Source organism: Zosterops lateralis (assembly GCF_965231275.1).
Source record: "Zosterops lateralis genome assembly, chromosome: 29".
NCBI classification, from domain to species: Eukaryota; Metazoa; Chordata; class Aves; order Passeriformes; family Zosteropidae; genus Zosterops; species Zosterops lateralis.
In genome coordinates this window covers 5,199,899-5,268,329 of record NC_139789.1, presented here as the reverse complement: position 1 = coordinate 5,268,329, position 68,431 = coordinate 5,199,899, and the positions used below count along the sequence as shown (strand labels likewise).

The 68,431-nt window shown below is 48.5% G+C and overlaps 5 protein-coding genes across 6 annotated transcripts in view; 3 read left to right on the top strand and 2 right to left on the bottom strand.

Annotated features, from left to right (window-relative positions):
* Positions 1-3,788, top strand: part of ZBTB7A (zinc finger and BTB domain containing 7A) — a 10,756-nt gene extending 6,968 nt beyond the window's left edge. The window contains exon 2 of the mRNA XM_083880008.1: positions 520-3,788. Coding sequence (XP_083736134.1) covers positions 520-997 — 478 coding nt within the window. The 3' untranslated portion in view covers positions 998-3,788. The remainder of the gene's footprint in view (positions 1-519) is intronic.
* A 13,007-nt stretch (positions 3,789-16,795) lies between these two features.
* PIAS4 (protein inhibitor of activated STAT 4) lies at positions 16,796-37,232 on the bottom strand. The gene is made up of 11 exons (XM_083880010.1): positions 37,173-37,232; positions 33,790-34,216; positions 26,634-26,718; positions 25,088-25,129; positions 24,756-24,846; positions 23,944-24,072; positions 22,983-23,088; positions 20,509-20,582; positions 19,653-19,813; positions 17,690-17,820; positions 16,796-17,228 (listed from the first exon to the last, which is right to left on the bottom strand). The coding sequence occupies exons 1-11, from the start codon at positions 37,197-37,199 to the stop codon at positions 17,023-17,025; spliced, it is 1,479 nt and encodes a 492-aa protein (XP_083736136.1). The 5' UTR covers positions 37,200-37,232; the 3' UTR covers positions 16,796-17,022.
* Positions 37,233-39,590: 2,358 nt separating this feature from the next.
* Positions 39,591-51,040, top strand: EEF2 (eukaryotic translation elongation factor 2). Of its 2 annotated transcripts, XM_083879798.1 has the most exons (15): positions 39,591-39,684; positions 40,270-40,484; positions 41,288-41,469; positions 41,577-41,788; positions 42,425-42,603; positions 42,877-42,982; positions 43,227-43,340; positions 43,451-43,589; positions 44,180-44,375; positions 44,498-44,756; positions 44,970-45,077; positions 45,631-45,984; positions 48,052-48,234; positions 49,800-49,932; positions 50,583-51,040. In XM_083879798.1, exons 1-15 carry the CDS (start codon positions 39,682-39,684, stop codon positions 50,774-50,776), a joined length of 2,577 nt encoding a protein of 858 aa, XP_083735924.1. In that variant the 5' UTR covers positions 39,591-39,681; the 3' UTR covers positions 50,777-51,040. The 2 variants fall into 2 exon arrangements, with proteins under 2 accessions (XP_083735924.1, XP_083735925.1); XM_083879799.1 differs by lacking the exons at positions 39,591-39,684; positions 40,270-40,484 and adding an exon at positions 40,608-40,683.
* Positions 51,041-51,500: 460 nt separating this feature from the next.
* On the top strand, positions 51,501-57,301 carry DAPK3 (death associated protein kinase 3). Its single transcript, XM_083879752.1, has 9 exons — positions 51,501-51,558; positions 52,322-52,467; positions 53,928-54,288; positions 55,054-55,183; positions 55,332-55,380; positions 55,504-55,530; positions 55,611-55,763; positions 56,132-56,177; positions 56,291-57,301. Exons 2-9 carry the CDS (start codon positions 52,406-52,408, stop codon positions 56,831-56,833), a joined length of 1,371 nt encoding a protein of 456 aa, XP_083735878.1. The 5' UTR covers positions 51,501-51,558; positions 52,322-52,405; the 3' UTR covers positions 56,834-57,301.
* On the bottom strand, positions 57,302-65,848 carry NMRK2 (nicotinamide riboside kinase 2). The gene is made up of 8 exons (XM_083879753.1): positions 65,598-65,848; positions 63,144-63,234; positions 62,002-62,050; positions 61,590-61,761; positions 60,796-60,867; positions 60,209-60,315; positions 59,718-59,803; positions 57,302-59,631 (listed from the first exon to the last, which is right to left on the bottom strand). Exons 1-7 carry the CDS (start codon positions 65,621-65,623, stop codon positions 59,718-59,720), a joined length of 603 nt encoding a protein of 200 aa, XP_083735879.1. The 5' UTR covers positions 65,624-65,848; the 3' UTR covers positions 57,302-59,631.
* Between the last annotated feature and the right edge of the window lie 2,583 nt (positions 65,849-68,431).

Sequence of the window (68,431 nt, the reverse complement as noted above, 5' to 3'; positions counted from 1 at the left end):
TTCCCTCTTCTTCCTCTTTTTGCCCCCTTTCTCCCTATTCCCTCTATTGTCCTTTTACCCCCTTTTCTCCCTCTTCCCCTTTGCCTCCCTTTTCCCCCTTTTCCTCCTTCTTCCCCTCTTCCCCTTTTCCCCCCTTTTCCCCTTTTCCTCCCTTTTGCTCCCTTTCCCTCCTTTCCCCCCTTTTTCCCCCTATTCCCTTTTCCCTCTTTTTTCCCCCTATTCCCTCTATTGTCCTTTCCCCCCTTTTTCTCCCTTATTCCCTTATTCCCTTTTCCCCCTCTTTTCCCCCTATTCCCACCTCTCCCTAACTCCCTCCCCTTGTTCTCCTCTCGCAGGCAGGACAAGCTGAAGGTTCACACGCAGCAGCACATGGGGGAAAACCCCTTCTCCCTAACCCCTCACCCTGACCCTCATTCTCTCTGTCCCCTCGCAGGCAGGACAAGCTGATGGTGCACATGCAGAAACACACGGGGGAAAAGCCCTAATCCCTAACACCCTCCCCTTGTTCTCCCCTGGCAGGCAGGACAAGCTGAAGGTGCACATGCGGAAGCACACAGGTGAGAAGCCCTACCTGTGCCAGCAATGTGGCGCCGCCTTCGCCCACAACTACGACTTGAAGAACCACATGCGGGTGCACACGGGGCTGCGGCCGTACCAGTGCGACAGCTGCTGCAAGACTTTCGTCCGCTCCGACCACCTGCACCGGCACCTGAAAAAGGACGGATGCAACGGGATCCCGTCCAGGAGGGGCCGCAAGCCCAGGGTCAGGGAGGCCGGAGGGGGGACGGCGATGCCGCCGACGCCGACGGGGAGCGCGGAGGACGCGGCGGGAGGAGAGAGCCAGGAGTCGGAGGATGCGACGGCGGCGCAGGGAACGGAGCAGGAGCAGCAGCAGCAGCAGCACTTTGAGGAGAATTCCAATAACGAAGCGTCAGGATTGAATGTAGCAGCAGGAGGAGGAGGGTCTGATGAGGGTAACGCGCAAGGACTCTCCTAAAAAAAAAAAAAAATACCAAAAAAAAAAAATTATTATTATTAATTATATACAAACAAAACCCCCAACAGACAAACAGAAAAAAAAAAAAAACCACCTGAGAAAAAAAAAAAAAAAACCAACAAACAAACAGACAGAACGAGTCACAAAATCTAGTTAGTGTTTTTCTTCCTCCGATTTTTTTTTTTCTCTTTAGGAAAAAAAAAATATGTTTCTCTCCCGTCTTTTTTTTTTTTTAAGGAAAAAAAAGAGATATAAAAAAAAAAAAAAGAAAAAAAGATAAGAGAGATTATTATTATTATTATTGTATTAATTTTTGGGGTTTTTTTTTTTCCAATCTTCCCCATGGTAAAGTGGGGCTTCTCCCCCTGAGGATCCCTCGTAAGCCAAGGACCTTTTTTTGGAAAGGCAAAAAGCACCAAGGTGGGGATGGAAAGTGGCTCTGTGACATGGAAAAGAGCTTCCATGTAAAATCCAAAGCTTTATTTTGTGTCCAAAACACATCTTTAACAACAAAAACAAAAACAAAAAAATGGAAGAAAAAAAAAAAAAACTTATTTCAGAGAGAGATCTATTTAAGAAAAAAAAAAAGGAAAAAATAGAATTAAAAAAAAAAAAAGGAGTGGTAGGAGTCGGAAGGGCTGTGGCAGGGCGGGAATTTTGGTATTTTTTTGGGGGTTCCTTTCCCAGGAATTTGGGGTCAGGATTTTTTTTGGGGGGGGGGGTTTATTCCCCTCCCAGCCCTTTGTGCAAAGCTCAGTCGGGCAGTGAATGCTCCGGGTGGGGGAGCTGGAAAACTGCAGGAAAATTACCTAAAAAACCCCAAAAAAATCATGTAAGAGAGAGAGAGAGAAGAGCAGGCAGCAGGTTGGGCAGGGTTTGTGTTGGGCACCCGGGATTGGGGACAATGACACGGGGACAGCCCTGGGGACATTGGGGTGGGGACACTGAGATCATCCAGTCCTGGTGTTTCCCATCCCTTTGTCCCCAAATCTGTCCCCAAATCTGTCCCCAAATGTCCCCAAATCTGTCCCCAAATCTGTCCCCAAATGTCCCCAAATCTGTCCCCAAATCTGTCCCCAAATGTCCCCAAATCTGTCCCCAAATCTGTCCCCAAATGTCCCCAACCCCCGCGGTGCCCTGGAAGTGCCTGAGTTCAGCCCAGCCCCCCCCGTTGCCGGTAAAATTTGGGGCTGGGGGTTCCCAAATCCTCCTCCCCAAATCCTCCTCCCCATTTTTATTTTTCCTTCTTTTTTTTCCCCCCCACCCAGGGAATTTTTATTTTTATTTTTTTCCTTCTCCCACCCAGTGAAATATTTTTATTCTCTTTTTTTTTTTTTTTTCTGCCCAGCACGGCCCTGAAAACGCCTCCAAAATTCCTTTTTTTTTTTTATTTTTAATAAAAATAAAAGTTCTTTTGGGGTCTCCCCCCTAAAGGAGCTGGAGGCCTTTGGGAAGGGAGGGAGGAGAAATTTGGTTTTTCCTCCCCTCCCCTGCCCCATTTTCCCAAAAAAAATAAAATGAAATAAAATAAATCAAATATATATAAATATATATATATATATATCTCTAGAGATGTTCTATGGCTGGAGAGGCGGGTCCCGACCCTCGGGGGGGGTTAAAAAAAAATATATATATAAAAAAAAAAAAGGCACCTTTGAGTTGGTCACCTGTTTTTCTAAAATGCACATTTTTAAATGCTTAAAAAAAAAAAAAGAAAAAAATAGTAAAAAAAAAAAAAAATCAGAGAGATTTTAAGCCCTTTTTATTTTTAAAGCACTTTTTAGGATTTTCTTCCTTTTATTTTGATTTTTTTTCTTTTTTTTGTTGTTGTTGTTGTTGTCGGGTCTTTTTCTTTTTTTTTTTTTTTTCCGGGTTTTTTTTTTCTTTTTTTTTTTTTTTTTTTGTGTTTTTACTTTTAAAAATTGAAAAAAAGCAAAAGCAGGTTTTTGGCCGAATGTATTTTTGGAGTGTGTGCTGGGGGGGGTGGGATTGAGGGGAGAGATGGATGTTTATTTAATGCAGAAAAAAAAAACCAACAAAAAAAAAAAAAGCAATAAAAAATTCCAAAAAAAAAAATTTAAAAAAAAAAGCTTAAAAAATAATAATAAATAAAAAAAAAACTATTAAAAAAAAAAGAAAACAAAGAAGTCTTAGCACTTTGCGATGGAACGGGTACTTTGAGCTCACTTTATCTTAATTTAAAAAAAAAAAACAAAAAAAAGCAAAATTCAAGATGTTTACAAGTCTAAAAAAAAAAAAAAAACTTTAAAAAAAAAAATATATGACTTCTACGGAGAGAAAAAAAAATAAAAAAAAAAAAAAACAAAGAAAGCCTAAATTTATTTTTGTAAGAAAAAAAAAAATGTGTATATATATATATATATTTAACAAAAAAAAAAAAACTTAGAAAAAAAAAATATATATACAAATATAGGCAAGAAAATCCAAGTGAGATTATTGGAGGATGGGAGGAAGATGCTAATTAGGTTCTGTGACCTGCCCTGACCCTCGGGAATTTTAAATTTTAAATAGAAAAAAGAAAAATATTAAAAAAAAAAAAAATAAATATAAATCCATAGAAGCTTGAATTTTTTTAGGCAGGAAAAAATCCTGGGGGAGCCTTGAGGAGGTTCCTTGGGTTTTGGGGTGTTTTTGGGTTTTTTTTGTAGAAATAATTTTAATTTTTTGGGTTTTTTTTTTTTTTTAAAGCCGGTGCAGGTGCGGAGGGGGAGGGGTCCCACTGGGGGAGGGAAAATTGGGGTTTGGGAGGGGAAATTGGGATTTAGGGAGGGGAATTGGGATTTGGGCAGAGAAATTGGGATTTAGGGAGGAAAAATTGGGATTTGGGCAGAGAAATTGGGATTTAGGGAGGGGAATTGGGATTTGGAGAGAAATTGGGATTTAGGTGGAAAAATCAGGATTTGGGGAGGAAAAATTGGGATTTGGGGAGGGAAATTGGGGTTTGGGAGGAAAAATTGGGATCTAGAAAGGGAAACTGGGATCAGAGCAGGGAAATTGGGATCTGGAGAGAGAAATTGGGATTTGGGGAGGAAAAAAACTGGGATCTGGGCAGGGAAATAGGGGTTTGGACAGGGAAATTGGGACTTGGGAAGAGAAATTGGGATTTAGGGAGGGGAATTGGGATCAGGGCAGAGAAATTGGCATCTGGGCTGGGAAATTGGGATTTGGGAAGGAAAAATTGGGATTTGGACAGGGAAATTGGGATCTGAGCAGGGAAATTTGGATTTGGGCAGGGAAATTGGGATCCTGGACAGGAAAATTGAGATTTGGGCTGGGAAATTGGGATCTGAGGAGGAAAAACTGGGCTCTGAGCTGGGAAATCCCTGTGGATCCACATCCCCCTCCCTGAGCAGGAAATTTGGGATTTGGGCAGCGAATCCCATCAGGAAGGAACCAGATCCCGGTTGGAATTTGGGGAGCTCCGACCCTCCGGCAGCAGCACCGGCTGAAATTATTTTATTATTATTATTTTTATTTTTATTTTTATTTTTTGGGGGGAAATATGCAAAGAAAATTCCGTGTGGGTTTGTAAATAGAGATTTGTGTTGTGCTCTTGGGGTTGTGGTGGCTCCTCTTGTCCTGGTTTTTTTATTTTTGGATATTTTTATTTTTCCCCCCTGGGATTTATTTTTTTTTTTTTCCTTTGGATTTTTTTTTCCACCCTTTTTGCTGCTTTTTCTTTCCCCCCTTTTTTTTCCCAATCCTAAAGGAATTTTGGGGGAAGCAGCACCAGGAGGGGGTGAAGTGGATGGAGAGAAAATGGGGAAAAAAATAAAATAAAAGGTGAGGGAAGGAAAAAATAAAAAAAAAAAAGAAGGAAAAAAAAAAAAAGGGGGAAAAGGAAATTGGAGGGGAAAAATAAAAGAGAGAAAATAAGGGAAAGAAAAGAAAGAAAAATGAGAAATGAAAAAAGGAAAAAACAGGGTGGGAAAATGAGAAAAAAAGGAATAAATTCTGGGGGGGAGGGACAAGGGGAGAGGAAAAAAAAAAGGAAAGAAAAGGAGGAAAAAAGGTAAAAATACAAAGGAAAAAGAGCACAAAGAGGAAAAGGAGAGAGGAGCAGACTCAGGATTTTGTCCCCACTGGCAACACTTTAGCACAAAGTGAAATTTGCACTAAAATCAAAAAAAAAAGCAAAAAAAACTTTAAAAAAAAGCTCCAAACTCCCCAAAAAATCCCCCTGTCCCGTCGCCTTAAACCCCCACCCCAAAATCCCCTTCCCGTAGCTCAGCATATTTTTATTTTTTTTTTTTTTTGTCTTTTTAATTTAATTTTAGGGGTTTAATTTAAATTTTTTTTAGAATTTTTTGAATTCCAGGTTGGGATGAAAAGTGTTGCCAAAGAAAGTGCTGAGTTACGGTGGGGAAAGACAGAGAGAGGAATAATAATAGCAATTATTATTAATAATAATAATAAATGATGAAATAATAAAATTTGGATCCAAGCCAAGCTAGAGGGGAAAATAGGGAGGAAAAACAAAAAAAAAAAAGGATTTTTTTTTAATTTAAAAGAGGAAAAAATAAATTTGTGTGTCCTCCCCTCACCCTTTTCCCACCTCCCCCAGTGGCCCAAGGGGGCTCGGCCCAATTTTGAGGGATTAATCTGAATTTAGGGGGCAATTTTGGGGGATTAATCCAATTTTTGGGGGGGTCTCAGCCCAATTTGGGGGGGAATTAATCCAGAATTTGGGAGGTCTCACACCAATTTTCGGGGATTAATCGAGATTTTGGGGGTGTTTTAACCCAATTTTGGGGGATTAATCCAGATTTTGAGGGGTCTCAGTCCAATTTTGGGGGAATTAATTGGGGTTTTGGGGGTGTTAACCAAATTTTAGAGGAATTAATCTGGATTTTGGGGGCCTCAACCCAATTTTGGATGAATTAATCTGAGTTTTGGGGGGCTCAGACCAATTTTTGGGGGGTTAATTGGGGTTTTGGAGGGTCTCAACCCAATTTTGGGGACTTAATCCAGATTTTGGGGGTGTTAACCCAATTTTGGAGGAATTAATCTGGATTTTGGGGGGTTCAGCCCAATTTTGGTGGTCTCAGTCCAATTTGGGGGATTAATTGGTGTTTTTGGGGTCTCAACCCAATTTTGGGGGTATTAATCTGGAATTTTGGGGGTCTTAGCCCAATTTGGGGGAATTAATCCAGATTTTGGGGGTCTCAACCCAATTTGGGGGAATTAATCCAGATTTTGGGGGTCTCAACCCAATTTGGGGGAATTAATCTGGATTTTGGATGGCTCAGCCCAATTTTGGGGGAATTAATTGAGGTTTTGGGCGTCTCAGACCAATTTTGGGGTATTAATCTGGATTTTGGGTGGCTCAACCCAATTTTGGGTGAATTAATCCAGGTTTTGGGGCAATTTTGGGTGATTAATCCAGATTTTGGGACAATTTTGGGGGGTTAATCCAAGTTTTGGGTCTGGGGGTGCCAAGGGAGGGGCTCCACCCCCTGCTGGGTTTAGGGGGGACAAATTTGGGGGTTTTTTTTCCCCCCAAATCGGCTCAGGGAGGTCCTGCCCCCCCAAACTGAGCAGGAGGAGTTTTATTTCTCATTTTTTTCCCACAGGAAAGGGCTGATTTCCCCCTCCCCACCCCAAAAATTCTCCTTCATCCCCCCTTTAGGACCCCCCTCAAATCCCTCCCCCCTCCAAAAAAAAATTAAATTTAATAATTTAATAATAAAGACAAAAACTCCCCTTTGAATTTCTCTCTCTTTAAAATTTTTCTAAATTTTTTTTTTCTCTTATTTTTAATTCACGACGAAATTTTTTTTTTTTTAAATAAATTAATTTAAATTAAGAGAAATAAAAGAGCAAAACGGGACGGAAAATTTTGGGGGTGGTGGGGGGAAAAAAAAAAAAAGGGGGCAAAAAAATGCTGCGTTAAATTGTGTTTTATATAATAAAAATTATCTATATTCATATATATATATATATATATACACAGCAAAGAGCTGAAATGTCCCCAGGGACCCCAAAGGATGCTCAAGGTGGGGCCACTTTATTATAAATATTAATTTTATTTTCATTTTTTTTTCCTTTTTTTTTTTTATTTTTTTTTTTTCCTGCGTCTTTCTATATAATCTATTAAAGAGATTCTTTATTCTTCAAGCACTCGTTAAAGGTTTGCAGCGGTTTTTATGTGGTTTTTTTCCAAATTTTTGGGTTTTTTTCCTTTTTTTTTTTGGTGATTTTCACAGGGTGGGGGGTGGAGGAGGAAAGGAATGAGGAGAAGAAAAAAAAAAAGGAAGAGAGAGTATAAAAAAAAATAAAGAAATATAAAGAAATATATTAAAAAAAAAAAAATTTAAATAAAGCACAGAAAAGACATTCCATAGATTGTAACTTTGATAGTTCTTTATAAAGCAAAAAGGGGAGGGGGGAGATGAGGAGAAAAAAAAAAAAATAAAATAAATAAAAAGATGACAAAAAATGACAAAAAAAATTTAAAATAATAAAAAATTGCACTTTGGGGCGGGAAGGGGCTTTAAAATAAATAAATTAAAAAAAAAAAAAAAGAGAGAAATAAACTATATATTAAAAATACACCTGGAACTTGCTGGATTTATTGGGGAGGGGAGAGGATGGAGGGTTTTAATCAATAATTTTGGGATTTTATTTTGCTGGTTTTGGGGTTGGGGAGATCCAGGTGGGGGAAATTGGGGATTTTTGGGGGGATTTTCTTTATTTTAGGGACATCCAGGGTTATAAAGGGGATTTTTTGGGGGTTTCCAGGGTGGATTTTGGGGGGATTTCCCCAATTTTGGGGCTGGCCAGGACCTGTAGGGGATTTTTTTAAGGGAGTTTCCTTTATTTTGGAGAGTCCAGAACTGCCCAGGGGATTTTTTTGGGGGGGTTTTCCCTTATTTTGGGGGACTCCAGGATTGCACAAAGTGATTTTTGGGGTTGTTCTTCCCATTTTTGGGGATATTCTCATTTCTGGGGTTGTTCCTCCCATTTTTGGAGATGTTTTTCCTCATTTTTGGGGATGTTTTTCTCGTTTTTGGGGTCGTTCCTCCCATTTTTGGGGTTCTTGGGGCTGTTGTGGGGAGGGGCTGTGTCTCAACCTGTGGCTGTGCCTCAGTTTCCCAATTTTGGGGGGATAAATCCAGGATTTGGGGGGTCTCAACCCAATTTTGGGGGATGAATTCAGGTTTTGGGGGGCTCAGCCCAATTTTGTGGGATTAATCCGGGTTTTGAGGGGGTCTCAGCCCAATTTTGGGGGGATAAATCCAGGATTTGGGGGGTCTCAGCCCAATTTTGGGGGATGAATCCAGATTTTGGGGGGTCTCAACCAAATTTTTGGGGATTCAGATTTGTGGGGCTTTTTTTGATGGAACAAAGACACCCCATTGCAGAATAAGAGCAAAGGGAGGGGGTCCCACCTCTCCCAGCTCAGCTCAGGGTGTCCCCCCAGTGGCCCCCAGTCCCCCCCAGTGTCCCCCAGTCCTCCCAGTGTCCCCCCAGTGCCCCCAGTCTGCCCAGTGCTCCCCCCAGTCCCCCCCAGTGTCCCCCCAGTGTCCCCCCAGTGCTCCCCCAGTCCTCCCCAGTCCCCCCCCAGTTCCTCCCAGTCCTCCCAGTTCCCCCCCAGTGTCCCCCCAGTCCCCCCAGTCCTCCCAGTGTCCTCCCAGTTCCCCCCCAGTGTCCCCCCAGTCCCCCCAGTGTCCTCCCAGTCCCCCCAGTCCCCCCCCAGTCCCCCCAGTTCCCCCCCAGTGTCCCCCCAGTCCTCCCAGTGTCCTCCCAGTGTCCCCCCAGTCGCCCCGGCCCCATTAAGCCGCTCGGGCTCGGGGGGATCCTGGGGCCCCTAATCGCGTTTGGGGACAGATGGCCGAGATTTAAAAACCCTCCAAAGCCAAGTTTGGGGTGTCCCCCCTTCCCCAAACCCCCCAAAAACCCCCCAACCCACCCTGAGCCCCCCAAACCCCATCAAGACAGGATACAAACCCCCCCAAAAAAACCCCAAAAAATTACAATATCCCTGTAGGATTCTGCAAAAACCCCCCCAAAAGGGCAAGGCCGGTGCCAGGGGATTAATTTGTGTCATAATCCGCCTTGGCCCGGGGGGCTCGGCCCGGGATTTGGGGGGTTTATCCCGGGATTTAGTGACCGACTCGTCTTTCTTAGCGAGACGCCCTTAATGCCACTTAACACCTGCGAGCCGAGATTTTCATTAGCGACGATTGTCAGGGACAATTAGCCGAGGGATAATTAGGGCAGGGAATAACCAAACCCCCATATGGGCCCTGGGAGCGATGGGTGGGAGGTTTGGGGGTGGTTAAATCAGGTTTAATTTGGGCTGTGCCTCAGTTTCCCCCGATGGGAAACACCTTGTTGGGGGGTGAAGGGTTGAAGTGGGGGGTCCCCAGTGTCCCCAAACTGGGTAAACTGGGAGGTGACATCCTGGTGGGGATGCAGACCCCAAAAAAACCCCCCAAAAATGACAATATCCCCCTGGAGGGCTGCAGGAACCCCCCTAAAAGGACACAGCCGGTGCCAGGGGGTTAATTTGTGTCATAATTAATTGGTGACATCCTGGTGGGGATGCAAACCCCCAAAAAAACCCCCCTAAAAATGACAATATCCCTGTGGGGAGCTGCAGGAACCCCCCCAAAAGGGCACAGGGAATTATTTTTATGTCATTAATCCTGGTGGGGATGCAGACCCCCAAAAAAAACCCTAAAAATGACAATATCCATGTGGGGGGCTGCAGGAACCCCCCCAAAAAGGACAGAGGGGGTTATTTTTGTGTCATAATTAATTGGTGACATCCTGGGGGTGGGAGATACAAAATGGGGACCCCCAAAAACGAGTCAGTGGGGACACAGTGGGAGGGGACAAGACCCCGGGCAGGGCTCACAGGAAGGGAGGACGGGCCAGGAGGGGAGAGGAGCCCCGGGGAACAGGGAGACGCCCCCAGCCCCAACGTGGGGGGCACTGGGGGGGCCCAGGAGGGCCCAGGGGGGGCCCAGGAGGGGCCGGGGGGCAGCAGGAGCAGCAGCAGCTCAGCCCGTACAGGGCGTAGGGAGGGAAGTAGCCGACGTTCATCACCCTGTGAGAGAGGGGAAATAAGAGTAGAGGGGTTAGAGGGGGGATAAAATAATAAAAAAATAATAATAGTTAAAAAAAAAAAAAGGAGGGTGGGGAGGGAAAGTGAGAAAGGAAAGAAAGGGGAAAAAAGGGGTGGGAAAAGAGGGAGGGATTGAGAAAAGGAGGAGTAAATTGGGGGAGAAAAAGAAGGAAAAAAAGAGGGAAGGGAAGGGAAGGGAAGGGAAGGGAAGGGAAGGGAAGGGAAGGGAAGGGAAGGGAAGGGAAGGGAAGGGAAGGGAAGGGAAGGGAAGGGAAGGGAAGGGAAGGGAAGGGAAGGGAAGGGAAGGGAAGGGAAGGGAAGGGAAGGGAAGGGAAGGGAAGGGAAGGGAAGGGAAGGGAAGGGAAGGGAAGGGAAGGGAAGGGAAGGGAAGGGAAGGGAAGGGAAGGGAAGGGAAGGGAGACAAAAATACAAAGGAAAAAGAGCACAAAGGAGGAAGAGCAGAGAGGACCAAACTCAGAATTCCCCCAGCGATGTCCCCATGTCCCCCTTGTCCCCTCCTGTCCCCTCACTACCAACACCTCATCACAAACTGAAATCTCCACTAAAACCAAACCAAAACAAACCCAAAACCCCCTCTCTGCTGACCCCTGGACCCCCCCAGGACCCCCCTGACCCCCTGACCTGCGGACACGGCGCCGGGCTCGCCGCCGGTGGTAGTCGCCCTTGGAGAAGTCCTCGAGGTTGGCGGGGTGGATGGCCCAGAAATGGCCTTTGCCATTGTCACTGCGCCCGGCCTTGACAAAGCACTCGTTCAGGGACAGGTTGTGCCGGACGCTGTTCCGCCAACTCTTCTCCTGGGAGCGAGAGGGGGAGACAGGGGAGAGGGGTTAGAGAGGGGCAGAGAGGTCAGAAAGGGGCACAGAGGTCAGAAAGGGGCAGAGGGGTCAGAAAGGGGTAGAGAGGTCAGTCAGGCCTGAGGGTCAGTCAGGTCAATAGGGGTCAGGCAGGTCCAGAAGGGTCAGACAGGGGCAGAGAGGTCAGATAGGTCTGGAGGGGTCAGTGAGGCCTGAGGGTCAGTCAGGCCTAGAGAGGTCAGGCAGGCCTGAGGGTCAGTGAGGCCTGAGGGTCAGTCAGGTCTAAAGGGTCAGTCAGCCCCAAGGGGTCAGGCAGGTCTGAGGGGTCAGTGAGGCCTGACGGGTCATCCAGGCCCAGAAGAGGGGTCAGTCAGCCCAGAGGGGTCAGTCAGGTCTAAGGGGTCAGTCAGGTCTAAGGGGTCAGACAGGAGCAGAGAGGTCAGTCAGTCCACAGGGGTCAGTCAGGTCTGAGGGGTCAGTGAGGTCCATAGAGGTCAGTCAGGCCTAGAGAGGTCAGGCAGGTCTAAGGGGTCAGTCAAGCCTGAGGGGTCAGTGAGGTCCGAGTGGTCAGTCAGGGAGAGTGGTCACTCAGCCCAGGGGGGTCACTCAGCCCGGGGTGGTCACTCAGCCCAGGGGGGTCACTTGGTCACTCAGCCCAGGGTGGTCACTCAGCCCGGGGTGGTCAGTGAGGTCTGAGGGGTCACTCAGCCCAGGGTGGTCACTCAGCCCAGGGTGGTCACTCAGCCCGGGGCGGTCACTCAGCCCAGGGGGGTCACTCAGCCCAGAGTGGTCACTCAGCCCGGGGCGGTCACTCAGCCCGGGGCGGTCACTCAGCCCAGAGTGGTCACTCAGCCCGGGGTGGTCACTCAGCCCGGGGCGGTCACTCAGCCCAGAGTGGTCACTCAGCCCAGGGTGGTCACTCAGCCCGGGGTGGTCACTCAGCCCAGGGGGGTCACTCAGCCCAGAGTGGTCACTCAGCCCGGGGTGGTCACTCAGCCCAGGGTGGTCACTCAGCCCGGGGCGGTCACTCAGCCCGGGGTGGTCAGTGAGGTCTGAGGGGTCACTCAGCCCAGGGTGGTCACTCAGCCCAGGGTGGTCACTCAGCCCAGGGGGGTCACTCAGCCCAGAGTGGTCACTCAGCCCAGGGTGGTCACTCAGCCCAGGGTGGTCACTCAGCCCAGGGTGGTCACTCAGTCCAGGGGGGTCACTCAGCCCAGGGGGGTCACTCAGCCCAGGGGGGTCACTCAGCCCGGGGTGGTCAGTGAGGTCTGAGGGGTCACTCAGCCCAGGGGGGTCACTCAGCCCAGGGTGGTCACTCAGCCCGGGGTGGTCACTCAGCCCAGAGTGGTCACTCAGTCCAGGGGGGTCACTCAGCCCGGGGTGGTCACTCAGCCCGGGGTGGTCACTCAGCCCAGAGTGGTCACTCAGCCCCCCCGGCCCCGCCGAGCCCTCTCCCCTCACTCCCCTCAGGCTCCGGCCCCGCGTTTGGCCCTCGGCGTTTTCCCATCTCCAAACGAGCCTGGAGACACAGAACGCACCAGCCCCGAGGCCTGGACACCACGGATGGATTTCCCGATGAATTTCCCATTAATTTCCCATGATTTCCCCATTAATTCCCCATAAATTCCCCATAAATTCCCCGATTTGGCCCAGCCCAGCCCTCTGACCTCCCTCAGCCCCATCCCCTCCCCTCAGCAGCACCGCGGGCCCCTCTCACCCCAAACCGCCAAAACCGACAGAAAAAAAACCCCTAAAAAACCCCAAAAAACTCCCCACATCCCTTCAATCTCACCTTATTCTTAAAATAAGGATAATTATCCATGATCCACTGGTAGATATCAGAAAGCAGCAGCTTTTTCTCCGGGGCCGAGAGGATGGCGGTGGAGATGAGGGCGATATAGGACTGGGCCGGTTTGTCCCCGGCTGGGCTCGGGGGGCTCCGGGCTGGGCCTGGGGGCTCCACCCGGGGGGCGACCCCTTCCCCCTGTCCCGACAAAAGGTATTCGATGGTAAAAGAAGCTCCAGGTTGTCTCCAAGGTGTTGGTGAAGCTCCCCCGGCGGTTGTGGTTGTTTCCCCAGTGTCGCCCATAGTGCGGGTGCTGCCCCAGCTGATGGGCCCCGGTAATTAGTGCAGATTAAGGGGTTTTGCTAATTGTGTTTTCACAAACGAGCTGCCCCCAAAGCGGGCTGTTTATCTGGCAAAGCCTCGGCTTTAACGGGATTTGGGCCCTTAAGCCTTATAAATAAAATGATTAATCCGCTGGAGGTGGAGGAATTTGAAGTGGCACCGAGGAGGTGACGGGTGGGGATGGGGATGGGGGGGGGACAGGGGGGTCTGGTGACCCCAAAAACCCCAGGGAGAACCTGGAGAGGGTCAGCAATGCTCCAGAACCTTCCAGGATCCTTTTGGGGAGATCCTGGAGATTCTGGGATGTCCAGGGAAATCCTGGGATTGTCCCAAGATCTTCCTGCCATCCGTGGAAATCCCCTGGTCTCATTTTGGAGTGAGCTGGGAGTGACCCCAAGGACCCTCTGGAATGTCCAGGGAAATCCTAAGATCCTCCTGCCATCCATGAAAATCCCCTGGTCTCATTTTGGAGAGAGCTGGGAGTGATCCCAAGGACCCTCTGGAGATCCTGGGATGTCCAGGGAAATCCTAAGATCCTCCTGCCACCTGTGAAAATCTCCTGGTCTCATTTTGGGGAGAGTTGGGAGTGATCCCAAGGAACCTCTGGAATGTCCTGGGATGTCCAGGGAAATCCCAAGATCCTCCTGCCATCCCTGAAAATCCCCTGGTCTCATTTTGGGGTGAGCTGGGAGTGATCCCAAGGACCCTCTGGAGATCCTGGGATGTCCAGGGAAATCCTAAGATCCTCCTGCCACCTGTGAAAATCCCCTGGTCTCGTTTTGGGGGGAGCTGGGAGTGATCCCAAGGAACCTCTGGAAGCTCCTGGTGATCCCAAAAAGGTTGGGGAGATCCTGGGGGAAGATTTTCCGTGTTGAAATCCTTGGGACCCCCTGGGAGAAGATCCTGGGGAAATCCTGAAGAGCCCAAGGAGATCCTGGAGGTCAGAAATCCCAACAAGCCGACACAAAATTAAATGTAAATCTTTCATTTTATTTAACAAACACTATAATTTGAAGAATGTGTACTGAGGGAAAGAAAAATAATTTTCTTTTTTTTTTTTTTTTTTTCGTTTTGTTTCTTTTTTTTTTTTTTTTTTTCTCTTCTCTTTACAAAACAAAGAAGAAAAAAAAAACAGGATATAAGAAAAAAAAAAAAAAAAACAACAAACCAACATATGTACAGGAAGAGCTGGCCAACTCCAACAGAAAGCACTAAAACAAGCATGGTGTTTTCCAAACAGTTGCTTGGCCTGGAAAATTTAAAAGCAATTAAATTAGAATAAAAATATTAGGAAAACAACTGGACTCTCTAAAGCTACTGTGCAGCCAGGGCCACAAGCACAGAACTTTGTACAGTAAAATTCAGTTGGGAGCTCTACCCGGGTTATTTTGTTTATTTTCAGTTGTTTTCATCCCCCTTTTCCCACCCCCACCCCCGTTTCAACCTGAAAACATATTGCTTAGAGCCAGGAAAGAGAAGGAAAAGCAAAGCCTGGGGCCAAAGGAGTGCAGGTTTCCCTGTGGGAGCAGAACCTGGAGCTGCTCCAGGTCCCCCCTGCCACACCTGGGGGGGTTTAATCCCCACTCCCCTTCACATCCCGGCTCTGGAGACAAAACCAGCCAGGCAGGGAGGGGAGAGGAGGAAAAACCCCCCTCCCACAGGGAGCCCCAAACCCATTTGGGAGATTGGGGGGGGGGTTTGGGAGAGGAGCCCCCCAAGCTGGCAGGGGACCCCTCCTCAATGTGGAGAGGGGTCTTTGCTTTTGGGCAAGTGGCCAACGAGGATTTGGGGCAGCTCTGGCTGGACCTCGGGGGCTTTTCCCTCCAGCTGGGACTGGCCATGTGTGGAATTTTCTGGAGTTGAGGGGGGAAGTGCTGGGAAAGGCACCAACACCCCTCTCTGTGCCCCCCTTGGCTGATGGGGTGAGGGATGGAGGGTTTGGGGTGCCCTGAGGGGAGGGATAAAGGAAGGATGGAGGATTTGGGGGCACTCAGAAGGGAGGGATCAAAGGAAGGAGGATTTGGGGTCTGGGGAAGGAGGGTTTGGGGTCTGGCAGTGCCCAGCAACACCAAGACCCTCGGGGGTCTCAGGGCTCAGGGCGAGCCCCCCTGCTCCTCACCCACCCCAGGGGCAGGGCCAGCTCCCTCCCGGGGTGACCCTGAGCTCCAGAGGGAAAAGCCAGCGAGGTCCAGAGCAAACCAGAGCCGGGAGGAGCCAGTGGGAACAGCAAAAAGCCGGGACAGAAACTCTCCAAGACAAAAGTCAAAAAAGGTGACGCTTCGCAAACTCAAAAAAAGCAACAACGTTTTGCCACCAAAGAGCACAGGAGGAGCTTTGGCTCTGGGGCCAAAGGCTGGGACAGAGAAGTGGAGGGGCCGGGGCGGCGGCAGCGCCCGGGCCCTGCCCTCGCACCCGCCCGGGACGGGCTCGGGACTCAAAGAAACCTGAATTGGAGTTACCGAGGTAGTTGGCTAAAAACTGAGATTCCCCCACCCGGCATTTTCTGGAAGGATCCCCCTGCCCTGCTCCTGCTCATCTGCCAGGTGTGCCCAGGTGTGGGGGTGGCCTGCAGGTCACTGTCCCCAGGCCTGGATGTGGGGGTGTCCTGCAGGTCATTGTCCCCATCCCAGGGCTGGGGATGTCCTGCAGGTCACTGTCACTGTCCCCAGGGCTGGGGGTGGCCTGGAGGTCATTGTCCCCATCCCTGGGTCTGGGGGTGTCCTGCAGGTCACTGTCCCCATCCCAGAGCTGGGCGTGGCCTGCAGGTCACTGTCCTCAGACCTGGGGGTGTCCTGCAGGTCACTGTCCCCAGGGCTGGGGGTGTCCTGCAGGTCACTGTCACTGTCCCCAGGACTGGGGGTGTCCTGCAGGTCACTGTCACTGTCCCCAGGGCTGGGGGTGTCCTGCAGGTCACTGTCCCCATCCCCAGGGCTGGGGGTGGCCTGCAGGTCACTGTCACTGTCCCCAGGGCTGGGGGTGTCCTGCAGGTCACTGTCCCCAGGGCTGGGGGTGTCCTGCAGGTCACTGTCACTGTCCCCAGGGCTGGGGGTGTCCTGCAGGTCACCGCCGCCGCCTCCAGAACCAACCTCAACGAAAAGGGAATGCGCAGCCCTTGTCAGTCTTCAAAAACACCAAAAGTTATTGCACTTCAAAAATACAACAGATCTGTGGTTCGAGCCCCCCCCCTCCCACCCCCCACCCCCCCTCCCCATGGCTTCTGCTCAACTAAAACGAGTCACTACTGCACAAACCTCTACACTTTCCCTTGGGATTAGGTTAAAATTCCAAACGTGTCTCTTTACATGAGGTGCAGAGCTGCTGGAGCTCCGAGCTAGAACAGTGCGTTTCCAACCGGGACATGTCACCCCTGGCACCCCATGCCCCCAGTCCCACCCCTACAAACCCCCCCCTCCTCAATAATCCTTGCTGGGTTAGACAATCCCACCCCCAGAGCCCTCCCCACGCCCCCCCTCCCCGCCCCGCCCCGGACTCACACGTCCAGCAAAACCTTTAGATTAATTAAGGAATGGTTAATTAACAAGAGAGGATCGAACTGCACACGGCTTTGGAGATGCAGGGGTGGGTGTCCTGGAGGTGTGCAGGGGAGCTCCCCCGATCCCGGGATCCAGGTGAGGGAGGATCCTGCCTGGCTTAAGACACTTTTCTTTACTTCAGGCTCCAGTTCAGGCTCAGGCTCTGAGTGGGGTCGTTTTCCAACCAAGAAGCAGCTCAATGGTTTTTTTGTTTTGTTTGTGTCGTGGTTATTTTTTTTTCTTTTTTTTTTTTTGATTTTTGATTTTTTTTTTTCTTTTTTTTTTTTTTTTTTTTTTCCTTTCTCGTTTTAATGAGTAATTTGGAATAGGAAAGTCACAGGAGATGAGGGGAGGGAGGGAGATGAGGTGGGAGAGGACGTTCTCCCCCTCCTCCAGTTTAATAAGCACCAGAGTATTCAAGTCTGTCCGTTGGGAATTCCGAGCCGTGGCTGCAGTCAGCAGGCAGAGACTAAACCTTTCTCGTAAGAGCAGCGTCGTTTGGGCTGGGGTCCCTCATCATCATCATCCTCCTCCTCGTCCTCCTCCTCGTCCTCCTCCGAGGATGAGCTGTCCAGTGTTAAATCCACAACGTCCGCCGGGGCTTTGCCGTTCTCGCCGGTGCCGTTGGCCGTGGGCAGGAGCCCGTTCACATCCGAGGAACCTGCGGCAGAGGAGGAGGAGCTGGAACCACTCATGGCCAGCTCAGGAAGGGTTCAACGCTCCTGGCTGCTCAGCCTGGACAAGGGAAGGCTCCAGGGGGATTTCAGAGCCATTTCCAGAGGCTAAAGGGGAGCTGGGGAGGGAGTCGGGACAAGGGATGGAGGGACAGGACACAGGGAGTGGTTTCCCGCTGCCAGAGGGAATGTTGGGGAGAAATTCTGCCTTGTGAGGGTGAGCAGGCCCTGGCACAGGGTGCCCAGAGCAGCTGTGGCTGCCCCTGGATCCCTGGAATGTCCAAGGCCAGGCTGGACAGGGCTTGGAACACCCTGGGACAGTGAAAAGTGTCCCTGCCCATGGCAGAGATGACATCGGATGATCCTGCAGGTCCCTTCCAACCCAAACCATTGTGGAATTCTGTGATTTCCCCAGGGATTTTCAGCCTTTCCCCCCAGGGAGACTCACCCAGAACCAGGATTGGGCACTGAGGGCTGCAGCTCCGCTCCTTCTCGGCTCGGATGGGGCACCAGGAGCCGTCCACCAGGTACTCGATCTCGTCTGCATCTTCACATTCTGTCAGGATCTTGGACAGGAGCCTGCAGAGGGCACAGGAGCAGCTGTCACACCCCTGGCAATGTGCAGGGCGTGTGCACTGACCCTGCATTTAAAAGGAACCTGCTGCTGGCTCCTGAGCTGACAGCCCTTGGAGTCACGGACTTTATTCCCCATAAAACCAGTGCAGGTTCTGACAGTGCAAATCCATCCCAGCCCTTCCTGCCCATGCACTCAAACCATCAACTACCAGCTTAATTAGCTGCAATTAAAGAGAGTTTTGCCTCTTCACCCAGTTTCCCAGGCACTGCTTCCAGGCAGGCAGCTGCTGCCCCATCCCACGGGACATTCCCAGGGACATTCCCAGCAAAAGGTGAGATGTGGAATTTGGATTTGGCATTAGGAACTCAGCCATCCAACAAGCTGCACTTCCCTTCTTCCTTCCTAACTTTTATTTCCCAAATCTCCACAGTAGCCACCAGAACAACATTCCTGCAACGGGAACAACGTGAAAATACACCTGGAATGATTCCAGGGAAACTGGGGACTGGCTTTGTTTCCTGTGTCCCACCATCTGCCTGGGATGTTTATCTGGAAATGCTCCTCTGCCAGGCCTCACTCCCTCCTGGACTTGAGCATTTTCCTTCAGGAGGAAGGAGAACTCCTAGTGGAAAGACTTCCAAGGTGAGGAAAACTCTGTGGTACTCCAGTGGGAGTTTCAGCTTTCCCCAGCTCCTGCAGGAATTGTTCCCACAGCCAATCCTATCTCCAGCACAGCAACCACCGAAAAGCTGACGAGGCCCTGAGGATCCCAGACCTGAGCAAGCAGCTCCCTCCCTGCTGGGGAGCCTCTGGCTCTTTCTTTCACCCAGCTGAGTGCCAGCTTCCCCCTCTCCCTTCCAGGGAATCTGGGAAGGACTTCACCCAACAGAACTGGCATCAAACCCAGCCCTGAGCAGGGACAAAAGTCTCCTGAGCCTTCCCCAGGGACATCCTGCTCCTCCTCATGCAGGATACAGGCACAGCTGATCCATGGGGGTTCCACAACCCAACCCCTCACAGCTTCCCCTTCATCTCTCCCCTGCCAGAGATCTCCAAGGAACTGGATTTTCCTGTCAGGGTTGGCCAGGGGACAAAGCAAACAGGTTATCTGTGCTGAGGCTGCTCCAGGCTTGCCTGGGAAGCCACAGCTCCTGGATCTGCCCAGGGCCCACAGAGGCAGCCTGGAATCCTCAGTGAGGCTGGGAACAGACTGCTCTGCTCACTTCCCTGTGCCAGGGGAGCTGCAGGCACCCCAAACATCACCCCAAACTCTCCCTGCTCTACAAGGAACCTGCAGTGGAGGCCAATCACACAGACATGAGGGTGGAGATCATTTCCACCAGTCCTTGGCCAGCACCACGAGGATGTTGGTGGTCCCAGCCCACAGAAAGCTCCCAGAATTTTGGGGACAACAAAGCTGCTTCCAAACTCACCCCAAAAGTGCTGCAGCCCAAGCCTGTTCCCTCCCAGCATGGAGGGGAGAGCAGAGCTAGAAAAGCAAAGTTTAGGATCTCCACTTCTGGAGATCCAAACAACTTCCAAGCACAAAACCACAAAGGAGCTGATAGAAGACATTGCTCTTATTTGGTTTTATTTAAAGTCACCAAATACAACTGTGATCCCTGCCTGAAATCCAGGTGGCTGCAGGTTGGATACACCTGGAATCATCCCCTTGCTCTAACACACCAAAACACTGAAACCAGATTATTTCACCAGCAGAAACCAGAATATTGCACCAGCAGAATAAACTTCCAAAAGTTTCAAAAGTGAACTTCAACCAAGAGCTGGATGCTGCACCTGGTGGGGAAAAGGCAGAGAGAGGTGCAAAACTCACCCATCAATGATGAGCTGGTCGTAGGGGGCAGGTTTGTCACACACAGGGCACATCCATGTGGGTTTTTTCTCGTTCATCTGTAGGTAGAAGACGGCATCAAAGCACTGCAGGTGTGCACAGGTCTCGGCCCGGCACGGCACCGACAGGCGCATCTTCACCAGCTGTGGGAGCAGAGAGACAGAGATCAGCCAGGACACCTGGCAAGGAACCCTCCCTGAGCCCCTCAGGAGGAAAAAAAAAATATTTGTGAGTTGGCAAAGCTGCCCTGGGAGTGTGATTTGGGGTCTGGACAAAATCAGAGCTGGAGCTCCTTGGTTTTGGAGCAAACTGGGAGAGTTGGGGTTTCAGTCCCTAAAGGGGCTCCAGGAGAGCTGGAGAGGGATTTGGGACAGAAAGTGGAATTCCAGGACACAGGGAATGGCTCCAATCTGGGTGGGATTTTGGGAAGGAATTCCTGGCTGTGAGGATGGGGAGGGGCTGGAATTCCCAGAGCAGCTGTGGCTGCCCCTGGAAGTGCCCAAGGCTGGAAAAGCGAAACTCCAGGGAAACCTTTGAGCTGCTTCCAGCCCCTAAAGGGACTCCAGGAGAGCTGGACAGGGATTTGGGACAAAGGATGGAGGGACAGGACACAGGGAATGCCAGAAGGAATATTGGGAAGGAATTCTGGCTGTGAAGGTGGGCAGGCCTGGCACAGGGTGCCCAGAGCAGCTGTGGCTGCCCCTGGATCCCTGGAAGTGTCCAGGATCACCTTGGGACAGTGAAAAGTGTCCCTGCATGTGGCAGGAGGTGGAACTGGATGGTTTTAAGCCCCTTTCCAACCCAAAATGCAGCTCCACGAGGCCCTGCAGGGACTCACCGGGCAGATGAGGGACACTCGGACACCGGTGGTGGCGATTTCACTGTCCGGGTCCAGGCGTAGCTTCTCTTTCACTGCAGGGAGAGCACAGGACACAACATTTAACCCCAACCCAGCCCTTGGCAACGCTGTGCAGCACAGGAGGAGCAGCTCACCCCAGCCCTGGGGTGTGTATGGATCGTTTTCCCTGCCAGGGAGGGAATGAGGATGTGGATTCAGCTCCAGCCTGGGCACGGTGGGGTTTGTTTTTATTCCCTCCTGAGCTCTGGGGCAGCAGGATGAGGGGAAATTCATTCAGTTCAGAGCAAATCCCCCCCATAAGTCAAACTGAGAGGGGAAAAACACATCTCATCCTTTTTCCATCAGGTTATCAAGCCTCCTCTCAGCACTGCAGGGCTGACACTCCTCGGCCTCTGTGCTGACCACCTCCTTTATTCCAGAACATTCCACCACCAGCAGACCCAGAGGTAACCCCAGCTCAGAGCAAGGCAGCCATGCAAAACCAGGCACAGCAGCCACCCAGCACAGAGCTGGGAAGAATCAGATGTTGGGAAAGGAGGGATCCTGCCCCTGAAAAGGAAAACCCAGAGGAGCAGCAGGGAAATCAAAGAAAGCAGCAGATGGGCAGGTCCAACATGGGCAGGTCCCTCACCAAGGTGCAAAAAAATCAACAGAACGAGCTTTGAACTGCTCCCCAAGTCCTGAGGAGGAGCTGCTGCTCCCACTGCTGTCTGCAACTGCCTCTGACACCTCCACCACCGTTTTTCTTTGGAGCAAGTCAAGCATTTCTTTTGACCTTTTCAGATCATAACAAGATGTCTCCAGACGATGAGGCTACACGCAGCTCTGCGACACCCAGCTTTAATTAGAGAGTGACTTCTCAGATGTGAAATTCCCAGGAGATTACAAGATTTGGGCTTGTTTTTCCTCACATTAGGAGCTTTTTTTCATCCAAGCTTAATTTTTTATGAAGTTCTTTGTAAGAGCCTTCTCTGTGCATCAATTACTGGGGAGATATGGGAAGGAGAATTTTTTTTTGGGATCTCCTGATTGGGGATTTTGGATCCAAAGCCGTAATCTGTCCTCAGATAATGTTCCTGTGTTAACTTTTACAGAATTCTATGCAAAGGAGGATGAGTCAGCAGGGAGATGTGACTGAAGTCAAAGGGCAGCTCCAGTGACAGGGAATTATTTGCAGAGCACACCAGAGCTAGAAAAGCAAAGTTTAGGATCTCCACTTCTGGAGATCCAAACAACTCCCAAGCATAAAACCACCAAGGAGCTGATAGAAGACATTGCTCTCATTTGGTTTTATTTAAAGTCACCAAATACAACTGTGATCCCTGCCTGAAATCCAGGTGGGTGCAGGTTGGATACACCTGGAATCATCTCCTGCCCTGGGAACTACAATCCACCTCCAAAACTGATGGGCTGAGAAGAGAAGGTTCAGTGGAGACCTCCCAACACCATTCCAGGCCCTGGAGGGGCTCCAGAGATGCTGGAAAGGGGCTCTTCATCAGGAATTGTAGTGACAGGATAAGGAAATGGCTTGAAGAGGGGGAAATTGAGGTTAAGATGGGCAGGAGAAACCTTGGGAGGGTGGGGAGGCCTTGGCAAAGGGTGCCCAGAGAAGCTGTGGCTGCTCCTGGATCCCTGGAATGTCCAAAGCCAGGCTGGACAGGGTTTGGATCACCCTGGGACAGTGGGAGGTGTCCCTGCCCATGGCAGGGGTGAACTGGATGGGATTTAAGGTTTTTCCAACCCAAATCATCCTGGGATTCCTTGACAGTTTTTCCTTGGGAAGAGTTTTCTGGGATCTGGACAGTTCTAAAGACCAGCAGGATCATCAGGTCAGTTCTCCCACACAGAACTCAACAGTGAGAAGGTTTTATCCAGCAATGTGAAAATTTGGGAATCTTCCACACTCGTGAGCTCCAAGTCAAGATTCCACCTTGGAAAGGTAAATTCCCCCTCATTTCCAGAAAGGTTTTTACAGGAGGATTTACCTGAGTGGTTTGGGATAAGCATCTCTGGGGACCATCTCTCTCTTCTCTGAAGCTCTCAAGGCATATCAAAGTGCTGCTGGTGACATCCCACTGCCACCCCAAAGGGCTCCCAGAGACTGGGGCAGCAGAGGACATTGTCACCAGGATCCCTCGCTCCAGAAATCTCCTTTGGAAATCCCGAGGCTCAATGCTGCTCACACTGACTCAGCTTGAAGGCATGAAGCCCCTTTTTTCCAGTCACAACGAACAGCGGCACGACACGGACCTGGCCCAAATCCTAAATCCAACTACAGAGCCACCAGAACCACGGGTTTGGGGTGAGCTCTCCCACACAGCTCAGCGAAGTCTGTTCAGATAAAAAGTGGGGTTTTACACAGCTGGAGGGGAAGCAGAGGTGACAATGGTGGTGTTTATTCCCCCAGCAGGCTGCACACAGGGCCCCCTCCTTTTCCCTGAGCCAACACTCACCCAGTGCTTTGCAGAGCTCGGGGTGTTTGATGCCGATGGTTTTCAACCTCTGCAGCAGCTCTGCTGAGGTCATCTGCCGCACCAGGTACAGCCCCACCGAGTAGCTCTGGGGAAGAGAGGGAGGAGAGGATGAGGAGGCTGCTTTGGGGGCTCCCTGGGCAGCTCGGGGGCTCCCTGGGCAGCTCTGGGAGCTCCCTGGGCAGCTCTGGGGGCCCCCTGGGCAGTTCTGGGGGTTCTCTGGGCAGTTTGGGGACTCCCTGGGCAGCTCTGAGGGCTCCCTGGGCAGCTCTGGGGGCTCCCTGGGCAGTTTGGGGACTCCCTGGGCAGCTCTGGGGGCTCCCTGGGCAGCTCTGGGGGCTCCCTGGGCAGTTTGGGGACTCCCTGGGCAGCTCTGGGGGCTCCCTGGGCAGTTTGGGGACTCCCTGGGCAGCTCTGGGGGCTCCCTGGGCACTCTGGGGGCTCCCTGGGCAGCTCTGGGGGTTCCCTGGGCAGTTTGGGGGCTCCCTGGGCAGCTCTGGGGGTTCTCTGGGGGCTCCCTGGGCAGCTCTGGGGGCTCCCTGGGCACTCTGGGGGCTCCCTGGGCAGCTCTGGGGGCTCCCTGGGCACTCTGGGGGCTCCCTGGGCACTCTGGGGACTCCCTGGGCAGCTCTGGGGGCTCCCTGGGCACTCTGGGGGCTCCCTGGGCAGCTCTGGGGGCTCCCTGGGCAGCTCTGGGGGCTCCCTGGGCAGTTTGGGGGCTCCCTGGGCAGCTCTGGGGGCTCCCTGGGCAGCTCTGGGGGCTCCCTGGGCAGCTCTGGGGGCTCCCTGGGCAGTTTGGGGGCTCCCTGGGCAGCTCTGGGGGCTCCCTGGGCACTCTGGGGGCTCCCTGGGCAGCTCTGGGGGCTCCCTGGGCACTCTGGGGGCTCCCTGGGCACTCTGGGGGCTCCCTGGGCAGCTCTGGGGGTTCCCTGGGGACTCTCACCTTGCCATAGTTGCCCCAGGTGACGGTGATGCGGTTGGTGGCCGCCGACAGGTACATGAGGTGGGTGAGGTTGATGGGCCTGCAGGGCCTCTTGGGTTCCACCCCGGGTTTGTTGGAGGGGTAGTAGCCCTAGAGCAGCAAGATTAAATAGAGATATTTGTCACCTTCTGATTGTTTCGCATTTTTACTGCAGCTTTTTCATGCTTGTAACAAAAATGAAGACTGATATTTTGTAAATTGTGTTCCTTCCCAAGGGGAAGGACAAATTGACGGACTTTTGGTTTCACCAGTGAGGTTGGAGAGGTGTCAACCTCATCCCCCAATTGCTGCTCAAAGTCCAAACTCTATTTAAACCCCAAATCATAATAAACTTTCTTTTTCTCTCCTCACTTCTCAACCTGATGGGTGAATGTAGTTTTTTCGTGTCATCCAGCACCAGACATTAATTTTTTTACTCAAGGTCCATCTATTGATCATCTCCATCAAATCCCACTCAGCCCCAGGTCTCAGGGATGGGAGGAAGGAACTGAATGCAGCTGTAAAGAGGATGGAGCCTTTATACAGAACAGCTCATTGACAGCACGCCTAGTCCATAAAAAATTAGCTTTATTAGCTAAAAAATTAGCTTTATTAGCTAAAAAATCAGCTTTATTAGCTTTAAAAATTAGCTTTATTAGCTATAAAAATTAGCTTTATTAGCTTTAAAAATTCGCAGTGCACTTCTATAATCTGACACTCATTAGGAAAGCAATTTTCTTCTAAATTCCGCAATTTTTTCCCCCATTTTTCCCTCCCCAGTCCCCCGTCCTCACCGGCACGGAGCAGTAGCTGTGGTTCACCTTGACGGCGATGTTGGGAGGGTACTGATCCTCCTGAGGGCAACTCGTGTCTGTGTAGCAGATTCTGGGCACAAAAAAAACACAATCCATAATATCCCAAATAATATCTGCACATCCCCAAACCCCACAGATCCCAATCCCAATCCCCATCCCTGTTCCCTCAGACTGTTTCTGCTCTAAAGTGGATTTAAGATGCTCCTGTGAGGTCCAGGAACAAAATAAATTCACTGGAAATTCTCTTTGGAGCCATGAAATCCACGTTAGAACTTGTATTCCCTCCTCCCCTGGTGTCCCCCTGTCCTCACCTGAGCACCACCTGAACCGATTTCACACCGGGTTGCAACTCCCTGGTAAATAAAAATAAAAATAAAAATTTCAAATTAATTATGTTAAAAACAATCCCCTACCCTCAAAAGAAAAATCACCCAAATCAACTGCCAGACCAAAGAATTTCAGCTGCTCCTATTTTTTTTTTTTTAAATAGATCTTTAAAAAATTACCTCACAGAACTTTATTTAAATTGCACAATTCCCCCTTGCAAATATCAGTGATCCTGTAATTATTATAATTTTTTTTTTCCTACAGCTTTTCTCTGGGTTTTTTTAAAACTCTTCAGGTGCCTTCTGGTGATTTGTGAGAATTTCTGAAAACTGGGTTTTAAGGTCAAGATTCTTTGTGTTTAATTTATTCAGCTGAAGCTGTTCATGCAAACCAAGGGATTGAATATTAAAGGAATATTTCAATCTCCATCAGGGGCTATTCCTGACAGGATTTTAACTGGAATCAGGAAACAAATGGAAGAGAAAAGAAGGGTATTTAAAATAACCAAATTTGGAGGTTTTTTTGGGTCTTTTTTTGGGGGGGTTGTTGTGTGTTTTTTTTTATTATTATTATTATTTATTTATTTTATTTTATTTTATTTTTTGGGGGGGATTGGGGGTGGGTGTTATTATTTATTTATTTATTTAATTATTTTTTTATTTTATGTTATTTTGGGGGGGGATTGGGGTGGGTGGGTTTTTTATTTATTTAATTTTTTTATTTTATTTTATTTTTTGGGGGGGATTGGGGTGGGTGTTTCTTTTTTCTATTATTTATTTATTTAATTTTTTAATTTTATTTTGGGGGGGGGATCAAGGTGGGTGTTTATTTATTTATTTATTTATTTAATTATTTTATTTTATTTTTGGGGGGGATCGGGGTGGGGTTTTTTGGGGGTTTTTTTTTGGGTTTTTTGGGTTTTTTTTTTTGTGATAGAGATAAATATTTCAAGATTTTACGTTGAATTTTGTTTTTTTTTTAAGAATTCTTCTGCATGAAGGGAGCAGGTCAGGCAAGAGAGGAAACCTCCCTTGCCTTGCACTGCCACCTCTGACTGAGGAGACTCTTTTTTAATCTCCAAAATTCCATCTAACAGAGGTCAAGGCTAAATCCTAATCCCTGATATTTCCTCAGGCAAATAAAATTCCTTTTCAGATGCAAAAACAGCCTCACACTCTGCCTTTTGAACCTGCCAAAAGGCAAAAAGGCTGCAGACACTCCTCCACCAGCCCAGCACAGGATTTAGGTCATGGATGGTGATTTCATCCCTCTTTTCCTGCCCAAATCAACCATTTCCAGGGGGAATTAGAGCAGTGAAATTTAAGGACCTGGATGGGTGAATTTGAAACTCTCACTCCCTCCCAAAACTCATTGATGTCCTCACACAAATCCTAATAAAAATAAAAAGCTTCCACAGGCAGGAATTATTGGAATTATGCAGCTGTATTTTATTTTATTTTATTTTATTTTATTTTATTTTATTTTATTTATTTTCTTGAATTGTTAATACCCAGTGAGGAGGAGAAATACCTGGAATTTCTGATCAGCTCCACCTGCCTCGGTGTTAATGCAAAAATACACGGACTTTCCTGGAGCTTCTCATTATTCTGTGGAACTGAGGAGAGAAGAGAGAAAAAATGTGAAAAATGTCCATCAAAGTGAGAAAAGCAGTTCAGAGCACGAGGTGATTGTTTTGCTCTGTTTATCTCCCAAGTCTGGTTCTCTCCCACACCCCAAAATTCCAATTTTTTTCACCTGTTTTGGTAATTTTGATTTGATTTAGAGCTTTGCTCATAGAACCATCACAGGCTTTGGATTTAATTTTTCTCTTTTTTTAGAATGATTTGTTTTAATTTTTCTCTTTTTTTTTAATAATTTGTTTTATTATTTTTCTTTCTTATTCTTCAAATAATTCAAGAGCCATCGTGTCACCACATCTTCAAAAAGCCCAAAAAAGAGACCTGAACATGACACAAAAAACCCAAAAATCAACCAGAATAAGCAGCAAAAAAAAAAAGAAAACAACTCCAACAACAACAACAATAAAAAGATTAGGTGAGATAATAAAAAAGCAACAGAAAAATCAGCTGGAAGAGACAAAACAGGATTTCCAAAGGCCTGACCTCCCAAGTCTGGTTCTCTCCCACACCCCAAAATTCCAATTTTTTTTCACCTGTTTTGGTAATTTTGATTTGATTTAGAGCTTTGCTCATAGAACCATCACAGGCTTTGGAGTTAATTTTTCTCCTTTTTTTTAAATTATTTGTTTTATTATTTTTTCTTTCTTATTCTTCAAATAATTCAAGAGCCATCGTGTCACCACATCCTCAAAAAGCTCAAAAAAGAGACCAGAACCTGACACAAAAAACCCCAAAAATCAACCAGACTGAGCAGGAAAAAAAAAAGAAAACAACCCCAACAAGAAAAAGATTAGGTGAGATAATAAAAAAGCAACACAAAAAGCAGCTGGAAGAGACAAAACAGGATTTCCAAAGGCCTGACCTCCCAAGTCTGGTTCTCTCCCACACCCCAAAATTCCAATTTTTTCACCTGTTTTGGTAATTCTGATTTGATTTAGAGCTTTGCTCATTGTTCAGTAGAACCATCAGAGGCTTTGGATTTATTTTTTCTCTTTTTTTTTTTAAATTATTTGTTTTATTATTTTTTCTTTCTTATTCTTCAAATAATTCAAGAGCCATCGTGTCACCACATCCTCAAAAAGCCCAAAAAAGAGACCTGAACATGACACAAAAAACCCCAAAAATCAACCAGAATAAGCAGCAAAAAAAAAAGAAAACAACTCCAACAACAACAACAATAAAAGATTAGGTGAGATAATAAAAAAGCAACACAAAAAGCAGCTGGAAGAGACAAAACAGGATTTCCAATGGCCTGAGCTCCCAAGTCTGGTTCTCTCCCACACCCCAAAATTCCAATTTTTCACCTGTTTTGGTAATTTTGATTTGATTTAGAGCTTTGCTCATAGAACCATCACAGGCTTTGGAGTTAATTTTTCTCTTTTTTTTTAAATTATTTATTATTTTTTCTTTCCATCTCTCAAATAATTCAAGAGCCATCAGCTCACCCCACCAGTGGTCACCACATCCTCAAAAAGCCCAAAAAAGAGACCTGAACTTGACACAAAAAACCCAAAAATCAACCAGAATAAGCAGCAAAAAAAAAAAGAAAACAACCCCAACAACAACGACAATAAAAAGATTAGGTGAGATAATAAAAAAGCAACACAAAAAGCAGCTGGAAGAGACAAAACAGGATTTCCAAAGGCCTGACCTTGAGGGTGGGACAGCAATTCACCCTCAGAGAGATTTAACAAGAATTCAGAATTAACTCTGCTGATAAATTTAATTTCAAGTGTGTTTTAATGTGGGGGAAATGAAGTTTTGTGGGGAAAATGAAGTTTTGAGACGTGAGAAACTTTGTTTCAACCTTCTCTTCAATCCAAATATTTTTTATTTTCGGTTTTTGTGGCTCTGAGCTGCTGAAAGTCACGGGAGGAAAATAAAAGAGGAAGTGTTAAAATAACTTTTTTAAAAATTATTTAGTGAGAATTGGGTGTTCTGTTTGCACTGCAGGGTTAGTCAAAGATAAAATGAGTTCAGGAAGTAGGAAAAAGTGAATTTTTTTGTATGAAAAATAGGAAATAAAGGGAGGATAAAACCTCAGCAGCTTTTGGAAGATTTGGTGACAATTTGAGTCCTTTTTCTGCTTTAAAAATGCAAATGGAGGTTGAAAAAAATAAAAATTAAACTAAGATTCTTCACTGAACTTTTGTTTAATTGCAGTTTCTGTCCAAAATATCTCCTGACAAAAACCAGCAGAAAATAAAACATCTCATCAGGTGTTTTTAGCAAGTTGGTGATGGACAAGGACAACAATAAAAAGAAATTTTTAATGTTTCTGATTAAAAAAATGCCCATAAAAAATTGTTCAGCCACACAAAGACAAAGCAAAACTGATTTGGAGAAGTGAGGAGTTGTTCATGATTTATTTTGTGTTTATAGATCAGTTCATTCTCCCTTTATACCCTTCCTTTAGATATTTATATATTTATATATTTATATATTTATATATAAATATAAAAATACATAAAATATATATCTATATATAATTATATAGAAATATATTTATATATAAATACAAAAATATCTAAAATATTTATATATTTATATAAAAATATACTTTTATATATCTATATATTCACATAAAAATATAAATTTAAATAGTTATATAAATATAAAAAATATATTTTGTATATTTATATATAAATATAAAAATATAAAATAGTTATATATTTATATAAAAATTATATATTTATAATAAAATATAAAAATATAAAAATATTAATATTTACATAAAGTATTTATATTTATATAAGAATATAAAAGTTATTTTAATATATCTACATTTTTATATAATATATAAAAATATATTTTATATTCATATATTTACATATATAAATATAAAAATATATAAAATAGATATAAAATACTTCGATGTTTATATACTTATATAAAAATATAAAAAATTATTTTTATATATTTATATAAAAATATAGATTTATTTATATAAAATATATAAATTATATATTCATATATTTATATATAAACATACTTACATATTTTTATACATAAAAATTAAATTTCTACTGGAAAAAAAACCCCAAAACAAGGAGGAATTTTGCAGATCCACCTGAGATCAGAAATCTGATCGTGACCCCAAAAAAAACCTCCCAAACCAACAGAAAAATCCCCCAAAACCTCCTGAGGGCCCAGCCTGGCCCAGGGGAGGTGTCACCTACCACCAGGAAAATCTGAATTTAATGAACCTTCACTCCTGGCCTGATCCAGGAGACACTTAATGACACCTGGGGATAAAATCTGGGAATCCCAGCGAGGGGATCCAGGCTCTCTGCACTTTGGAAATTTATGTTTTTTACGGAAATTTGTTTTTTTCTTCAAAATCCCCACATTGGAATTGCTGACTGAAACACATTGAACACTGAATTATTCACAATTCTAATGTTGGAGTTTGACTCTGTGACCATTCACTTGTTTGGAAATTTATGTTTTATTTTGGAAATTTGTTTTTTTTCTTCAAAATCCTCACATTGGAATTGCTGACTGAGACACATTGAACACTGAATTATACACAATTATCAGTTGTTTGGAAATTTATGGTTTTTTTGAAATTTGTTTTTTTTCTTCAAAATCCCCACATTGGAATTACTGATTGAGACACATTGAACACTGAATTATACACAATTTGATTGGAAATTTATGGGTTTTTTTGGAAATTTGGTTTTTTTTTTCAAAATCCCCACATTGAAATTGCTGACTGAGACACATTGAACACTGAATTAAACCATTCTAATGTTGGACTTTGACTCTGTCACCACTCACTTGTTTGGAAATTTATGGGTTTTTTTGGAAATTTGTTTTTTTTCTTCAAAATCCTCACATTGAAATTATTGACTGAGACACATTGAACACTGAATTATACACAATTATCAGTTGTTTGGAAATTTATGGGTTTTTTTTGGAAATTTGTTTTTTTTCTTCAAAATCCCCCCATTGGAATTACTGACTGAGACACATTGAACACTGAATTATACACAATTTGATTGGAAATTTATGGTTTTTTTGGAAATTTGTTTTTTCTTCAAAATCCCCACATTGAAATTGCTGACTGAGACACATTTACTTGTTTGGAAATTTATGTTTTTTTTGGAAATTTGGTTTTTTCTTCAAAATCTCCACACTGAATTTGCTGACTGAGACACATTGAACACTGAATTATTCACAATTCTAATATTGGACTTTGTCACCACTCAGTTATTTTGTCACACCATTCAAATAAAATAAAATAAAATAAAATTAATCCTTTTTTTTTTTTTTCTTTTTGTTTCTACACAATCAAATCTTCATCTATTTTTATTTTTATTTTTTTTATTTATTTCCTCTCCAAGCCACAATAAATATCTTTTCCCAGCTCAAGCTGTGGAATGATTTAGGAGAGAATTTTGACATCACCACATGAATTTATAAACAAAACTCATCTGGACACTGAATTTTCTACCACAATATTCTATTTAACATCAATTAACAATATTCAAATTAAAATAATGAAAAATCAGCCTCCACACCCCAAAAAAAAATTCTCTTTTTCCAGTTTTACCCCTCAAAACACACAAGAATCTGTGACAAGCACAAAAAAAAAATCAAAAATACAATTTGAGGTGTTGGCACCCTTTTTTATCCACAAGATGCTTCATGTCAGGGATTTTTTTTTTCAGTTGAAAACCTTAAAAAGTTGAAAATTCTCCCTTTTTCCAGCATTTTCTGTGTATAAAAAAGCCACTTTCCCTCTTTTTTCAGCTGTTTTTTAAACACTGGCAAAATCAGAAATAAATATTCCTCTGGAGAGAGAGGAGGGGTCTCACCTCAGGACTTTAGAGAAAAAAAACTGATTTTTTTTTACCAACAAAAATATTGAAACCTTGAAGATTTTAAGGCTTTAGACACACAATTTTAGAGAAAATACAGAATTTTTTTTAATCATTAAAAACGTTGAAACCTTAAGATTTTAAGGCTTTAGACACACAATTTTAGAGAAAACCCAGATTATTTTTTTTTTAATTAATAAAACCACTGAAACCTTGAAAATTTAAGATTTTAAGGCTTTAGAGTATTGTAATATTACTATAATTGGGAATATAATAATATTATTATAATTGGGAATATAGTAATATTACCAAAATTGGGAATAGAATAATATTATTATAATTGAGATATAGTAACATTATCATAATTGGGAATATAATAATATGACCATAAATGGGAATATATTAATATTATCATAATTAGGAATACAGTAATATTACCAAAATTGGGAATATAGTAATATTACCAAAATTGGGAATAGAATAATATTATTATAATTGGGAATATAATAATATTATTATAATTGGGAATATAGTAATATTATCAAAATTGGGAATAGAATAATATTATTATAATTGGAATATAGTAATATTATGAAAATTGGGAATAGAATAATATTATTATAATTGGAATATAATAATATTACCAAAATTGGGAATATAATAATATTATAATTGGGAATAGAATAATATTATTATAATTGGGAATACACGTAGGGCAATATGGAGGATTTAGAGTGTAGGATAAATCCTTCACCACATTTTTCTTCATGGTTTTGGGTGGGTTTTTTTTCTAATAAGGTGAAAAGGTCCAAATGGCAGAGCTTTGGTATTTGGTTAGAGAATCCCAGAATGTGTAGGGTGGGAGAAACCTTCAAAATCAGCAAGTTCAACCCAACTCTGACACCTCGACTAAACCCTGGCATCCAGTAAAATATCTTTTTTTAAACATATCCAGAGATTGTGATTCCACCACCTCCCTGAGCAGAATATTCCAGTGTTTAATCTCTCCTTCTATGAAAAATTTCTGTCTAATATTCAACCTCGACACAGCCTGAGATTGGGCTGAGAGTTACTGGGCTAAAAGTAAAAATAATATAGTTGTTGTCTGGTGATTGGAGAGTTTGTGGTTTAGAAGACTTTGGAAAGAGGTGACCCCAAAAAACTTGGAAAGAGATGGCACCCCAAAGATCTCAGAAAGAGGTGACCCCAAACACCTTGGGAAGAGGTGACACCCCCAAACACCTTGGAAAGAGGTCAGCTCCACTTTGGAAAGAGGTGACCCCAAACACTTGGGAAAGGAGTGACCCCAAAAACCTTGGGAAGAGGTCACCCTCAAAAACCTTGGAAAAAGGTAATCCCAAAGACCTTGGAAAGAGGTGACACCCCAAAGACCTCGGGAAGAGGTGACACCAAACACCTTGGGAAGAGGTTTCCCTCAAACACCTTGGGAAGAGATCAGCTCCAAACACCTCGGAAAGAGGTCAACCCAAAGACCTTGGGAAGAGGTGACCCCCAAAAACCTCAGAAAGAAGTGACCCCAAACACCTTGGAAAGAGGTGACACCCCAAAGACCTTGGAAAGAGGTGACCCTCAAATACCTTGGGAAGAGATCACCCCCAAACACATTGGGAAAGAGGTGCCCCCAAAAACCTTGGGAAGAGGTGACACCCAAACATTTTGGAAAGAGGTGACCCCTAAAGACCTTGGGTAAAGGCCATCCCCAAAATCCTTAGAAGAAGTCACCTCCAAAGACCTCGGAAAGAGGTGACCCCAAACACCTTGGAAAGAGATCACCCCAAACACTTTGGAGATCACCTCAAACACCTTGGAAAGAGGTGACACCCCAAAGACTTTATAAAGTGGTGACCCCAAACACCTTGGGAAGAGATGACCCCAAAAAACCTTGGAAATCGGTGACCCCAAAATCCTTGGAAAGAGGTCACCCCAAACACTTTGAAAAGAGGTGACCCCCAAAGTCCTTGGAACGAGGTCACCCCAAAAGACCTTGGAAAGAGGTGACTCCTAAACACCTTGGAAAGAGATCAGATCCAAACACCTTGGAAAGAGATCACCCTCCAACACCTTGGAAAGAGGTCACCCTCAAATACCTTGGAAAGAGGTCACCCCAAACACTTTGGAGACCACCTCAAACACCTTGAAAAGAAGTCACCCCTAAACACCTCAAAAACACACCACCAACCAACAAAAACCCCCCAAACTCACCTAACTCTGTAGGCTTCAACAACTCATCCAACGTTGTGTAAAACGGCAACTTGACCAAACGAACCTCCGGCTTGGTGGCCACTTTGGGGGGCAACCTGCCCAGTCCGTTCAGGTATTTCCCGTAGAGCGCCGGGTAATCGATGCTGGCGGCCGGCAGAGTCCGGGGCACGGCGCTGCCGCGCTCGTACGACGAGTGCAGGGCCACAGTCTCTGCCCTGTGTGGTGCTGTCGGAGCCACCTCGGAGCTTTTCTTGTTGTACCTGGTCTCGTAGAGCTCCTTGATCTTCTTGAACACCTCGGGGCTGCAGTCGAACTGGACCAGCTGCAAAGCTCGCGTGACGAGCTCGTGTTTTAGTCCGCTTTTACTCCTGCCAACAAAACCCAGCAACATCTGAAGATCTGAGACTCGGAAACTCATCACCATGTTCTGGGGGATAAAAAATTAAAAGATGTTCTCATAGTTATAAGAGGCAAAAAAACAAAGGTGCAGTTCTCACTTTATAAGATGTTTTAAAAAAACCCCCAAAACCCGCTGGTGGCGCCTGATTTTTGATTCCCGGTTTTTTTGTTTGATGCAGAAATCACCCACTGAAATATCACCTAAACCATCAGCAAAGTCACTCAAAAATCACTTTAAAAATCCTCAAAACAGCTCAGCTGGAAGCAGGAGAGACCTCAAAGATCTAAACTAAGAGGTTTCACTTGTGGAAGAGCTCATGGGCTGCTGGTGCCTGTTTTTGGTGCCCATTTCTTGTTTGGTTCTCATTTCTTGCATTGAACACAAATGCAGAGATCACCCACAAAACCATCAGCAAAGTCACTCAAAAATCACTTTTAAAATCCTCAAAACAGCTCAGCTGGAAGCAGGAGAGACCTCAAAGATCTAAATCAAGAAATCTCACTTGTGGAAGAGCTCATGGGCTGCTGATTTTGGTGCCCATTTCTTGTTTGGTTCCCATTTCTTGCACTGAACACAAATGCAGAGATCACCCACTGAAATATCACCTAAAGTGACAAAATCACCAGCAAAGTCACTCGAAAATCATTTTAACAATCCTCAAAACAGCTCAGCTGGGAGCAGGAGAGACCTCAAAGATCTAAACCAAGAGGTGTCCCTGAGGTGTCCAAAATTCCCAGAGAAATGTGGAAAATTTAATCCCAAATGGTCTCAGTGCAAGGCACAGGATAAAAATCACTTTGACTGGGTGAGGGTGAGTCAGTCCTGGATTTCTGGATGGGAAAACCCTTCCAGAATCCTCCCTGCAGCCTCAGGATCTTTTAAAAAAACAACATATTTTAGGGAATAAAAGAATATTGAGATTATTAAAGAGAGCAGAGTGTTCCCTGGAGAACAACAGCAAACATTTCTCTGTGATCCCAGCCAGGAGCTGCCTGAATTATCAATTTCAGTGTCTGATAAGGAGCAAAAACCAGCTCAGCCTTCCAAAATTCCTTCTCTGTGGCAGTTCAGGCCTGTAAATCTCAGCAGAGTCAAAGGCCACAAGGCAATTTCTCATTAAAAAAGGAATTATTTCTGTTAAACTCAGAGCATTTCAGTGCCCTGAACACCAAACTGCCTTAAAATGGCAAAAAAAACCACTTTATAAAGTTGGAAAATTCAAGATATTCCACATATATTCACTCTCCATATCCTTCTTGGTTTGTGGGGAATATGAGAAATCAAGAAGAAACCCCACAAAAAAAAAAAGCAACAAAGATCCAGTAGATCTTCCCAAACCTCCATCCCATTTTTGAATTAATAATTTTTAAAAAAGGCATAAAATACAATGTAACAATCTTATCTTTTCCTGGAATAAATCAGCTACAGATTATACATATATATATATATATATATATATATATATGTATGTATGTATATATATAAAATAAATATATTATATATGTATTATGTATATATATATATTTTTTTAAAAAATATATATAAGATATATTTAAGAAAGCTACAAGTGTTTCCAGACACATTTCACAGCCACTTTGGGCTGTGTGGGAATTAAATGAGAGAGGAAAAAAAAATGCCATTTGATTTTTCTCCTTTTTTTTTTCCCCTTACATATGTCATTTAATCTAAAAACCCAAAAGCTGTTGTGTCACTGTCTGGGAGTCGTGATGAGTCCCAAAATATCCCTGATGAGGGGAAAAAAAATAAAAAAATAAAGATGTTTAATTGCCAAAAAATCAAAGAATTTCAGAGCTTTGGGTTCATGGTGCTGCTCCACCTGTGAAACCCTTTGTGCCTCAATTTTTCTTTGACTAAAAAAAACCAAATCAAGGATCATTAAGGTTGGAAAAAGACCTCCAAGATCATCAAGGCTGATCAAATCCCACCAGGATTGTAGGAAATGGAGAGAGCTTTGCTCTGCCCCGAGGGATTTGAAGATAAAAGGTGCATTTGGAAAGATAAATTCATCAAGGAGGAGGCACTGGGGTATCCCAGGAGCAAAACAGGAATTCCTCCAGCACCTCACCCAGGACTCTGAGGGTGGGAAGAGGAGCTGGAGCCCAGAATTTCAATTTTTAAGGGAATTAATGATGAGATTTGAGCAGCGACACCACAACAAACCCCAGAGAAAGCAAAAGCGAGGGCTCGATTTGTGCGAGCAGGGAAGGGAAGCACATAGATTGTGGGGATTCCCAACAATTCCCAAAATTCCTGGGTGTTTTTCCCTTCAGGAACCCAAATGTGGGATGGCTCAAACCCCACTAAAAACCTCTGGGGTGACAAGGATGTCAGGAAAGCTCATTTTCCCCTCTGGAATTAAAGAGAGAAGGCAAAGCCCCTTCCAAAATAAACCCTCCAGCCCTGGGGTCGCTTCCTTGGGAAACATTCCCGGGAGCGCCGTTGCTCCTTTAACGCCCCCAGCACCGGCTGCTCGCGGTTCTCACACCGGCATCACTGAAAACCTCCCGGTGCCGTCCCCCCCGAGGCACAAACAGCTCCACAAACACAACTCCCAAGGGCGGATTTGCTTCACTTCATCCCCCGAGGGGATGGAGCCAGCCCTGCCCCCGGCAGAGCCGGTGCCGACCCCCGCCCGCCGGACAGCTCCGCACCCAGCCCCGCACCGGGGGCGGGGGCAGCACCAGCGAGCTTTAATCCCGGCAATTAGCAAGGGAAACCCGGCGTGAGGGAGAACGGGCAGCACCGGGAGCCGGTTCGGCCACCCGGGAGGTCCAGCGGGGGCTGCGGCCCTGAGGCCGGGGCGGGGCAGTCTCTGAGGTAAAAATCTAAGAGGGCGGCCCCGGAGCGCCGCCCCCGCGGTTCAGAGCGCCGCCCTCCGCCGTGTGTCTCTCTCCGGGAGCCGACCGGTTGCCGGGCCGGGTCCCCCCGCGGGCGGGGGCGGCGGCGCCGCTTTTCCCCTCACCTTCGCCTCCACCAGCTCCGCCGCCATCTTGGGCCTCCAGCGTCCACCGCGCCGGGCGCCGCCGCCGGCTCACGTGACCAGACGCGCGCCGGGGGTGGGGAAGGAGGGGGCGGGGCCCGCCCGCGCGCGCCCCGGGCGCTGACCAATCGGCGAGCGCGCTGCCCTCAGGCCACGCCCCCTCCTTCCCGTAGCCACGCCCCCTCCCTACAAACCACGCCCCCTCAACCAGAGCCACGCCCCGCCAGGCCACGCCTCCTCCCCTCAGGGAGTCTTAAAGGGGCCGCGCTGCTTAAACCGGGAGCGCACCGGGAAGATAACGGCGGTGGCGGGGATTGGAGCGGCGGGAGCGGGGAGGGAGGAGGCCCCTGCGAGCTCTGTGGGAGGGGGGAGTGGGTGGGTGCTGCCCCCCAAGATGGCGGCAGGTGGGTGCCCCCAGGGCAGGGCAGGGCCCGGTGGGCTCGGCCTGAGGCTCCCCCGCTGTCCCCGGTGAGGATGGGGAGCGATGAGGGGGCTGCGAGCTCGGGGAGAGGAGGGCTGGGGCAGGGAGGGCTGGGGAGGGGGAATCTCCTGGCCAAAATTCTCTCCATGGCATTGACATCCCATAAACCTTCCACCCCTTGTACCCAGGTCAGTGTTTGTGTCCCCCTCTGCAATTTAACCCATCGCTTGTTAATATAATAATAATAACATTTAATATAACAATAATATTATTAATAATAAGTATATTGTAATTTGCAACTTTCTCCCGATAGACAGGTCCAATCTCTGCTCTGGTACCAGGGACAGGAATCAGGGAACGGCTTCAGCTGTGCCAGGAATTTGGGATGGAAATCAGGGAAAGATTCTTCCTCCGAGGGTGGTGGGCACTGCCCAGGCTCCCCAGGGAAAGGGCACAGCCCCAGCCCTGCCACAGCTCCAGGAAAACACTCTGGGATTGTTGTGTCTGCAGGGCCAGGAGCTGGACTGGATGATCTTCAGGGTAACCCCAGTGTTTGGGGTGAAATGCTGCACTGGGAGAGGTTTTCCAGCACTTTCCTCGCCATCAACCCCACAGCACTGCTTAAACAAAAAGGCAATTAACAGTTTCTCAGGGAAGAGCAGGATGTTAATCAGGTTTCCCAGTTTTCCCTTCCAGGCTGGCAAAAACCAGGGTTGGTGTTAAAAATCTGTGAGATTGCTATGGAAACCCCAAAGGGTGATAATTCATCCTGTCACGGTGGGAGAGCAGGGCCTAAATCCCTCCTGGGTGTAGCTCCATCACTGTCCTGCCTGCCCTGGGAATGGGCTGGGAATTTGGGAGCTGACAGTGAGAGAGAATTAGGATTGTTCAGCCTGGAGAGGCTTTGGGGTGGCCTCATTGTGGCTTTCAGGAGCTGGAGGGACCCCATAAGAAACACAGAGAGAGGCTTTGGATAAGGAGTGGAGGGACAGGACACAGGGAATGGCTTCCCACTGCCAGAGGGCAGGGATGGATGGGATAGTGGGATGGAATTCCTGGCTGGGAGGGTGGGGAAACCCTGGCACAGGGTGCCTAGAGCAGCTGTGGCTGCCCCTGGATCTCTGGCAGTGCCCAAGACCAGGTTGGTCAGGGCTTGGAGCACCCTGGGGTAGTGGGAAGTGTCCCTGCCATGGCAGGGTTTGAGATTTAATAATCCTGCAGGTCCCTTCCATCCCAAACCACCCCTGAAGTGTCCCAGGCCAGGCTTGGTCAGGGTTTGGAGCACCTGGGATAGTGAAAGGTGTCCCTGCCATGGCAGGGGTGGCACTGGAGGTTCCTCCACGTCCCTTCCCACCCCAACCATTCCATCACTCTGTGATTTCTATGAGGTTTAACACCGCTGAGGGCGCACAGGGTGGGCCCGGTGACAGCGCCGGTGACACCGTGCCCGGCTGGGGGGGGGGGGGGTCAGGCCGGTCCCGGTGCCCCCGCGCTCCTCCCCGCCACCAGGGGGCGCTGCAGCACCCCCGGTCTCAACCGGGGCATGCGCAGTGCGTGCACCCTGCGGGACCGGGGCGGGGCGGGCCGGACCCACCGGTGCCCGGGACCGCCGCCTGCCACCGGGCCCGGCCCTACCGCCTTCTCCTTGTGCCCGAGCCCTTATTGCTCGGTGATACCACTCCGAGGGTGCCCCGGGCCGTTTCCCACACCGGCAGCAGGAGGGGGGGAGTCTCCCCTCGCTGCAGGGCGGTCCCGGAACTGCGGCTGTCGCTGCCGGTCGCTGTTTCCCCCGGTGTCTCCTCTCCGTAATCCCGGTACAGCCGCGGTGACACCCACGTGGTGCCGGCGAGGCGGAACAACCTCCTAACCATAGAGTCGGCGGGATAGAGCGGCGCGGCCGCGCATGCGCACAACGCAGGCTCCGCCCCTCCGCCCCACTGCCCTATAAGAGCGCTCCGGCTGACGTCAGCGCTCTCTTCCGCCCGCTCTGCGCTCGCCAGCGAGACAGGGCCGAGCCGCCGCCATTGCCGCGACCCCCCCGCCCCGCAGCATCCGCCGCCATCCGCCACCATGGTGAGCCCCCGCCGCCCTCCGCCGCTCCCACCGGGATGAGCGGCCGTCTCGCTTCCCGTATCACCGGGAATGGCGCTTCCGCGAGCGCCGCCACTCACACGGCCATGACTGCGGCCTGCGCTGCCGGCCTGGGCCGCGGCTGCGGGTGGAGGGTGGGGCGGCGAGAAGGGGCCGGTCCGGGCGGCCGTGACACCCCCTGGAGCCGGTAGCACCCGCCGGTATCGGTACCGGGGCTGCCGTTCCCCCGCGGGGCGCTGCAGGGGCCGCGCTGATGTGGCAGTGCGGGAACGGGGCGCTGCGGTGCCGGTGGTGCCTTATGTAACGCTGCGGTTTGGGCTGTCACCGGCACCGGGCTCGGTTTTGGGGGCGTTTTGCGCTGACAACGCGGATTGGGGGACTTAAAAGCAGGGAGGGGTTGGTGCTGTATCCCCACTGCAGTGCCCTTGCTGCGGGTCGTGTTGTCACCTAAAGCTCAATGATTATGGCAGGTATTTATGGCAGATTCAAATCTTTTAAAATCACCAGAGGTTTTTTTTTTTCCCCAATACACGCTGAATCTCCCTTTTTTTTTTTTCTTCACCCAAGGTGAACTTCACAGTAGACCAGATACGGGCCATCATGGACAAAAAGGCCAACATCAGGAACATGTCCGTGATCGCCCACGTGGACCACGGCAAGTCCACGCTGACGGATTCCCTGGTGTGCAAGGCCGGGATCATCGCCTCGGCCCGCGCCGGGGAGACGCGCTTCACCGACACCCGCAAGGACGAGCAGGAGCGCTGCATCACCATCAAATCGACGTGAGTGCCCTCCCCTCGGGCTCCTGCTCCTCCCTGGGGAGGGATGGGAGTCATCCAGGGGATGAAAGAAGATGTTGTTAAGCTCTGGTTTAGTCTAGAAGCTCATCTCGTGCTTCTGAGGGGTCTTGAGTGTTGATTGAGCAATTCCTTGCTAAGCATTGGGTTTGCCTTCCCAGTTCTGCATCACCATCAAATCGACGTGAGTGCCTCCCCTTGGGCTCCTGCTCCTCCCTGGGGAGGGATGGGAGTCATCCAGGGGGTGAAAGAGGGTGTTGTTGGGTTCAGAAGCTCATCTCGTGCTCCTGAGGGGTCTTGAGTGTTGATTGAGCAATTCCTTGCTGGGCATTGGGTTTGCCTTCCCAGTTCAGCATCAGGATTGTTGGATTTGGTGTGGAGACTCTTGAAAGCATCTCTAGGGATGTACCTTTGCCATCACAGGGAGTGTGAGGACTCTGAGGTGGAGGACATGGTTGGGATTAGTAGGAAAAGCCCAAATCCGTGGTTTGGGAATGGGAAGCCTTTATGGGTGATGGAGAACTGTAGGGAGTTGAAGGTTTGGGATTCTGGAAGATGTTATGGTTTAGGAAGAGCAGGTTGTAGCCTCTGCTCCTGTTATCTCACAGGAATACACTTCAGGAAATCCTGGAGCCCAGCATTTAGATTGGAAAAGATCTCCAAGGTCATCAATTCCAACCTTGTCAGCCAGAGCAAAGCACTGGGTGCCACCTCCACCCAGTGTGGGGCAAAATATTCCTGAGCTTTCCCACAGTTCATCACTTTAATCATTTTCTCCTCTCTTTCAGAGCCATTTCTCTGTTTTATGAGCTCTCTGAGAACGACTTGGCCTTCATCAAGCAGAGCAAGGATGGTTCTGGCTTCTTGATCAACCTCATTGACTCCCCTGGGCACGTGGACTTCTCCTCTGAAGTCACTGCAGCTCTGAGAGTCACTGACGGCGCCCTGGTTGTCGTGGACTGTGTCTCTGGTGAGGTTTTGGAGGGGAATTAGGAGAGGAGCACATTTGGGGGGAATTTAGAAAGGGAGGGAATAACTAAATCCTAATTAATTCCTCACTAACTCTGTTTTTGGCAGGCGTGTGTGTGCAGACAGAGACTGTGCTGCGTCAGGCCATCGCCGAGAGGATCAAGCCCGTGCTGATGATGAACAAGATGGACAGGGCACTGCTGGAGCTGCAGCTGGAGCCAGAGGAGCTGTACCAGACCTTCCAGCGCATCGTGGAGAACGTCAACGTCATCATCTCCACCTATGGGGAGGGAGAGAGCGGCCCCATGGGCAACATCATGGTGAGGGGAGGCTCTGGGGGCCTGGATTGAGTCACTCTGGGGAGAGGGAGCAGCTCCCTCCTCAGTGGGAATTCCTTGTCCTCAGTGGAGGATCTTGAAGGTGCCTGAAGTCCCAGGTTTGGGTTGGTTTGGGGCTCTTGTTGGCTCCACTCCCAAATTTCCTATTCAAGGCCTGAGCAAATAAAAGCTGTGATTGTTGCCCAGAGCAGCTGTGGCTGAAAGTGTCCAAGGTCAGGCTGGACAGGGCTTGGAGCACCCTGGGGTTGTGGAAGGTGTCCCTGCCCATGGCAGGGGTGGGATGGATGGTCTTTAAGGTCCCTTCCCCACCTGGTCTGCTCCTGCTGGGTTCCTGGGAAGGCTGTGGGCCACAGGTTTTGAGGAGAAACTTGTCTTGGAGGTTTCCATGCCTTCCTGATCCTGCTGGGAAAGATGGAAATCCTACCTGCACCTGAACCTGAGCACACACCTGGTGGGAATGGAGAAAAACCAACCAAAGCTAAAATGCTGCCTGTCCCACACCTCAGAGATTGTCACTAGGACAAAACCACTCCAGAATCTCAATATCCTGAATCTCTATTTTATGATGGAATGGACTGAGGGCTGCTCCCCTGACCCAGCTCTGCTGTTCCCTCCCAGATTGACCCGGTGCTCGGGACCGTGGGCTTTGGCTCGGGCCTGCACGGCTGGGCCTTCACCCTCAAACAATTTGCTGAGATGTACGTGGCAAAGTTTGCTGCCAAGGGAGATGCCCAGCTCAGCCCAGCAGAACGTGCCAAGAAAGTTGAGGACATGATGAAGAAGCTGTGGGGAGACAGGTGAGGAGGGAGCTGGTGGTGATTGGAATTCCAAATCAGTTCTGCGTGGCTGCAGCCTGACACTGCAGAAAATTGGGAAAGGGGGGGAAGGGTGTGATTGTGCCTGAATTAACAGGAGTTAATTACAATTTGGGGAGTGCTGGATGAGGGGGAAAGCAGGAAATGGCTCTTCCTCAGCAGCTCTTGGCTCTGCTCTGAGCAGGCAGAACAAAAGCTGTGTGTCTGGAGCTGACCTGAGCGTGGACATTTTCTCTGATTTCCTTCTCTCTGCAGATACTTTGACCCTGCTACTGGCAAATTCAGCAAATCTGCCACCAGCCCTGATGGAAAGAAACTGCCCAGGACTTTCTGCCAGCTCATCCTTGACCCCATCTTCAAGGTGAGTTCCTCAGGCTTTTTCCTTGACCAGCACCTCCCTCTCTGTGCGTGATGATGGAAAATTTCTTCACTTTGACCTGACGTGTTTGATTGAAGAAATTGAGCTGTCTGACACCTCTGGGGGCAGATGGGGCTGTGTCTCCTGGCTGCTGAGGAGGATCAGGAATCCTCTGCAGGTGCAGTGATGCAGCTGCTCCAAAAACTGGGTCACGGCAGCGCTGCCAACACGGCTGCTCTCGTCACAGGTTTTCGATGCAATCATGAACTTCAAGAAGGAAGAGGCTGCTAAACTGATTGAGAAACTGGACATCAAGCTGGACAGCGAGGACAAGGACAAGGAGGGCAAACCCCTGCTGAAGGTGAGGCTGGTCTGAATCCTCTGAGGAGCTGCTCCAACCTGCCTGGGGGAGGTGGGGAGGTGAATCCCTGTCTGGTAAACACTTTGACTGTGTCCTGCTGCTCTGCCCAGGCCGTGATGAGGCGGTGGCTGCCAGCTGGAGATGCCCTGCTGCAGATGATCACCATCCACCTGCCTTCCCCAGTCACAGCCCAGAAATATCGCTGCGAGCTGCTCTACGAGGGCCCCCCTGATGATGAGGCTGCCATAGGTAGGACAAGCTGCTTGTTTTGCTGCCAGACCTCAGCTCCAACACACCTGTAACCAGTTTATTTCTCCATGTGTACAGCTCAAAATTGTCTGGAATTGAGTCTGCAGCTTTTCTAGGATGGGTCAAAGAGTTTTAGTTTCTCAGAGCTCTGTTCTGGAGTGCTGAGCTGTCTGAATAACCTTAGAGTACCCAGAGGGTCTATCTGAGCCTGGATTTGTTGAAGATCATTTTTGGTGATGTGATCTTTGTGGTATCACAGATGAAATTGGGTCGGAATGGATTTTAAAAGTCATCCAGGCCATGGCAAGGATACCTCCAACTGTCCCAGGCTGCTCCAACCTGGCCTTGGACATTCCAGGGATCCAGGAGCAGCCACAGCTGTGCCAGGGCCTCATCTCCCTCCCAGGGAACAATCCCTTCCCAATATTCCTTCTGTCTCTGCCCTCTGATAGAGCCATTCTCCTTTTCCTCCAGTCCAGACAGAAGCCCTTGAGCTGGGACAGTGTTTGCACATCTTGAGTTTGGGTTTTGGGGCGACTGCCAGATACATCAATAACTCTGGGCTAATCTGGTCTCTCTCCCCCTGGCAGGCATCAAGAACTGTGACCCCAAAGGCCCCCTGATGATGTACATCTCCAAAATGGTGCCAACCTCCGACAAGGGACGTTTCTACGCTTTCGGCCGCGTCTTCTCTGGTCTCGTCTCAACTGGCTTGAAAGTCAGAATCATGGGACCAAACTACACCCCTGGCAAGAAGGAGGATCTGTACCTGAAGCCAATTCAAAGGTGTGTCCTGGGGGTGTTAAAGGGGTTGAGATTTGGGGTTTTGGTGCTGTCAGGGCTCTTGGTTATGGTGTGAGTGACATCTCATCCCTTTCCCAATGTCACTAATCCAATTTTCCCTCCAGGACCATCCTCATGATGGGCCGTTACGTGGAGCCCATCGAGGACGTGCCTTGTGGGAACATCGTGGGGCTGGTTGGGGTGGACCAGTTCCTGGTGAAGACTGGAACCATCACCACCTTCGAGCACGCCCACAACATGAGGGTGATGAAGTTCAGCGTCAGCCCCGTGGTGCGCGTGGCCGTGGAGGCCAAGAACCCTGCTGACCTCCCCAAGCTGGTGGAGGGGCTCAAACGCCTGGCCAAGTCTGACCCCATGGTGCAGGTGAGTGGCCAGAACGGATCCAGAGGTGCTGCTTCCCATCCTGGGGAAGGCTTGAGTTGACTCAAGTTGTTGACTTGGTGCTGTGCTACACCCAGAGAAGTGGGGAGAATATTTAGGAGTATTTCTATGGGTTAAACATAAAAATTTTCATAGAGAGTTGTTGATGTTTGTGGCTCGTTCTGAAGCCTCACCTGCTGTCCCTGCTGTTTGCAGTGCATCATTGAGGAGTCTGGGGAGCACATCATCGCTGGTGCTGGGGAGCTGCACCTGGAGATCTGCCTGAAGGACCTGGAGGAGGACCACGCCTGCATCCCCATCAAGGTACAGAGGGGCTGAGCATGGCCTGAGCTCAGGGTTAGAGGACAGGAAAAGAACCACACTACACTCACCCCTCAGGATGTGAAATGAAAAAGAAGGAAGGTTTATTTGGGGATCTTGACTATATATATATGTATACATATACATACACACAATATATATAGTCCATATCTATATTCCAATATATATATGCATGTATGTATGTATGTGTGTATACATATGTATATATATATATATATATATATGTATGTATTCCAAACACTATATATAGTGTTTAGAATTTAATTAAGGATTAGGGGATGAGGTTTAACACCTTTTTGACCCCAGTGATCAACCTAGAAGCTTCCCCCTGGTATGAATGAATGTATTATTTACAAAAATACCAGTCTTTGCTTTTATTACAAGGAAAGAACCCCATAAGAGCTCTTAAAAACAGAAAACATAAGAACAGAAAACATAAGAACAGAAAGCATAAGAACTGCAATCCAAGAACACAAAAAATATCAGAAAGCTGAAAACTCAAGGTGATGACACCCACCCCTCTCTGTCCCTGCAGAAATCAGACCCTGTGGTGTCGTACCGCGAGACGGTCAGCGAGGAGTCCAACGTGATGTGCCTTTCCAAGTCCCCCAACAAACACAACCGGCTGTACATGAAGGCGCGGCCCTTCCCCGACGGGCTGGCCGAGGACATCGACAAGGGCGAGGTCTCAGCCCGCCAGGAGCTCAAGCAGAGGGCTCGCTACCTGGCCGAGAAATACGAGTGGGACGTCACCGAGGCCAGGAAGATTTGGTGCTTTGGCCCCGATGGAACCGGCCCCAACATCCTCACTGATATCACCAAGGGAGTGCAGTACCTCAACGAGATCAAGGACAGCGTGGTGGCCGGGTTCCAGTGGGCCACCAAGGAGGTGAGGCCTTGGTCTGGGTGGCATCTGTGGCTTCCAGTGGGGTCTTGGTTTGGGTGGCATTCATGACTTCCAGTGGGCCACCAAGAAGGTGAAGGTTTGGGGGTCTTGGTTTGGGTGGCATCTGTGGTTTCCAGTTGGCCACCAAGAAGGTGAGGCTTTGGTTTGGGTGGCTTCTGTGTCTTCCACTGGGCTACCAAGGGGATGATGGGTGGGGTCTTGGTCTGGGTGGCTTCCAGTGGACCACCAACAGGGTGAGGATTTGGGGGTCTTGGTTTGGGTGGCATCTGTGGCTTCCAGTGGACCACCAAAGAGGTGAGGGATGGGATCTTGGTTTGAGTGGGTTCTGGTGGGCCACCAAGGAGGTGAAGGATGAGGTCTTGGTTTGAGTGGCTTCTGTGGCTCCACATTTAATTTATGTTTCTCATGGAGCAAAATGCAATGTGGGAGCAGTCCAGGTGAATAACCCAACTGGTGTCAGAAGGAAGCTCTGAGAGGCTTGACAGGGATCTCGCCTTATCTACCAATTATTTTCAGGATTATTAAAAATAATAATTTGCAATTCTTACTGGAATTTAAGAGGAGAGGACTGCAGGATAAGTTGACACACTGGGAACAGCGACAGGAAGGATTCGTTTTCCTGTATAACACTTAGTTTCAGTCTGAAGGAGATTCTAAGCCAACAACTTCTGTGACATTAAAAATCCCATTTTCCTTGGCCAAACGCACTCGAGTTTCAGCACCATAAATGTGTGACAGCTCTTGTGGCTTGAGGCTCAGAGATCATGAAGATGCTGCAGAGGTGGAAACTGGTGCTCCACAGAGCCCTGAGCTTGGGAAAAACCTCCAAGAGTCCCAACCTCTGCAGGTGTGAAAGTTCATCCCTCAGAGACATGAAAGAACCACATTCACCCATCAGGTCAAAGTGAGGAAAGAAGGGAAGTTTATTATGATTTTGAGGTTTAAATAGGATTTGGAGTTTGACCATTACATCTCTTTTTGTGTTGAATATTCTAAATTACAGTGACCAACTGGCACAAGATACAAAACCTACAAACTTTGCATGTAGAGCCTATAAGAACTACTATATTACCATATAATTTTATATTCTAAACTCTAAAGACAACTTTTCTTACCTGTTTTCTCCCTGATGCCTTTGGCAGAGTGCAAAGGCGACATTCCTGAGTTTTTATTTTCCTGTCCTACAGCCCATCTCCAGCTCATCACCGTTTTCCTGCCTCCCATCCCATCTCTACATCTCAAAGCTTGGTTTTCATTTCTATTTCACTCACAGCTTTTCCATTTTACTGTACAGTAATTACTGTACAGTAATTATTTACTATGCACTATTTCTTACTATACAATCACATTCATAAGTCCTTCCTGTCCTGTCTTTCCCAACACCTCAGGATGATGTTTTTTTGATGTTTTTTGATTTTTTAAATATTTTTCGATTTTTTTTTAAAATATTTTTTATTATTAATATTTTATGGTTTTTATGTTTGTTTTTTAATTTTTTATGGGGTTTTATGGTTTTTTTTATTATTTTTTAATGGTTTTTTTATGATTTTTTATGGTTTTTATGTTTTTTTAAAAAAATTTATTGTTTTTTTATGGGTTTTTTGATGTTTTTTGATTTTTTAATATTTGTTTGATTTTTTTAAAATGTTTTTTTTATTTTTTATGTTTTATGTTTTTTATGTTTGTTTATGTTTGTTAATGTTTTTATGGGGGTTTTATGGTATTTTTAATGGTTTTAATGTTTTTTTATGTTTTTTTAATTTTTTTAATGGTTTTTTAATGTTTTTTTATGGTTTTTAAATGTTTTTTATGGTTTTTTTAATAGTTTTTATGGTTTTTATGGGTTTTTTGATTTTTTTCGATTGTTTTATGCTTTATTTTTTATGTTTTTTGATGTTTTTAATTTTTTAACGCGTTTTTAACGCTTTTTCTATTTTTTACGTGTCTTTATATATTTTTAATTTTTTAAAATATTTTTTAAAATTATTTTAATATTTTTAAATGCTTTTTTTTTTTACATTTTCTACCCCCTTTTTTCTCCCCTGGCAGGGCGTCCTGTGCGAGGAGAACATGCGCGCCGTTCGCTTCGACGTGCACGACGTGACCCTGCACGCCGACGCCATCCACCGCGGCGGCGGCCAGATCATCCCCACGGCCCGGCGCTGCCTCTACGCCGCCGTGCTCACGGCCCAGCCTCGCCTCATGGAGCCCATCTACCTGGTGGAGATACAGGTGAGACACAGGGGGGAGTTTAGAGGGGAGATGGTCCGGGAGTGTGGGGTTTAATGTGAGGGTTGTGGGTGAAATGGGGTTTGAGATGTTCTGGGAGTGTGGGGTTTGAGTGTGTGGGTTGTGAGTGAAAAGGGGTTTTTTGAGTCTGCAGGGAGAGGGGATTTTAGAGGTGAGATGGTCCAGGAGTGTGTGGTTTGAGTGAGAGGGTTGTGAGTGAAACGGGGTGTTGGAAGTCTGAAATAGAGGGGAGTTTGAGAGGTGAGATGCTCCAGGAGTGTGGGGTTTGAGTGTGTGGGTTGTGGGTGAAAAGGGGTTTTGGAAGTCTGCAGGGAGAGGGGAGTCTGAGAGGTTAGATGATCGAGGAGTGTGTGGGTTGAGTGAGAGGGTTGTGGGTGAAAAGGGGGTTTGGGAGAGGGGAGTCTGAGAGGTGAGATGGTCCTGGAGTGTGGGGTTTGAGTGCGAGGGTTGTGGGTGAAATGGGGGGTTGGAAGTCTGAAAGAGGAGATTTTAAAGAGGTGTGATGCTCTGGGAGTGTGTGGGTTGTGGGTGAAAAGGGGTTTTGGAAGTCTGAAATAGAGCGGATTTTAGAGGTGAGATGGTCCAGGAGGGTGTGGGCTGTGGGTGAAAAGGGGTTTTTTGAGTCTGCAGGGAGAGGGGAGTCTGAGAGGGGAGATGGTCCTGGAGTGTGGGGTTTGAGTGCAAGGGTTGTGGGTGAAAAGGGGTTTTGGAAGACTGAAAGAGAGTGGATTTTGAGAGGTGAGATGGTCTGGGAGGGTGGGGGTTGAGTGAGAGGGTTGTGGGTGAAAAGGGGTTTTGGGAGTCTGAAATAAAGGAGATTTTGAGAGGTGAGATGCTCTGGGAGGGTGTGGGTGAAACAGGGTGTTGGAAGTCTGAAATAGAGGGGATTTTGAAGAGGTGAGATGATCCTGGAGTGTGTGGTATAATGTGTGGGTTGTGGGTGAAAAGGGGTTTTGGAAGTTTTGGGGAGAGGGGATTTTGAGAGGTGAGATGGTCCAGGAGGGTGTGGGTTGAGTGCGAGGGTTGTGGGTGAAAAGGGATTTTGGAAATTTTGAAGAGAAGGGATTTTGAAGAGATGAGATGGTCTGGGAGTGTGGGGTTTGAGTGGGAGGGTTGTGGGTGAAAAGGAGTTTTGGAAGTCTGCAGAGAGAGGGGATTTTTTCCTGTCTCATCTGTCCCATCACCCCTGCTCAGCCCTCAGGGGAATTGGGGACTGTCACTAGAGGACACAAAATGAAGGACACTCAGCTGTCAAAGCAAAAAGAGAGGTGGTTTATTTCTCCTTTGAATTTATAGAGTTTTTAGAGTTTCACCAGAAATTGGGCAATGAGGTTGACACCTCTCTAACCCCACTGATCAAACTAAAAGTCCATAAATTGTCCTTCCCAAAAAAAAAAAAAAAAATTTAAAAAAAAGGCAAAAACAACCACTTTGTACTGGAGTTTTTCATAAACAAATATACAAACATCAAAAAGCTGGAAGAAAATCAAAACCAACAGGGAACTGGAGGTGAGTGGTGCAATCCTGACCCCTCTTGTCTCTTGCAGTGCCCGGAGCAGGTGGTCGGAGGCATCTACGGGGTCCTGAACAGGAAACGTGGGCACGTCTTTGAGGAGACCCAGGTGGCCGGGACCCCCATGTTCGTGGTCAAGGCTTATCTGCCCGTCAACGAGTCCTTTGGTGAGTCCTGGGGATGTCCTGGGAGGGGGAGAAACTCAGGGGATGGTTGAGGTGTTGAGGTGTTCACCCAGCACTGAATTGTGTCCCCAAGTGCCACATTGAGATGGGTTTGGGATCCCTCCAGGGATGGGAACTGCAGCACTGCCCTGCCAGTGCTTGTCCATCCTTCTGGAGAAAAAAAATTTAATCTCCAACCTTCCCATGGCACAGCTTAGAGCTGTTTCCTCTCCTGGGAGAAGAGGCCAAGGTTGCAGAACATTTTGGGTTGGAAGAGACTTCTCAAAGTGTTCCTACCATGGGCAGGGAGACCTTCCACTGTCCCAGGCTGCTCCAGCCTGGCCTTGGGCACTGCCAGGGATCCAGGGGCAGCCACAGCTACTCTGGAATTCCATCCCAATATCCCATCTATCCCTGCTCTCTGCCAGTGGAAAGCCAATTCCTGTTTCCTGTCCTTCCATGTGCTTGTCTAAAGTCCAGTTTTAGGCACTGGAAAGAGCTTTAAGTTCTTCCTGGAGCCTTTTTTCCATTCCCATCTCATACTGATTTGGATCTCTAAAGCTGCTCTGCCTTCCTCTGATCTACCTATTGAAGCAACACTGAACTAGACCCATTCCTATCCCTCCTGACCTTTTTTCCTCTCGTTCCAACAGGTTTCACAGCAGATTTGAGATCCAACACGGGCGGCCAGGCTTTCCCCCAGTGTGTCTTTGACCACTGGCAGATCCTGCCCGGGGACCCCTTTGACAGCGCCAGCCGGCCCTGCCAGGTGGTGGCCGAGACCCGCAAACGCAAAGGGCTCAAGGAAGGAATCCCCGCCCTCGACAACTTCCTGGACAAACTCTAAATGAAACTCATGGAACTCTTGGGGGGAGAAACAGGAAAAAAATAATAAATTTAATTAATTAGCGTTATTATCACCCATGCCCGCCCCCCCCGGGGGGGTAGGAGCTTTGTGACCATCTTGTTAATTATTCTCAATGGGTTTCATAGCGATTTTGAGAAGTTCAAATGAGGAAAAGTAAGAAAAAGCGGAAAAAAAAGAAAAAAAAAAAAAAGCCTTATAGGTTTCTGTGTTGCACATGACTCATCTTTGCCATTGTAACTAAAACATTTCCACTAGATCTGCCCAATTCTGTATTTATTTGACTCAAAAAAAAAATAAGAAAAAGAAAATAAGGTAGTGCTGCAGAATGGCCCAGAATGGGGTGGGGTGAAGAGGAGGACAAGGAAAACAGGGGGGAGAGATGCTGAGGGGGTGAGGATGCCTTAGCTGCAGCGTGACTGTCCGTCGTGCCCATCGCCGCCTGTATTAGTGCCACTGGAATTAATAAAATTGGATAAATGGTGACGAAAAGTGAAAGTTTTTGGGGTGTGTTAAGGGCGCGGGTGGCGCCCCCTGGTGGCCGGGAGGGGGCGGTGCCATCAACGAGCGCCCAGTATTGGCCCCGCCCACTCTGAGTGAGACGCCAGGTGGGCGTGGCCTCAGCGCAATGTGGGCGGGGCTTGGGCCATTAGTATGATGCAGTGTGGGCGTGGCTTATTGCGGAGGTGGGCGTGGTTTGTGGGGAGGGGCGGGGCTTGCTGTGCTGGAATGTGGCGGCGGCGACGCGGGCGGCGGCGGCCCAGGTTGGGAAGGGGGGGCCGGGGAAAATGAGGGTCTGTGAGGGGCGATGTGGGGCCGGGAGGGGAAACGAGAGGCTGTGCGGGTGGGAGAGGGGTGATGGAGCGAGGGTGGGGTGGGGAAAGAGGGAGGGATGGCGCGGGGTGCGGTATGTGGGGGTTGAGGCCTGTGGAGTGGGGTGGGGAAGGAAAGGGAGGAAATAGGGGGGGTTGTGGGTGTGGGGCCTGTGGGGCGGGGAGGGATTGGGGGTTGTGGGGCCTGTGGGATAGGGAGGGGCAGTGGGGGATCGCGGTTGGGAGGGGCTGGAAAAGGAGGGGTAGGGATTAGGATGGGGGGAATGAGGAAAAGGGAAGGGATGGGGAGGGTTTGGGGTGAAAGGGGCTCTGGGGAATTGGAGCGGGGAGGGGCTGTGGGGCAGGAAGGGGATGTGCAGGGGTTGGGAGGAGAGGGGCTGTGGGCATTGGGTGGGGGCTGCGGGCAGGGACCGTCACTGCGGGATAGGAGGGGAAAAGGGCCAGGAAAGGGGTGAGGAGGATTGGGTGCACAGCGGCTGTGAGGCCTGCGGAGCTGGGAAAGGCTGTGTCCCCCTTCCCTTCCCTGTCCCCGGGGTTTTGGGGTGCGGTGACACCGGGGGACATCCCCGGCACTAACAGCAGCCTCCCCACGGCACCGCCAGCCCGGGGCTGTGCATCCCCCGAGGGGAATCGGGGCTCCATCCCTGTGCTGGAGCTCCTGGGACACATCTCCCCCTTTTCCCCGGTGCCGCAGGTGCTGATCCCCGGGCGCTCTCCCCTCCTGACACCCAGCGCTGGCAGCACCGCGGCGGATCCCGCTGCAAGGGATCCCGCAGCCATGTCCACCTTCCGCCAGGAGAGCGTGGAGGATTTCTATGAGATGGGAGAGGAGCTGGGCAGGTGAGAGACAATCCCCCCTTGTGTTCTGGGGGGGATTCTTCAGCCGGGAGCTTCACTGGATCCCCTGTGGTGCCCTCTCTGTAGTCAGCAGGGCTGTGCAGAGTCAGGCACCTCTGGCAGATAGAGATTTAAAACAAAAAAAAAGCGTTAATTAACGTTGTTCCCGGTGGAGTTCCCGGCTTCCGGCCCTCCTCGGTGGCTGCTGCTGGCCCGGCGCCCGTGGGAGGGATCCGGGGTGACTCAGAGCCTGCGGATGGGATTTAATCAGCCGCGGTGCCGAGGCGGCAGCGGGGGGAGCTGCCTCGGGATCCTCCAGCCCCACGCTGTGCCTTCTCCTCGGGCACCAAAATGGTTTTGGGTCAGTTAAGTGGTTTATTTTATCAAAGCAGAGGAACTTCCAGGGGTTGCTCCTCGTTCTGTCGCCCCTCTGTGGTTGTGGTTGGTTGTGAGACATGGGAAGGGATGGGGTGCCCATTGATAGACCCCACTTTGCCCCATCCAGGGATGTACAAAGATATAAAGGGTATTTATTTCAGGCATTTCCCCCTCCTCCTGCCCTTCTCCATCAGGGCTTTAGGGTCTCCTGGGGGCTCCTGGCTGGGGGAATCTCCCACCCTGGGTGATCACAACAGCACCCGAACAGCCCAGGGAGGATTACAAAAAAACAAATGTGGCAGCTGCCAAATTCCTGGGAGGAATCTCAGAATTCCGCCCCTCCACCCTGGCTGGGTGTGCAAAGCCAGGCTGGCATCACCAGATCCCGGTTCACGGCATTCCTGAGGGGGGAAAACCGCATCCTGCAGTGCGCCATCCATCCTGCAGCTCCTCCCTGTTAAAAACGAGGCCGAAAATCTGGATTTTTTTAAAAAAAATGGCCAATCGTTTATTGTAACAAAAGGACTATTGGAACAGCAAAAGGGTCAGGTTAGTCCCGAACTCCTTAGGACAAGGCAGAGTAACAAAGTACCTACAGTACCATATGGGCACTCCCCCCTTTAGGCAACAGTGTCCCTCAGGGAAAAGGCTCTCCCTCCTGCTGTCAGCCCCTTTTATCTCCTCCCTTCTTCCTGTGATTGGTGGATTTTGGCTCTTTGAGATGATTGGCTCATTTTCTGAGTTTCTATTGGTCCTTAGCAGGAGCTTCTCTGGACCAATCATTTTTTCCCGCCTTTCAATGATTGGTCAGTTGTATCCACCAATCACTGACCCGGAATGATATCCTGATTTGGATCCTCCTGGGAGGGGAGAAAGATCCCTCCTTTCTTCTCTTTCTCTGGTGACAGCCTGGCAAATACTCTAACAATTTAACTGTAACTTCTTACTCCCCTACTACTTAATGACAACTTATACAAACTTACAACTATACAAAAACTCATAGTAACAACTGGCACAAAGCTACAGACGGGGAAATAAAACTCTTATGGGATGCATAAATTTATAACACTCCCCTCCTCCCGCAGCGGCCAGTTTGCCATCGTCAGGAAGTGCCGGGAGAGGAAGACGGGGCTGGAATACGCGGCCAAGTTCATCAAGAAGCGGCGGCTGTCGTCCAGCCGCAGGGGCGTGAGCCGCGAGGAGATCGAGCGCGAGGTGGACATCCTGCGCGAGATCCAGCACCCCAACATCATCACCCTGCACGACATCTTCGAGAACAAGACCGACGTGGTGCTCATCCTCGAGCTGGTGTCCGGAGGGGAGCTCTTCGATTTCCTGGCTGAGAAGGAGTCCCTGACTGAGGAAGAGGCCACGCAGTTCCTCAAGCAGATCCTGGATGGGGTGCACTACCTGCACTCCAAGCACATTGCGCACTTCGACCTGAAGGTGAGCTCTGGGGGCTGCAGACACCCTGAGTTCAACACTGTGAGCAGGGATAAACTCCCAGGTGAGCTCTGAGGGCTGCAGACACCCCAGGTGGGGTCTGGGGGCTGCAGAAACACCATGGTCAGCACTGGGAATCCCTGGGTGAGCTCTGGGAGCTGCAGACACACCATATTCAGCACTGGGAGCAGGGATGAGCCCCCAGGTGAGCTCTGGGGGCTGCAGACATACCATATTCAGCACTGGGAGCCCCCAGGTGGGATCTGGAAGCTGCACACACCCCGAGTTCATTACTGGGAGCCCCCAGGTTGGGTCTGGGAGCTGCAGACATGCCATATTCAGCACTGGGAGCCCCCAGGTGGAGTCTGGGAGCTGCAGACACCCTGTGGTCAACACTGGGAGCCCCCAGGTGAGCTGTGGGAGCTGCAGACACCCTGAGTTCAGTACTAAGAACCCCCAGGTTGGGTCTGGGAGCTGCAGACACCCTGAGTTAGCACTGGGAGCAGGGATGAGCCCCTAGATGGGTCTGGAAATCAGCACTGAGGAGTAGGGGTCACTGCATTCCTGCTGGTGTTTGAGATCTCTCCCAACCTGAGGCACATCCTCTCCCCTCTGGTGTTTGGGATCTCTCCCAGCCTGAGGCACATCCTCTCCCCTCTGGTGTTTGGGATCTCTCCCAGCTCGAGGCACTCATCCTTTCCTCAGGAATGAGGAGCCCAGGGCAGCTCCCCACAGGCTCCCCCAGACCCAGCTCCTGTCCCCCCACAGCCAGAGAACATCATGCTGCTGGACAAGAACGTGCCAAACCCTCGCATCAAACTCATCGACTTCGGGATCGCCCACAAGATCGAGGCTGGGAACGAGTTCAAGAATATCTTTGGGACCCCAGAGTTTGTAGGTGAGCTACAAACTATTCCTGGGGGCTGCTCAGGCTGCTGAAAGCTTTGGATTAATCCTGGAGAGACCCCAGCAGCACTCCAGTGTCTGTGGGGCCAAGCTTCCTTCCATCACAACAAACCCATTTTCTCTCCTTTTCCCCCCTAAAGCCCCAGAAATTGTGAATTATGAACCCCTGGGGCTGGAGGCCGATATGTGGTGAGTGTTTCTCCTCCTGAGCCCCTTCCCACGGCTCCAGCAGCCAATCCCTTTGTGCTGGTGGATCTCCCCTGGTGCCAAAAGCTCTGTGTGACTTCAGCCTCCTCTCCCTCTCTCTTCCAGGAGCATCGGGGTCATCACCTACATCCTGTGAGTACAGGGCAGCTCTGGAGGGGACAGGGCTGAGGGCTGGAGCCTTTTTGGGGTGTCCCAACTCTCTCTCTCCTCAGGCTGAGCGGAGCCTCCCCTTTCCTGGGGGAGACAAAGCAGGAGACCCTGACCAACATCTCTGCTGTCAACTACGACTTTGATGAGGAATATTTCAGCAACACCAGCGAGCTGGCCAAGGACTTCATCCGCCGCCTGCTGGTCAAGGACCCCAAGTGAGGGACAGGGAGCAGAGCTGGGGGTTCCTCTGGGAGAGGGGACAGCCCAACCTGCTGTGTACACTCCTCTCTCCTGTGTGGAGTGAATTCTGGGATCCCCCTGAGGGTGCAGTAGCTCCATTGGGGTTGGGGAGGGTTTGAGCTGGCTCCCCAGGGCTCAGGGTGTGGGAAGGAGCAGTGGGGTCAGGAGGATCCCACAGGATCCTCTTGGGAGGCGCTTTGAGGAGTTGGGGGCTGGATGCAGCTCCTGCCTGGGTTTGTCCAGGCTCAGCCAAACCCCAAAGGTGATCACAGGCTCGAAGCTGCTTTAACAGGGAGAGAGGAGCAAAGCCTGTGCCCTGATCCCAGCCTTGCTGTGTTTGCAGGAAGCGAATGACCATCGCCCAGAGCCTGGAGCACCCTTGGATTAAGGTGAGAACTTTAAGAATTGTCACTTTTTGGGTGCCTGATCCCCCAGAGCTGGAGCTCTGCTGCTCCCCCAGCCCCGTGGGTGGATTCTACAGCCACAACTGTCCCTGCTACAGGTGATCAAGAGGAGGAACGTCCGCAACGAGGACAGCTGCAAGAAACCCGAGCGGCGCCGGCTGAAGACCACGCGCCTCAAGGAGTACACCATCAAATCCCACTCCAGCATGCCCCCCAACAACACCTACATCAACTTCGAGCGCTTCTCCAAGGTCATGGAGGAGGTGGCTGCGGCCGAGGAGAGCCTCAGAGAGCTGGAGAGGAACAAGAAATCCTTCCAGGAGGACATCGAGGCGCTGCTGTCCATCTACGAGGAGAAGGAGTCGTGGTACAAAGAGGAGAACGAGAGCATCAGCCAGGACCTGCGGCAGATCCGGCAGGAGCTGCACAAGACGGAGGCCATGAAGAAACAGGCTCAGGAGGAGACCAAGAGCGTGGTGCAGGCTGCCAACGGGCTCAAGCGGCGCTACCGCAAGCTGGAGAACCACTACGAGGCCCTGGCCAAGCAGGTGGCCTCGGAGATGAAGTTTGTGCAGGAGCTGGTGTGGTCCATCGAGAGGGAGAAGCTGCAGAGCAGCGAGGGAGACGGCAGCATCCGTTAACCCCAGTGCTGCCTGCTGTCCCCTGCTGTGTCCCCCGGGGGTGCAGGGGGTGTTTGTGCCTCCCCCTGGAGCCCTCACCTTGTGGGGTTGGGGCTGTGCCACCCTGGGGTTTGGCTTTTTGCCTGCAGCTCCTGCCTGGCTCGTGTCCCTGCGCTCCTTGTTGCTGCTGCTGCTGCTGCTGCGCTCTGGGGTCTTTGTCCCCACCCCACTGAGGTCCCTGAGCTGCCCCAGTGCCCCGTGGGGGGTTTGGTGGGCAGAATTTCTCCCCTCTCTACACCACAGCAGCAGCCACGCGTGGGCTGGGACCAAGGACTGATTGATCCCTGCGTGGTCTCACACTCTGCAGCCCCCCCAGGTGGGCCCTAATCCCCCCAGGTGGGCCCTAATCCCCCCAGGGTGCTGCAGCCCTTGTCCCTCTGTCCCAGCCCTGGCTGCCCCTTTTCCCAGAATAAAAAGATTTCTGTGTAATGGGGTGGCTGCCTCAGCTCCTGCCACAGGAGGGGGACAAGGATGTGGCCTGTGGTGACAATTCCCCCACTGTGAGAGGGGTTTCCTTAATTTAGGGTGGGGGAAATGCTTTTTTTCTTCTTCTTTTTTTTTTTTTTTTTTTTTTTTTTTTTTTTTTTTTTTTTTTTTTGTTCTTTATGAGACCCAGTGCTGTGGGCATGGAGGGAGGTCTGGGGTGGTTTGTGGGGTGTTCCCAGGCTCAGGGAGAGCCCCCAGCCCCTCTTGCCTGAGCTCCCTCATTGCTGGGGACAGGGGGAGCCAAGGTCCCCCATTCCAGAGAACACCAGAGCAGGGAGCACGTTTCCCCTGGGAGCACCGAGGGCTTTCCAGCTGCCTGTGACCCCGTGGAGCCCAGATCCAGCTGAATTTGATCCGGGGGAACCACCAGCCAAATCCCAGTGGATGGCAGGTGTCCCCCTGGCTGGGTTCACCTCCAGCTCAGCTCCGTGCCCAGGGGATTTACTCCATTTAGGATTTATTTGTCACTCTGCTGTGACCTCTGGGATCAGGAGGGGGCTGAGGGGGCATGCCCCACGTCCTTGCTGACGTTCCAACAGGTTTAGATTTCATTCCCATCCGTGGGACACGTGGAGCTGCTGGTATTTGATCTGCCCTGGTGTTCCCTGCCAGGGAAGGCACTTGGCTCCCGCAGGAGGTGGCGTGACTGGGGCTGTCCCCGTGTCCAGCAAAGCCACATGGGGAGGGGACACGGAGCCCTCAGCCAGGCCCCGTGTCCTGGGAAGCCTCTGGGGTGTGGATTTTGGGATGCAGAGGCAGTGGGTGAAAGGATGTATGGAAATCCTATAGCCCCGGCTGTTCCTGAGCCGAGCAAAGTTCACACATAGTGAGAAACCTTCCTGGATTCCCCTCGTGCTCAGGGGTTGGATTTCACACTCCCAAAAGGCTTTTGGAAGTCACTGGTCATTCACCCCAGCCCAGGAGCTGCACTGTCCCAGGGCAGGAGGGATCTCACTCACGTGGATGCACGAAATGGCACCAAAATAGCTGCAAAAAATCAGAATTTGGGGGGTGATTCACGAGTCTGCTAATCCTGAAGCCTTTAGGAATTGGTGTTGGGAGTGAAGGGGATGTGCTGCTCCAGTCCCCTCTTTGCAGCTGGAGCTGCCACCACCCTGTGACGTGGACAGAGACACCAAAATGCCTTTTTTAGGATTCAATTTTCTGCTTCCCGGAGTTTGGCAGGAGGTGGGAGCGAAGGCTTTTCCCTTATAAGTCTAAACAAACCCTAAATGCTTTTGCAGGGCTTAAACCAACCCCTGGAGGCACAGGGAAATCCCATGGAAAACCAGGGACAGGGAAAAAAACCCATGGAAAACCAGGCACAGGGGAAAAAAAAACATGGAAAACTCAATGGAAAACCCGGCACAGGGGAAAAACCCCATGGAAAACCAGGGACAGGGAAAAAAAAACCCATGGAAAAAACCAGTGACAGGGAAAAAAAACCCATGGAAAACCTGGAACAGGGAAAAAAAAAAAAACATGGAAAACCAGGCTGCTTTTCCAGAGTAGAGTTTCTAATTCAGGCCCCAAAATCTTGGGAAGAATTTCCCCCCCAGTTGAGTTATTTCAGTGCCTGAGAGCTCCCAGTGTTTGTAGGGACAGGGGTGGCACTGCCCTCTCTCTCTCCAGCTGAAATTTGGATGGTGTTTCACCTTTAATACCTAAAATGGTTTTTAGGGAAGCAGAGTTTTCATTCCCCATTCCCTGAGGAATCTCCTCCAGTTCACCTCATGGATTTAAATTCCCAAATTGAGCCATTCCCACCTGGCTGGAGCCTCTGTGAGCACCCAAACCCCAACCAGTGACACGTGGAAGGAGCTTTGAAGCTGAAATTCCAAACACCCAGCAAAAAGGGGCTGTTGTGGTTTGGATGAGCCATTTTTATTGCCATAAAGCTGAGTGATGAATTAAATCAGGACCTTAAAAGAGACTGAAGTGGATTTTTACTGAACTGATGAAGTTACAAACAAGCCTTGAATGAAGCCTCCAAGCAGGAGCTCTCTCATTTTCCCTCTACTTGCTCTGCTATAAAAATGCTGTTTCCAACTTCTCTGTAAGCCAGTGGAATATAAAATAATTACAAAAAAAAAACCCACTGAGGCCATCCTGCCCATGTGGTGGGAATAAGTTATCCTCAAGTTTTCAATTATATACAGAAGGGACTTGCCGAAGGGCAGTGGGAGAGGAGTTCACACAAATAACCCCAATTCCCACTTCCAAATATTATTTACATCGCGCTGTACACGGATTTTTCCACATCTTCCCAGACCCTGGAAAGCAGGAAAGGGAAAAGGGGTGAGATCCAGGCTGTTCCCAGCACAATCCCTCACATTCCTGTCCTCTGGAGTTTAGTTACCTATGAGCAGTTTAGGAGCTTGTTGTGAATATCTTCAAAGACTTCGTTGTAGAGTTCATCTCTTGACTTGAGCCCATCTAAATAAACTGGGAGGAAAAAAAAAAAAAGGGGGAGTGAGGCTGGGGCTTCCCTTCAGAACGAGATTTTGGGAAATTAGTTTTTAAATATTTCATATTTTACTGATCCAAAGGATAATTTAATTTGTTTGTCTATTGGAAAAACAGAACCATCCTGAAAACCTGTGAAATCCAAATTCCATCTTTTAAAATTTTTTTATCCCCTCTTAAGTCCTTAAGAGTACAAAGCAAAGGGGAAATAAAGTTCTTAGCTCTAAAACTGCCTGTATTTATCCAAAGTAGGCCAGGATTCCAGCTGGGGAGTAAAAATAGCACCCTGCATCATCCCAGTGGAAAAGTTTCCTCAAATGAAATCACTCAATTCCTTAAATTCCAACTGCAAGGCTGAAGGATTTGTGTTTGGGAAGGACTTACCCACATCCACCCCAGAGTCCTCCATCTCCTTCCTGTGTTTGAGGTACATGGGCCAGACGTGGCCATCAAAGAGCCCTGGGGGGTCAGGGATGGTGTAATTCCGTGTACTGAATTAAAATAAATAATAATAAAATAATAAATTGTTTTTATTAAAATAAATAAAAGGAATGTCACCAGGGTCTGGGTGTTAGGAAAAAAATAATTCATGGGAAGGATTGGGAAGGATCAGCACAAGCTGCTCAAGGCAGTGGTGGAATCCCCATCCCTGGTTTGGAAATGGTGGATGTGACATTTGGGGATGTGAGGCTGGACTCAATCTCAGAGCTCTTGTGATTCCACATTCCCTTCCTCCACTTGTATTAAATTTCCCACTCTGATCCACCCAATCCATCCCAGAAACTGGGAATTTCCCTCCCTGGAATTGTCCAAGGCCGGGCTGGAGCAGCCTGGGGTAGTGGGACATATCCCTGCCCATGTTGAGATCACCTTCAGGGCCCTTCCAACCCCAACCATTCCACAATCCCATGACTAAGAACAACATAAAGGAGCAGAGGAAGGGCTGGGGGCACAGCCAGGAGTGTTCTCACCTCCTCCTCCTCTTGCACTCGTCGTAGGGCACGGCCAGGTAGTAACGAAGGTCAAACAGCTCAATCAGAGGCCTGGGGAGGGGAGATCTCACTTTAGTGACAGGAAAAATCACCCCAAACACCACAAAAACCTCTCTGCCTCTATGGGATTTGTGTCTTTACCAAGGGTAGGTGTTTCCCTCACGGGTTTGTTAACTCAAAACCTTTCTGAAGGTCAGAAGGGATCCTGTGGAGGGTCAGGCACTGGGAACTCTGGCTCTTTCTGGATCATTCCAAAATCAGTTTGCAGTAAAATCTGAGACAGGAAAAAACTCCTCAGCTCATGTTCATGGAAGAGTCCAAGGCCAGGCTGGATGGGCTTTAAGGTCCATTCCAAATCATTCTGGGAATTCATGTTTCTCCACAAAAATCCAGGGAGTTTTCTTGCTCCTCTCACTAAACTCAGTGTTAAACAAGCAGGGGAGGGAACAGCTCCTCCATTCCAGGAGAGATTCCAGGCAGTGAATGGAACATTGCCTGGTTCTCACCAAGCTGAAGGGATGAGGGGAAGCTCTGCCAGCAAAAATCCTGCTCTGAAAACTCCCCTGGAGTTCAAGGCCTAAATCAGCACCTCAAATTCACCTCATTTCTACATTTAGGAGTTAATTTTACATTTAACAAGCAGAAAACCCCTCCAGGGGTGAGAATTCAGAACAAGGTAGGAAGGGGAAATTAGTAAAAAAAGATTTTAGCTCCAGCATGAAGAATTTAAAGACCTTTCCCTTGCAAACCACGAAGAGTTCTCCAAACCTTACTTGTAATTATAAAGCAGGAAGCCTTCAATGACCAAGACATGGGTATCTTGGGAGGTTGGCTCCTTAGAGCCAGGTGTGACAGTCACCCCGTGGGAACGGGCAAACTTCACGGGGTTCTCAATCCAGGCCCGCACTGTGCTCACCATTGCCTCCATATCCAGGGAATCCAGCACTGGGCAGGAGAAAAGGGGTGGGTGGGAAAAAGGGAAACCATCAAACACCATCAAACACCACGGGTTTGGAGGTATAAAATAAATAGAGCTCGGTAAAGTTATGATTTTTTATGAGTATTTATTGTTAAAAGCTTTTTTAATAAAAAAAAAAAAAAAAAAAAGAAAATAACTTAGGTTAAAAAAAAAAAAAAAAGAATATACTTTACTGCACATCCTATAAGGGGAACAACTGCTCTTACCATCCCATTGTTTAAAGCCGTCCTCCCCGACTTCTATTTGATCTTGTGGCTGAAATATAGTGAGCAATAAAACATTGCTGCAACCTCAGCGGGATCAGTTCCCTCCTGGCCACCCCTGGGGCTGCAGGAACATCCTCATTCCCAGCTCTCCCCAACCCCAAAGAGCTCTGGAAATTCCCTTGGTTGGTTCAATCAGCTCTGGATAAAGATTTTTATGTTAATTGTTTGATATGTTGGTTGTTAGTTGGTAAAGTGTTATAGGGTGTTGTTTACAAATCGATATATAGGAATTTTAAAGTGCAAAGAATGCTAGAATGTACATTTTAAAAAGAACAAAACAGGTATTTGAACTTCTCTAATAAAAATTAACATAGCAGCATTTTGGTTGCTCAGTTACCACTTTCCTCTTGCTGCCATTCACTCAGAAATTACAGATTTTTATGGAAAATCAAACAGAAATCCTCCCCGAAGGGCTCCCGAAGTGATCAAATCCGTGCAGGACAGACTGAGCACACGAGGCTGGGGATGTTTTGGGGATGACCCACAACTGCTCCAAGCCCATTCTTGCATTTCTTGGACTTCCACATGTGGTAGAGTCCAGGGATAACATAATTCCCATTAAATAGTGCAGGGTTTAGGAACATTCTGCACTCCCAGGCAGAAGGCACTGAAGGTCTTCTGCTTAAATCTCTGCAATATTTTAATTGGGTTCTATCAAAGCTCCCCCATAAAACCCCCTTTTCTGTATTTAAACCAGCACAGAGGTCTTAAATCCTAAAGCACCATCAGCAGTCTCATTCTCAGTTTAATAAAATAAGGTGGGAAATCCCAATATGGAGAAAAATCATTAATGCAGAGCAGAGTAAACAACCTCTGCCTGAAATCAATACTAAATTTAAATCTGTTGTTAACACTTAAAGGTGGCTTTTGCTGAGACCACTTTGAGCTGGGTCACGCCAAGTTCCTGTGGCCTTTATAAAGGTCAGAAACTCCCCACCTGTCCAGTCATTTAAAAATTAAATAAATATATATATATTAAAAAAAACCCCACAAAAGGAGAAAGCTTGTGGCTCCTAAGCTGTCAAAACTGACTTGCCCTGCATGTAAAATTAACACTGAAAGGAAGAGGGGACTCAGCTTACCTTGAAGAAATCGTCCTGATGGACCACGCAGCAGTTGGGCAGCGCCTTGACCAGCCTGTTGGTCAAGGTGGTTTTGCCCCCATTGGTGACCCTGCACAGAGTGGGGGAGACAGAGGAAGAATCGCGTTAGAAACGGGTCTGGGAGTCACTGGGAGCCCGGGTGGGACAGACAGCGCTGGAGGAGGCGAGGCCTGAGGGATCCGAGCCCCGACCGCCCCTGAGGGGACACCGGGCACTGCCCCTGAGGGGACACAAATCCCTGAGGGGACACCGGGCACTGCCCCTGAGGGGACCCAAACCCCTGAGGGGACACCGGGCACTGCCCCTGAGGGGACCCAAACCCCTGAGGGGACACCGGGCACTGCCCCTGAGGGGACACAAATCCCTGAGGGGACACCGGGCACTGCCCCTGAGGGGACACAAATCCCTGAGGGGACACCGGGCACTGCCCCTGAGGGGACACAAATCCCTGAGGGGACACCGGGCACTGCCCCTGAGGGGACACGAACCCCTGAGGGGACACCGGGCACTGCCCCTGAGGGGACACGAACCCCTGAGGGGACACGAACTCCTGAGGGGACCCAAACCCCTGAGGGGACACCGGGCACTGCCCCTGAGGGGACACAAATCCCTGAGGGGACACCGGGCACTGCCCCTGAGGGGACACGAAATAAGTGCTAGAATGTACATGTCCCCTGAGGGGACACGAATCGCCGAGGGGACACCAAGCACTGCCCTTGAGGGGACACGAACCCCTGAGGGGACCCGAATCCCTGAGGGGACCCGAATCCCTGAGGGGACATCGGGTGCTGCCTGTGAGGGGACACGAACCCCTGAGGGGACCCGAATCCCTGAGGGGACATCGGGTGCTGCCTGTGAGGGGACACGAACCCCTGAGGGGACACCGGGCACTGCCCCTGAGGAGACACCTAGGAACTGCCCCTGAGGGAACCCCTGAAGGGACACGAACTCCTGAGGGGACACCCGAGCACTACACCTGAGGGGACACTCAGACACGAACCCCTGAGGGGACGCGAACCCCTGAAGGGACACCCGGGCACTGCCCCTGAGGGCACACAAACCCCTGAGGGGACACCGGGCACTGCCCCTGAGGGAACCCCGACCCCGCCCGAGCTCATTTGAATTTCCCGCCCCTCCAGCTCCCGCCGCCGATTGGCTTCTACCATCCCGCCCCCGCCTTTTCCCCGGCTGCTGATTGGCTGTGACCGCCCCTCCTGGCGGTCCCGCCCTTTTCCAGCGCCGCGCGCCCGCGCTCCGCCGCGTGTAACGGCCCCGCCGGTTCCCGCGCGCGCGCTGCGGCGGCGCTGAGGGGAGCGCGCGGGGCCGCCATGGCCGGTGCCTCACGGGCCCCTGAGGGGAGCTCGGAGCCGCCATGGCCGGTCCCTCACACCCGCGGGTTCCTGAGGGGAGCCCGGAGACGCCATGGCCGGTCCCTCACAGCCCCGGGATCCTGAGGGGAGCGCGGAGCCGCCATGGCCGCCCCTTCACAGCCCCGGGATCCTGAGGGGAGCTCGGCCGGTCCCTCACAGCCGCGGGTCCCTGAGGGGAGCTCGGGCCCGCCATGGAATTTCCCTCATGCACCCCATAACCCCTTCAGTGTAAAAACCCTGAATAACTTCCCTCTCACTTGTCTTATTACTCCTTTTTTTTTTTTTTTTTTTTTTTTTTTTTTTTTTTTCCCATCCCTCAGTCGCATATTATTAATACATTATCATTCTAATAACCCCCATTACCCGCTCGCTGTTCCATTTCCGGAACCTTCCCGCCTCACTCTCACCCCGTCCCAGCACAAACCCGCCTTAAATTCTGCTTTTTTAAAAATGAAAATCAAGCACCACCCCAATTTTATTAGAAATAGGATTTTCTCCCTCTTCGCCTTTCAGAGAAAAATTTAAAATAATTTTTTTGGCCTCTAAATTTACTTGAGAGAGGAGTTTTTGCCATCTCAGCATCCCTCCTGTTAACCCTATAAAAGGATATATAAAACTGTGGATAAAAGTATCTCTAAATATATATATAAACCTGTAAGTATAAATTTGCATATATAAATATTTATATAACACAAATAAGTATATAAAATATATATAAAGTGTGGCTAAAATAAGTCTGAAAGGATGTGCTGCCCTGCAAAACTCTAAAGCAGCTTCCATCCTTTTAACCCTATAATATATATATAAAATTACATATAAAAGGGTATATTAAGATATTTATTAAAGGATATATAAAAGTGTATGTCACTCAGTTTTCTGTCTTTAAGCATCACGAATTAAGTTGCATCATCTCTCAAACCTCATATCCCGAATATTAATTCATAGCCTGGATAAATAATCTCCCATTTCCCACACAAAAAATTAACACAAAAACATAAAAATAAAGCACAAAATAAAACACAAAATAAAGCATAAAACAGCCCAAAATTTAGCGAGAACTTACCCTCCGATGCCTATAATATATTTCATTTTGCCGAGTCGCCTCTTGAGAGCCGGAATGTGGCGAGAGAGAGGAAAGAAAAAAAAAAACAAAAAAAACCCCAAAAATTTGGGAAATCTGAAAAAACTTTTAGCAGCACAAAACCCCCACCTCTCTATCCCTATTCCCTGATCTCTCTGTGTGTCCCCGAGCTTTTCATTGAGGAAAAAGGCGCTTTTTGGGGCGGATTTATAGGGCCGAGTCCCCGCCCTGAGAGGAGCCCTGTGACCGTCATGAGCCGCCTTGTCACGTTTGGGGCCGGCCAAACCTCAATGTCACCGAGTTTTGTGAGGAATTGAGCCAAAAACCTTCCCCAGGAATATCCCGGGGGGGTTCAACACCTAAATTTGGATATTTTTTGGGGAGTTTAAACCCTCCAATGTTATTTTTTGAGGGTTTAAACCCCCCAATGTTAATTTTTTGAGGGTTTAACCGCCCAATGTCACATTTTTTTGGGGAGGGATTGAGCCAAAAATCTTCCCTAGGAATATCCCAGGGGGGTTTAACACCTAAATTTGGGCATTTTGTGGGGGTTTAAACCCCCTAATGTCAATTTTTTGGGGCTTAACCCCCCAATGTCACATATTTTTGGGGAGGGATTGAGCCAAAAACCTTCCCTAGGAATATCCCGGGGGGGTTCAACACCTAAATTTGGATATTTTTGGGGAGTTTAAACCCCCCCAGTGTTATTTTTTGAGGGTTTAACCCTCCCAATATTAATTTTTTGGGGTTTAACCCCTCAATGTCACATATTTTTGTGAGGAATTGAGCCAAAAACCCTCCCCAGGATAACCCAGGGGGGTTTAACGCCTAAATTTGGGCATTTTGTGGTGGTTTAAACCCCCTAATGTTATTTTTTTTGGGGTTTAACCCCCCCAAGTCACATATTTTTGTGAGGAATTGAGCCAAAATCCCTCCCTAGGAATATCCCGGGGGGTTCAACACCTAAATGTGGATATTTTTGGGGAGTTTAAACCCTCCAGTGTTAATTTTTTGGGGGTTTAACCCCCCAATGTCACATAGTTTTGTGAGGAATTGAGCCAAAAACCCTCCCCAGGAATATCCCGGGGGGGGTTCAACACCTAAATTTGGATATTTTTGGGGAGTTTAAACCCCCCCAATGTTAATTTTTAGGGCTTTAACCCCCCAATGTCACAGATTTTTGTGAAGAATTGAGCCAAAAACCTTCCTCAGGAACATCCCAGGGGGGGTTCAACACCTAAATTTGGATATTTTTGGGGAGTTTAAACCCTCCAATGTTAATTTTTAGGGATTTAACCCCCAATGTCACATTTTTGAGGGGTTTCAGCCCCTCAGTGTCACATTTAGGACAGTTTCAACCTCCCAATGTCATATTTTAGAGGAATTTAACCCCTCTAATATTACATTTTATAGGGGTTTTACCCTCAAATGTTACATTTTTGGGGGGATTTAACCCCCTAATGTTTAATTTTAGGGGGGTTTAATGCCCCAATGTCACATTTTAGAGGGTTTTAACCCCCTCAATATCACATTTTTGAAAAGTTCAACCCCCCAAATGTCCCATTTTAGGCCAATTCCCACCAAACCCTCAAATACCACAATTTATGGGAACCTTCAGCCAAACCCTTCAAATCCCATTTTTGTGCAATCTCAACCCTCTAATTCCACATTTTATTTATTTTTTTGAGAGATTCAACCCCCTATTATCCCATTTTTGGGGGCAATTTCATCCCATTTTTGGGGAGAATTTTATCCCATTTTAGGGAGAATTTTATCCCATTTTGGGGAGAATTTAATCCCATTTTTTGGAGGAATTTTATCCCATTTTGGGGAGAATTTAATCCCATTTTTTGGAGAAATTTTATCCCATTTTGAGGAGAATTTAATCCCATTTTGGGGAGAATTTAATCCCATTTTTTGGAGGAATTTTATCCCATTTGGAGAGAATTTAATCCCATTTTGGGGAGAATTTTATCCCATTTTGAGATAATTTAATCCCATTTTTTGGGAGGAATTTTATCCCATTTTGAGAGAATTTTACCCCATTTTGGGAGGAATTTAATCCCATTTTTTGGAGGAATTTTATCCCATTTTGAGATAATTTAATCCCATTTTTGGTGGGAATTTCCCCCCCAAAATGCCCCATTTTTAGGACACTTTCAAACAAGGAACTGTCACATTTTTTTGGGGCTCATTCCACCCCCGTGTCACCCTCTGGCCTTGCACCTGTCCCCTCTCCCTCCGCTCTGCCGTCACCCTGGAGGCCAAAAATAACTTTTTTGGCAAGATTTTCCTTTTCCTAAAATAGTCATGGGGCAGGTGGAAATGTCACCCCCCTCCACCATCCCCTGGGGAGCCCGAGGAGTTCTCCGAGGTGTGTTGGATAAAATTAAGTCGGGATTTATTTTTATTTTTTCTTTGCTGTCTCTCCCTTTCTTTTATTCCCCCAATTCCCCAATTGATTGTTTTAAAATTATCCTGAAATTCATCCAAAAGGGAGGAATTTTTTTCTCTAAACTCCTGGGGAGAAAAAAAAAAACAAACCTACAAAGGGATTAAATTTTAATTTTTTGTTGTTGTTGTTTTTCAGTCAGAGAAAGGAATGTGGAGTGAATCTTCTTTCCAAGGAATTTATTGAACGGTTTGTTTTTTGTAAATAGACACAAATTCCTGACCTGTTATTTCTCCTCCTCCCCAGTTAAATCACATAAAATGAGCCTTTTTAAGGTAAGTTAAATCTAGAGTTTGTGAAAACCTGTGCTTTAATTTGAATTTTTTGAATTATTCCAGATGTTTCTTAATTAGGATTCTCTGAG

Excerpts from the sequence above, each read along its gene's own strand:
- PIAS4 (XM_083880010.1), bottom strand. The coding sequence starts at position 37,199 with ATGGCGGCGGAGCTGGTGGAGGCGAAG. Across the intron at positions 24,847-25,087 it reads TCGGTTCAGGTGGTGCTCAG|AATCTGCTACACAGACACGA; the intron begins GTGAGGACAGGG and ends TTTTGTGCCCAG. Across the intron at positions 24,073-24,755 it reads ACAGCTACTGCTCCGTGCCG|GGCTACTACCCCTCCAACAA; the intron begins GTGAGGACGGGG and ends TTGCTGCTCTAG.
- EEF2 (XM_083879798.1), top strand. Across the intron at positions 40,485-41,287 it reads TGCATCACCATCAAATCGAC|AGCCATTTCTCTGTTTTATG; the intron begins GTGAGTGCCCTC and ends CCTCTCTTTCAG. Across the intron at positions 49,933-50,582 it reads GCCCGTCAACGAGTCCTTTG|GTTTCACAGCAGATTTGAGA; the intron begins GTGAGTCCTGGG and ends TCGTTCCAACAG.
- DAPK3 (XM_083879752.1), top strand. The coding sequence starts at position 52,406 with ATGTCCACCTTCCGCCAGGAGAGCGTGGAGGATTTCTATGAGATGGGA. Across the intron at positions 54,289-55,053 it reads TTGCGCACTTCGACCTGAAG|CCAGAGAACATCATGCTGCT; the intron begins GTGAGCTCTGGG and ends GTCCCCCCACAG. Across the intron at positions 55,764-56,131 it reads CTGCTGGTCAAGGACCCCAA|GAAGCGAATGACCATCGCCC; the intron begins GTGAGGGACAGG and ends CTGTGTTTGCAG.
- NMRK2 (XM_083879753.1), bottom strand. The coding sequence starts at position 65,623 with ATGAAATATATTATAGGCATCGGAGG. Across the intron at positions 62,051-63,143 it reads ATCAGGACGATTTCTTCAAG|CCACAAGATCAAATAGAAGT; the intron begins GTAAGCTGAGTC and ends ACTATATTTCAG. Across the intron at positions 60,868-61,589 it reads TTCCTGCTTTATAATTACAA|GCCTCTGATTGAGCTGTTTG; the intron begins GTAAGGTTTGGA and ends TCCCCTCCCCAG.